The sequence below is a fragment of the Frieseomelitta varia genome, unplaced genomic scaffold (genome assembly GCF_011392965.1).
Source record: "Frieseomelitta varia isolate USP_RPSP 00005682 unplaced genomic scaffold, Fvar_1.2 scaffold_529, whole genome shotgun sequence".
In the NCBI taxonomy this organism is placed as follows: Eukaryota; Metazoa; Arthropoda; class Insecta; order Hymenoptera; family Apidae; genus Frieseomelitta; species Frieseomelitta varia.
This window is the reverse complement of record NW_025110289.1, coordinates 283,788-355,876: the sequence shown is the minus strand read 5'-3', so window position 1 is coordinate 355,876 and position 72,089 is coordinate 283,788.

Sequence of the window (72,089 nt, the reverse complement as noted above, 5' to 3'; positions counted from 1 at the left end):
GGCATTTGTACGTGTACTACGGACACGTGTTCATTTGAAACGGAACGCAACGTGAGATCCAGCAGAGGGTAGTGAACGATGTGTGTCTCGAATTACTGGGCAAGCAGGATCCGATCGTCACCAGGGGTGATGACTCGAGGTGTCAATACGTTACTGCGATTTCGATGAACAATAGCATCCGGGATCCATGAAACCCTACACCTCAGTCATAGCACAAAGGAAGCTGAAGTGCTAATACGGCGAAAGCCCATTTTTTTCTTTATTAGATCGTTCGGTTAGATCGTCCACGAAATTGTCAGGGGGCGAAATAGGTTGCGCGCGAGCGATCGTAACGTTTCCCTCTTCGAAATTTTACTCGAGTTTCCTCGATTCTAATTGTTATCTTGATACCACACGAAACGTCGACGTATATTCTGCTCGAAAGACATGGAAGACATTTTAGTTTTGATAGTCAGTATTTTTACACTGTACGTGTATTTTATCGTCATTAATATTGATAATTACTAACATTAATTTACAATTATTAATAATTATTAATATATTAACACTACAGATCATTTGTTATAGAGAACTTTCTCTTTGGATACCGAAACAAATGTAGGACGTTCGATTGAGGGTAGTTAAACGAAATTAACAACTTCTAACTTGAATTTATACATTTGCGAAAATTTCTAGCAAATATTGTAAGAGTTACTGTATTTTAATTTATTTTATATAGATTCTGTGCATTTTAGATTTCTGTAGAAGCATAAAGAATCTGCAAATATTTTGAAAAAGTAACATCTGTATTACGTAGCAAAGTACTGGTAGTACAGGTAAATGGTAAATATTAAAATCAGAATTATGAATAATTAAATAAACTATACATATCTATAGACACATGTTATAGTCACTCACATATAGGTTTACGCCGTCAATTTTATTATTGCCATTGTAAAAGTAACGGACTTGGAAAACCTAAATCGCGATGAAGATGGGTCAATGGGTTGCGCTTGAATGTCTCACGATGCACCGACATATTCCAACAGAGTATCGCAATCGAGTATCTTGTTGTTCAATTCCGACATTGTCTCCGTTATTTATCGAAGATTAAGATCCTCGCTTCGAGGACGAACGGTGAAGCTTCTTAATTTCAAGTCGAGGATATTTGCCGTTGGAGAAATCTCGGAATCGAAGCGAAAGACGCCGTTGTTTAAGTAAGGCTAATCTTCCTGAAGAGGATCGATCCGCCAGGCCCTATCGTTCCCTATTGAGGAAAGAAGGCGAAAGAAAGTGGGGAGTTTCGATCCGTAGAATCGTCGAGAACCCGATACTCGACTCCTCTCCTCCGACCGGCTACCAGACTTGGAAACTGACGTCTTAAAAGTCCTTCGTTAGTTTCCCAGCCCACGAGACGAGAATAATCCGATCCGATGCTTCTTCGCCTCGTTCTTCCTCTGTCTCCCTGCGGAGCAGAATGTTATCATCTCTTGGGGAAGGGAGAAAGGAGGAGCGAATCGTTTCTCCTTCGTCGAATAATAAAAATCAATCACGCATGAGTTTCAACGTTAACGGAGGAACGGTTCGCTGCAGGGCATTCGATCCAGGGGAAAGAAGTATAACAGACGATCGCTGAAACTGAAAAACATTGGAAATTCTCTCCCTTTCTATACGTGCTATTTTCTGAAGGTTCTTTCTGTTGACTTGAATTAGCGTTCTTCTTGAGCGTTCTGCTTCGGATTTTCAAAGAGTCTCTGAAAAAAATTTATCTTTTCCCTTCGACGGGAATTTCCAAGGATCATCCCAAGCGTCGAGTTATGTACAATCTCGTGTCCCGTATCGATCGAAACCGTTCGCGAACAGTCTGCGGGCGAAACAAAAGTAAAACACGTTGTGCCCGCGCTGGAACTCGGGAACAGCTGTCCAGAGAACGCGAGCGGAACCTGTCACCAGCAGATCCTCTAATACACCGTTCTCCCAATGATCTTCAATTTTCAGTAACCAATTCCGCGAGAGCCTGTTCACGAGTCACTCGAGAACGTCACGTGGCGTAGCGCAAACAACATCGACCCATCCCTCGCTGATATCGTCATTCTCGAAACTCTTTCGAACAATCCTCGCGCGTACCGAGATCACTGGTCCTCTTCCATCCCTCCCTTCTTCTCATTATCCAGTCAAAGAGGAGCTGGAAAACGAGGAGAAAAGAAAAAAAAAAAGGAGAGCGATGCGCACGATTGCGTACACGCGTGATTGGAAACGAAGGGCCTCTGCCTCGTGACCGTTCCGCGTGTGTGCGGCCACAAGGCGAAACCCAGTGGATATTTGCGCGGCTGTTTGGCCCGACGTTACGCACACCTCCCCCTCCCCCTCCCCCCCCTCCCTTCCACCCAGCCACCGGTTGGCGGAGGAGGCAATAAAAATGCCGTGGCCAGAGAAAAGGGAGACACAATGGAAACACAATAAGCAAGAGTGGATGACGATGCGGGGAATGAGACAAGAGGCCTGGAACCAAAAGGGGGTGGGAAGGGGTGGCTCGCCTCGCTCCACCGTTGTTACAATTGGCGGGCGGCGGTGGTGGCGTACCAGCCACGGCGGTGCAATCTCATTCGCGCTCTCTCGCATCAGCGAGCACAGAGCGCACTCCAACTGCCGGAATCCCTTGTGCTCTCTGCACCTACAAACACACGTACACACACACACACACACACTCTCTGTCTCTCTTTCTTTCTCTCTCGTGTTTCATCTCTTTCTCCATTCGTACGTTGAGCATCGAACTCTTCCGCGTTCAACGTCTAATCCCGTGGCTGTCTACTTCTTCTCGACGCTCTAATCTCGCCCCTCGTTAATCATTCTGACGCGACGTTTTGTCGCGAAATCATGGTTGTTGGTTGTCCCGGATGATGTGAGAAATTGATGCTTTCTGCTGGCGGAGTTTTTGCCCGATTTCTTGGCTATCGGGAAGATTTCGAGGTAATGTTTAGGCTTCTTTTTGTTGCAATCGGAGATTTCAGTTCTGAAGGATATTCGTTCTTCGTAGGGACGCGAGGATTACACGCGATTGGAAATTATGTTCAACCTTTAGATATTAAATGGACACTAAAATTTGTAAAACTATCTGATATTCAAATGTCGAATGAATACCAGATTCGGTTGTTCTTGGTTTATATATCATACATCTTACATGTATTTGATTTATTTACATATTAATTGAAAAATATAAAATAACGTGAGAAAGGGGATAGGAATCAATGAAAACTGAGAACGATCTATAGGTTTACGATAGGTAGTTAACTTAGTTCAATGATTCTTGATTTACATATTGATGTCTACCAAATCAATTGTGGATAAGACAAGTTCAAAAATCAAAAGATATGAATTACATATTTTTTATACGAGCGAATCTTTCTTTCACACAAAATAGATTCCTGTATTTACAAATATATTCAATACACGTAATTATCCAACATTCGAATCACAAACTTCTCCTGAACATCAAAATTTGATCTTGCTCGTGGAAACGAATGTCGTGGATCTATGGAAATCCGCGTTAAAGGGGAATATCTCGTCGAAAATCCACGTAGCACGTTCAACGCAGTATCCCCTTCCATCGCGATAAACCTCAGTTTTTTTTTTTTTTTTACGTCTTGCGTACGTCATACCGAGCTAAAGCCCCAGCTCGGAGAAGCTTCGACTTCCATTCGCGTTCTCGCCGATTATCTCTAAACGAAAGTTTCCGGAGGTCAGAGGCGTTCCGCTGTTGCAGGAACACGCGCCGGTGTGCTCAGATACCGGGAGGGATCAGACGTACTCCGTTTGCCGCGCTCATAAAACCAACTTCTCGTTCCAGATACCAGAGAGCCCCGGTAATTCCGTACAATTCCCTCGTAGCCGTTATCACTCGGCGCGTGCAGTACACCGAGAAGATCCTCCCCGTCGCGTCAGCGCCGGGCTAACATCACCGTGGAACCACTTCTTTCCATTCTCCGTTGAAAGCCAGATAACGGCCGCGCCGTGTTAGCCACGCTCGTTTCCTCGTCGTTCGTCCCTCCGTGATCGTCTCTCGCCAGCGTGCTCGCTCTCTCCGACAGATCGCGAACAGGTGGGTGTCGAGCGAGAGCCAGATAAGAAACGGTCCGAGCGAAATTCGCGCACCGGGTCAAAACGCCGATAAACCATCATCGTTTCCGCGCGGGATATCGCGTTTCTATCTGCTGATCTCTTGGAGCGTTGTCGTTTTACGCGATCCACGGAGAACGTGAGTGGGTGCTGTACGAAAGTGAGAAGGAAGGAAGTGGAGAAAATGTAAGGGGTCGAGTTGGAAAAATTAGAGAAATAAAAATCTGAGGCTAGTCTTGATGAGACTAAGATGGCCACATATGTTAATTTCTGTGGAAAGATGCAAAATTTGAATTGAATTCCAAGTATATTAGTTTGACGATCGTCAGTGTACCTCTGTTTATTAAAATTCGATGAAGTTAAACGTTGATAATTCAGTAATATTCAATAATTATATTTTTAATCATTTTAATAAGTGATATAATTTCCCTCGATGTTTGCTATTTTTCGTTCATGAATATTCAATCGACAGGAATTTAAATAAATCGAACTTTTATGAAATTTTCTCGTCCAGCTACCTTGCTTAATGAAATAATCAACATTTAATAAAATTGGATAATATAACAAGTACTAAGATATTTTTCCAGCGAATATACAAAACGAAAGGGATGAACAATCGTCAGGACTGCGAGAGAACGCGACGCGTGCGAAACGATGACCAACGTGAATGGCTGGTGTACACAGAGAAATCGGAGCATAGATAAGCTGCCGTCACCTCCAACCTCCGGCTCGTTCACGGTACTCATAGCAACAGCCTGCCGGTGAATGTTACGGTATGTAGAAGGGTTCCTGTGTCGTTTACACGGCCGGCAGTAAATTTAGATCACCGACACTCTCAACTCGTTACCCTCGAGGCACCCTCGAGCCGGAGGATTCATCCATTCCAGCGAATTTTTCCAAGAATAATTTTAGAACCGGCCTTAGAAAGATCCTTTCTGCCACCGTTTCGTTAATCGTTTCGGGCAAATGGTCTTGGACCAAGTTTCGAAACAGAGGCGGTCGGGGTGGAGACGAAGGAGAGGAAAGAGAAGCGCAAAGAGGTTTGGTAATTGGCAAGTGAAACCGGGACGACGGCGTTCGCCACTTCGAAACGATATTCCCTAATCTGACAGCGGACAATTATCTGGTCCGTCAGAGCAGGACTCACGAACAGCAGACAAGCGTGTACACTTGAGAAACGACCGGCGGGACGGCTTAAATTTAGTAACTCCCTTTACCGACCGGCCACCAGGTAGCCGACTGTGTAAACGCCGCGCTGATCGTTAACGTAACTCTCGCGATCTATCCGGCCGGTTCAACGCGGCCGTTCGTTACACCCGGGATCGGCCACGCGGACAGGATCGTCACGTTTCACCGATGCTCCGCGTCGTCGATGATTTGTCACGCGTTTCCCTTCTGAGAACGACAATGACGAGAAAGAGAGGCGATCCTTTAATGCAAGGATTGGACACATCGATCAAAGTTTCTTTATTACAGTGCAATATACAATTGACATCAGTTTCTGAGATTCGAATGTCAATGATTAATTGATCGATTGGATATTTTGGTAAATGTAGAGGGTGAATACGTTTGGAACTATTAATCTCTGAATTGGTAACCATCAATTACCAAGTTACCAGAAACAAAGTCCCTAGTGCGTTCTCATTTAATTCTAAAGTGATAATTGCATTACGTATTGATTATGTTCTTCTTTATTATCTCGTGTATGTTTCCAATACTGCAACGATAAAATACAATGTAATTATTGTTTGTTAGTGTATAATGCAGACAAGTCTGCTAAAAAATGTGCAGGAGATATTAAACTGTACAGCGAGATATTAAACGTAATTGTATGTATACGTATAATGCATGACAAACACCAAGTATACCTATACATTTAACCGGCAGTGTACACACATTTGTCTCGAAATTTAATTAATTTTACACCGCGGTCGCAATTATTACTTTAATAACGCTCAATTTGTCTCCTCCCGCGAGCGACTCTCGACATTGATGATCGACGAAATTCGCCCTCGACTGCAGTTAGCAACTGCGGCACGGCGAAGGGGTGAGGGACGTCATAATCTCGAGGCAAGAGAGCAAACAGGGAGAGCAAAGTTCGGGAAAACAGTGTCACCAGCAGGCTAATGTTCGCCTTTTACGCGACGTCGTCGTGTCGCGAGCGCCCCTGCACGCGTTGACACTCGAGGAGGCGGCGTCGGCACAGCGCGCGGCGAAACTTCGTTCCAACAACGAAGCCAGAGGCCCTCGAGGAAAGTTTTATGATTAAGGAATTAATTACAGCGGGGGATCCCCGCCGGTTTCATTAATGACCGATTAGAGAGATATCTCGAGTGTTTGGGATAAAGGAGCGTCTCTTGGTAACCTGCCGGTGAATTCCTTGATTTTCGACCGAGGCAAGAGTCCCGTAATTTCGACCTCTCGCGTCGCTGAAACTTTCGCAGCTGCTGAAACTTTTCTTCTCGCGCATCTCCTTTTTTCCTCCTATCCTCTCTCTCTCTCTCTCTCTCTCTTTGCTTTCTCTTTCTCGTTCCCTTCTGGAAAGTTTACAATCTGAAACGATGCTGGTAGGAAAACGAGAAATTCCGCGAAAGCAGGGAGTGGAGGGGAGTGGAGATGGTACGTCAATTGAATGTCTTCATGGTAACTAGTCCTTAATGAAGCAAACTTTTATTTTACTTTCCACTCTTATACCCAGACTCTTGCCCCTTCTATCTCATAGGAGGGAGGAGCTGGTCGCCCGGCTACGTGCAAATGCACACCCCCGTGGAGAAAGTTTGCTTTTCAGACTTCTCGCCGATATAGCATATCCTTTTTGAATTTCTTATCGTAATATTAAAAAGATTCTATTCGGCTGCTGACGTTTTAAAAATCCTTTGGATAAGGAGTAATTTAATTAACAAGTGATTTTACCTGTTTGCGTCCTTCCTTAAAAGCCTTGGGGTAATTATTCTACTATTATTTCTGCCTCGCAACAAGAGATGTTGAAGCGATCGACGAAACGTACTTTAATTGGATGTTTTACGTGATAAAGGAAGTAGTTAGTTTGATGAGATATTACAATAGATGTTGAAGCGATCGACGAAACATACTTTAAGCGGATGTTTTACGTGATAAAGGAAGTAGTTAGTTTGATGAGATATTACAATATTGACGAAATTTATCGCTCGATATAATGCGACAAATAAATAAATCTTTTTGCAGAGAGATCAATGTTTTTTCTTGTTGACGTACAATAAATAAATTGTCACAACGTAACAACTCGTACATGTCAATTTATAAGTAAATTGCAAATTGTCATATTTAATTAACGAAATGCAAATATTCTCCCACTATTGGAACGTTGTAGCAAATATTCTGCTTTCGATATTTTGTACATTGGTTACACATGGGACCCTCTTAGGTTTCCCATTTATATATTTATAAAAATTTGCAATCTATTTTTATTTTACTTTATACTTTATTCTACTTTACTTTATATTCATATACTTATATAAATACATATCAATAAGTATCTGATACATCAAGTAATGATATCAATAATATTACTAAAAGAATTATACAAAGAGCTCAGAAAGTAATTAGCGTAAGTCATTTTCAACGAAAAAGACACGTGTTATTGTTCTATTAAATCTTCTATTAAATTGTCCTGACCGACAGTTCTAATAATAGAATGATATTTGCAAGTTTACGAGTTTATGAGTTCTGTTGAAAACAGAAAATACTCGAAAACTTTTAACTGAAAGTACATCGTTTGATTACAAAAGCAATTTAAACGTTGCAATGTTCACGGGCTTTAACGGGTCAAAAGGAATTGCCTTGTTTTACGCTGGTTTTGATTCACTTCGTAGTTCATTCCTAGTTTACATTCATTCGCGGTTCTATTCGTTGGTACTTGTGTAATTATCGCCCGGTGCTTCGTGGGTATGATAAACCTCGGAGAGGCTGTGTAATTAGAACCAAAACACGTACAACGCACATTGTCCCAAATTTTGGCAGATGTTGCTATAAACTTCTGTCCTAACACACCGAGCGAATTATTATCGCGATTGGTTCCCAAAATATTCTCATGAAACCAAATTAAACGCTATACGATCACTGAGGATATTTTCGATTCAATATTAATTCGATTCGATCCTCCAGTTTTTCCGTCGGCAGTAAATAAGTGCGAATCGCGAACTCAGAGTAAATGTCAGAGTTCGAATCGAACAATAAGGAGCTGAAATAGAAAATGACGTAAATGTCAGAAATAAAAATTCCCAATGGAAACGAGTTTCATTTCTCATTATTATCATTGCTCATGTCAGTTGTTTTTAGATTTCAGAGAAGCAAAAAGTTTCAAAATCCTCGAGGTTTTAAATTCTCGACTTATTTCTATAAATAATTACAATATAATATTTGCATAAATACAAATCGTGTCATTTATGAAATATTAAATTGAATTGAAATTCCCAAGTTGGTATCATAATAGATGATATTATATATAGGCAATGCCAATCGTTGACAGGATAATTTACAAATATTAATTTCTTTTTTTTTTTTATGAATCTGAAAATTGAAATATAACTTTCTTACACTCTTATCCGTAACTTCTTCACCGTATTACTTTCCCATTAAAAAAGAAATCATTTTCTACTTTTCCTCCATCTTTATCGTTCCTCCATCTTCATCTACCTGTCTCCTGACTCTCATTGTTCCAAGTAAACACACATTCCTCCAATCGTATCTGTCAAACAGTCTCCTTACCGAGCCGACGGGATTAATCGACGTGCACAACCGCAGGGCGTAAAAGACAAAACATCAATCGAGATCGTATCACGACCGATTGATCCCCGTTAAGTAAGTCAACTAACGATACGTCGGTTCACTGACCCCCCGTCGATCGTACGTCGGATAACGTTCGTTCGGATGATCGCTGGTTAGACACACGATTAATTAGTTTCGGAAGATGCGCGATAACCACCATCGACGAAGGAGATTCGGCCACGAGAACCCGGCCAAAAGGATTCACTGCTGGAACGTCAAGACTCAGCTGAAATCATCGATCGGTCTAGCAAAACGGATGAGATGAAGCAACAACGTCGATATGTCATAGGGTTCCCGTGTTACGAAGAGAAAAAGAAAGCTGCGCCCTTTAAGTGAGACGTCAGCTGTCGAGTCGGAGAACGATAACAGATTCCAATGTAGCAGCTCTAACTCCGACGATCCCTTGGCCACTCTCTCCGCTGTTTAACCTCTTGCGTCGAGAAGTTTTTGTCTCAACATTTTCTTAGTTTCGCGTATATTCAAATGTAATCCAGGGAAAACAAATGACAAGTATATTACTTCTTAATAATTTCTATCCAGTGATGTCATACCGACAAGATCAGAAGAAAAAGAAAACGACAAATTATTATACGGTCGTATTCGGTCACTCGTTGTGGTCCGCAAACCAGTTGCCAACGCAATTAAGTATTCGTCGTGAATTGACGAAATGGCGAAATATTTTTGTGACCTTAACAAAAGGGAGAAAACCTAAATTTTTTTAAATTGCTTTTAACACCAAATGATGAAATATTTTTATAAATTTAATAAAAGAAAACTCGTAATGGATACGCATTCCGTGAGTTTTCACACCCTTGAATTTCCTCAAAACACGGTACATTGATCACCAGTGTCTATCTTTCTCTGATTTTCGTTTCATCTTCATCGTGTTCGGAAAAGACTTCACTCTCGCCTTGTTAGTAAAGTAAATACCGACGTATCGGGAAACTGCTCGAAGCATTTCGGTGCATCTGCTTCTCACGATGCTAACAAAAGTGACGTGTCACCGGGGACTAGACAAGGGAACTAGCCTAGGGTGGGATCCTGGCGAACGAGGAACCGACCAATCGAACCGTCAGGTTGCAAGTCTGCACCGGCTGGACAATTAGGCGACGATCTAAACCCGTGACCGTTCCCGATCCTAAACAAATAGGCTTACGATGATCCGTAATGGGATGACGGCGTGTCACGTGGTGTCTTATAAATCCTTTTACGGCGCGCACTTCTATTTACAGCGGGAGGTAGAAAGGGGTAGAGGAGCCTGAGTCAGTACATGCCGCCCCTTCTATCGTGATCAGGGCATGAATACAACGAGATGGCAAATAAACCGACGGTAAACAAAAATTCCACGCGATGTATGCGCGGAGTGGATGCACGTGTGCTCTACGAGGGAGCAAATCAATTTCGTTAGTTTCTTTACAGTTAGCGTTACGAGGTACACGTACACGCGGATCAATGAAATTTTAACGTGTTGGTGTTGCGATATTATTTGGGTTTATTGGACTCGCTTAGACAGAAGAAGAAGAGTAGGGAGAATCAATAACTGCAAGTACAGTAAAACAGTTGTCGCGGTACAAACAACCAGTTTGCATAATATAACCGGAGCTCGCCGATTCTCTCCATTACCAATGGTATTTCGTTCACGTTCGAATAAGCGGATTTGACAAGCAAATGTTCGTTTAATGGTACTCTGATTAGAATAGAGCTCATATAAACGGAATTCTACTGTATTGATGAACGACGTAAAGTGAGGTAGTTATCTCGTTTCATCTCCCAAATCTCATGTTTGATTCGTAATGCGTACCGAAATGATCTGTACGGTGTACATACGGTGATGGACGGTAGAAAGTAGAAAAGGCAAAATGATGGCCTGATACGATTGATAAGTTTATAATTTTACACGTGTAATAAAGAGAATGAATGGCTACAGTATCATCGTCGAATAGATGACTATTATTAATATTGCCAAAAATGCCTGTAATATATGAGTTACTAAGTTTTAATAGAATATAAATATATATTCTAAACTTTGTGGTGATAATGGTAACTGAAATGGAATAGTGAAAATAAATAGTTTCATCTAAATAGAAACATATCAAGAACCATATCATATTATTCATTCACCATAAATTGAACAATAAATTCCTCTGAACAATCAATAAAACCCTGGATATATCTAAGACATAAGGATCGAACTATTAATCTCGCGGTCATAAAACCGAGGAATCAATCCAGCGTCTCCGTTAACGAAGCAGAAGACAGAAATCTATCCTGGCAACTGTCTATTCCGTTATAGGAAAGCTCTAGTCTCGATGTGCCTGGTCCCTCCCTCCCACGACTCTGCCCCTCTATTTAGGGTGTATATATACGTGCCTCTAGCCGTCAGTTGGCTTATGTCACTCGGGATTAGCGCTGTTTGGACAGAGGAAATTAACTACTACACCCGGGGCGCGCCATCTGCGTGGGCGTGCACGACATTGTGTCGCGGGCATCCCCCTTAAGATTTCAGGGCAATGTAATTCACCGGCGAAAACGATCCTGAGGGGGTCGTCGTCCGGCCGGAGTGACATTGCCATTTCCGTGATTAGAAATGACCCCCAGAGTCAGTTCGTTTGACTCCGATTCGTAGACGTTTTCTTTTATGTACTGGCACACGGGTAAATGGAAAATCGATACCGTTAAAAGCTCCCCGTTAATATCGCCGCTTTATGGGAATCCATGACAAACATTATTCCTTACGATCACCCTCCACCAAAACGCTATTAATCCGAATACCACGGCACTCTCAACCAACGACCTCACTATTCTGGAATTATGTTAAATTCAAGGGTGATCTTCGTGCGATCGATTCTCCTCGATTAACGTGTACAAGCTATCAGACGATTTTAGTTTCTCAAAATTTTCCTTAATTTTGTCAGAATAGCTAATATTTCAATGGAAATCAAACATTTCGACAGAGATAGATTAATTTCTGTTCGAAGAAAGAATTTTCTGAAAATTGTCCTTTTAATTGTCGCCTCGCAGTAATGAAAGATTATTTTTGATAGAATTAATTAGATTGTCTCGCGTGACTCAACATACGATACGTGTGTCTGTATCCCGCAGCAGCCCTTAAGGGAAACTTTCCGTACGCGTCAGACACATCCGCTGTCTATCAGACGTAACATTCGCACACAGAAATTTCATATCAAACGCTACGTTACATATCACATTGCATGGAAGAAACGTATCAAATAATCTTCGCATCAGATGTACATGTCTGACGCCTAATGGAAATTCTACTTCCATGTAAACATCCCTCGTCAGTAAAGGAACGCGTATTAAAGCAAAATCTCCGAGATCGTCACTTGAAATCTCATCACCTAATATCATCCCTTTCGTACATTTACATTTCAACTATATGCATTCCCTAATCTAAGTAGCTTTCGCTATCATATCTAAGTTACTAATCTGCCAAGTACTCCTGCTTCTGGTCTTACTTCCTCACTAAAGCCTGCTCTCTCTCTCCCTCTTCCTTTCTCGCCTCTTCTCACCATTATAACTTTTCCCATCGTTCTTTCATCCTTCCAGCAGAAAGTGTCAAGCAGTCGCGATACAACGAGGAGACAAGCTCCTCGATTACCCGGAGGCTGCACCTGCGGCAGCCTGAACCGATTGTAAGTAAGAATTCCGTCGGTGCTCGTTGATCGATCGCGTAAATAAAACTCGTGGTCCCACCAGAACCGATTTCTCCATGTACGTGCGAGCAAGCCACCAAGCGATCCCGCTGCTTCGATTATCATCGAGCACGCAGGTAGAGGCACCTCGGAGGAATCTCGACGCTGGCCAGAAACCGGACCAGGCTGAAAGACCGTGCAGAGGAGGAGAAGCCGCAGGTCGAGGCCGTGGTGTGCCCCAGGTAAGATTTTCGCACCCGGCGGTAAGCTCGTTAGCGAGAGATTGCGATCAATGACCGAAGATGAACGCGTTCGCACGGCGCGGACAGTGTAACGCATGTAACGCCGGACAAAGACCATCGAGAACGGCTGGATAAAAATATGCAAGAGAGATAGACAGAGGAGATCGAGGTTACTTTGCAAGCGTTCTCCAAGCGGTACACCGTTCGGTATGCTCGTTAGCGTCGGTCTCTCGCATCGATGTCTCTCTTTCTCTCCCCCTCTGCTCCTCTTTGTTCCACTTGCTCCCTTCTCTGTCCCTGACCTCCACACCCCTTCTTAATACGTGTTATCCGATACCACCGTAGGTGGTTACGCCGGTAATTGCGTTCACACTTAACCACACCGTGAGGGATAACGATTCGAGACTTTGCCCGGCGCGAACTACCAAACGTCGTAAATATACTTCGCGTGGACGAAGAGTGGTACCGGTTTCCGCCAATCTGGAATACAATCACGAACTCCCGCCGCAACTTCATCGCGCCCGTCGATGAATCTTACACAGCCGGCGCAGCTCGGGAGGGGGAGATTGAGTCGCAAAAATGCCCTAAAAGCGACCGCCAACGGAGCTAATGGAGAAATTCTGACACTCTTCTCCCTTGTGCTCCGCGCGAAGAGGCACATCAAAGTTGCCGGCTGTTTGTGCGTGTCGAATACGAGGAGAAAGAGGTTTGCAAGCTCTTTGGAATTACTTGCTGTTTCCACGCGAGTGATTTTATTTCATCTTTAGTAGCAGTACATTTAGCTCGTTTATTGGGTTATCATTTCCAAGTGAAGTAAAAATTTAATTCCTGCTTGAACGAACTGATTACCGCACTGCTAATGGGCAACAAAATTTTATATCAGTCTCGAGTCCCGCTTGTGCTTTTTACGGATTGAAATTATTATTATACGGATGTTTGTGCATTTATGACAAAATTGGAGATGCAGGAATTATGTGAAAAATATATTTCAAGCATCCTTCATTTGTTTGATACATTTTCAATTTTCTTTATTTTCGTAAGAAAGCTGATCAAAAGACTGGAATCTAGAAAAATTAATAAATCGCGTTTCACCTTTTAAATTGTCTTCATAAAAAGTACACAAACATCCCCGTTGTAAACTTATACAAAACAAAACAAGATATTAAAAAATGTGCAGAGTCGAGTTTTCCATAAGATCAGAGCATCGAAAAATCTAAGGGCAAATAACGTTGCAAATTCAATTCGCGACGGACAATGGATCCCCTAGGGGAACCCTGAAGATCCATGCAAATAGAGCATCGACCGGCCGTGAAAAATAAGTAAGAGTTTACAAATCCGTCGCTACCGGTCGAACGCAAATATTTTTTGACGTGGCCTTGGCTGCGGGGCACGAAGTTTCCGGGGGCGTGTGAGCGCGCGCGTAAACGCCAGGAGAGAGAGAGCCGAAACGAGTCGAAATTAAAGACCGGCGATATTGATGCTTGAACGGGGCCAATTTGCGTTCCCGGCAATTTTCGAGCCGTCTGAATCCGAACAGGCCATGGTGTTGTTTCGTTTGAACGCGGTTCGCTTATTTGTTCCTGTCTCCCTCCCCTATTCGGGGCAATACTTTGACGGATTCGCGTCACGAGGCAATAAGAAACTGCCTGGCAAATTTCGTCTTTACACGCTGCATATCCCTCCAGTGAAGAGTTATCTTTTCGACAAGCTTCTCGATGTTGGAAGAAGGGATTCTTCTACTTAAAAATTGCACTGATAAGGAAGGGTTTCGGTTATTTTATAGATCTTAGTTTGCTACTTGAAATTAGACTATTGTTAAAATAAATTTAAATTTGTAACAATTCATATTAAATTAATTACTATGTTATACACGATAAAATATAATTACCATACTATAGTCCATTTCGATTATAGTTTATTTTATTTGCTGCTACTGCTGGTAGCGTTGGTAAATATTTAGTACATTATTTAATAAGTATATTCGTGAATGATCATTTTTGTAACTGCATCTGGATTTTATTATATGTTACGGTGATTCGTGAACGAAAGTGTATTTAATAAGTATTTTATATACGATGGTAATATTTTTTGTAATTGGACTTTATGATGCTCATGAGATCTTCGCAAAGTTTTTAGATATTGAAATTCATAGATACACACATACGCAGTTTCGTAGCTGACTTATCTTTAATTCGTACATAGTTGATAAAACTTTACCTCCTTTGTAATTGAACTTTAATAGAATTCAATCATTCCGAAGGAATTTAGAGCTTTCGTTTTACGTGTGCTATAAAAGTTTTGAATTTTACTTCTATCTAAGAAGTGATGTAAAGTTTTATAGCAGTGTGCATATCGAATATTTCCTGCAATTTCTAGCATCAACCCGCCACGTTGTCCTATATACAAAGACTTTTACACCGCTCCATAGTGCCTGCATATTTAACTCTTTGTTTTAGAACTTTGATTCGTACTCGTCATGGTGATCATAGTTCCGATTCCATGAAAGATAGATAGTATTCGTAAAAGACTTTACTACTATAACTTTCAACTATAACTTTAGTTGAAATTTTTCAAACTAGAGACGATCAAATGCTAATTACGTTTTCTCGTATTGTAAAGTTACCTGTGTCATCTTAAATTACTTGAAATTTATTTGTCATATGAGAAAAGATATTTCAAAGAAAAATCGTACAATGTAATAATTAATTTTTTACTATTGCACTCTTCTCTCGAACATACGAATTTCATTTCGAAAATTGAATAAAGACTATTAAGATATTTCTTCAAACCATCTTGCTGAGGTCAAATAACGCGTTAAAATAAAACGTTAATACAACTCGAGATGACAGGTAGAAAAGAATTAATTATTACATCTTCTTAATACTAAACAACTTAAAAAACGCAAAACAATCAAATAAGTTGAAGGAACAAGATCACAAATCCAAGCATCAAAGAATAAAATTTCCCGAAATTCAGTTGGGATCGGACACCCTATTCCTTCGACGATCTCAAAAATTCAACTGGCAATTCTACGAATCGAACGCGAACGAGGAACCCGAGGGCTGTCGATGAGAAGAAAAGAAGTGGAGGGCCAGCCGATGGCGAACTAGAAAAAGAACGACGAACGTAATCGACTGCACGGGACGGATCGCGGGGAAGGAACCTCTTCGTCGAATCGATAAAATTTAACTATCCCCGCTGGTTCTTTCGCCGCTCGACCGAGCATTTGGCTTCCAGCGTTTCATGCAGTCCGACTTCATTCAACTCCGGCCGATTCTTTTCGGCTTCCGTTCTGTATACAGCTTATCCTCCCTCTCTCCTGTGCGTTGCTTCTCTTACTATCCCCCTCCGACCCTTCAGTATCTACATAATCCAATATATGCTGATGCCGAGGTTCGGCCCGGGGTCGAAGGTCCATGCGAATCGTTTGCTAGCCCGTCCCGGACGGAACTTACCCTCCCTATTTTTATTATGTCTACCGGGAAATCTAGCATCTCCCTGGTTTCGTCTACGAGGAACCATCTGGCGAGCGATGTCGGCTTCGCAGGTAATCCGGTAAACATCGGCGGTCGAGCTCCAATTAGTGTCTGTTTACCCTGGCCGTACCTTCCGCCCTTTTGACCATCATCCGTTTCTTCGTACCACCGTGCGCCGCGGCCCCCCCCCCCCTTTTTTTAATTAAAATTTCGAAGGAGCCTCCGCTCTTTCTCCACCGACCAGTCCGCGTTGCCAACTTCTTCGACGACTTTGGCCGCGGCTTTAACCGAGTTACGCGGCACGAGGTTCGAAGAACGAGCACGTAGCTCCCACCTGGTCTATTTTAAATAACAGAAGCATTAGGCTTGGAAATCTTCGCTTCAACTTTTCATTAAATTTCAGACGATGGGAGTGTAAATTTTGCAAGCCTTTTTATATTCTTCCGTGCGATTTTAACCTCTTGCGCTGGAATGAGATTTGCGTCCCAAAATTGCAACATTTTCTCAGTTTTAAGTATATTTAAATGTAACTCAGGCAAAACAAATGATAAGTATATTACTTCTTAATAATTTCTATTCAGCGATATACCGACGAGTTCGAAAGAAAAAGAATACGACGAATTATTGTATACGGTTCGGTCACTCGTTATCGTCCGCGAACCAGTTGCCAGCACAAGAGATTAAATGATAGAAATATAAATTTCACGAGTCTCCTATTATCTTCCAAGTTCACATTTCTCTCGTCACATTTTTAAATGATAGATTTCGCGATCTATCTATCTCCAACTGACTCTTCGTTGAATGAATGATTGACAGAAACGACTAAATTTCACGATTCTTCTACTCCCTCTTAAACTGATATTTTCAATCGTTCTGACATTTCAAACGCAAGAGATACAACGTTTGAGCGACGAACACAGGGGCAATTTGCCTTGGAGAAAGAAGAATTTTAGTTGTGTCCGGGGATACTCTCGCCGTCCGCTTGGCCGCGTTTATCAGCAGATTCTGGCGAACGATAATATTCTTCGTGCATTCCGTCGACTGGAAACACGCGGAATAATTGTGTGCACGGCGAGAGAGGGTCGGGAATGTAGAACGAAACACGTCGGATTAGAAGGTGCACGGACGTCGAAACGCGGGCGGCCTGGCGCTCTCTCTCTCTCTCTCTCTCTCTCTTTCTCTCTCTCCAGTGTTTCGGCAATGGCACGATTATTTCGGAATTCCCGAGGCACGCTTCCTATTTACTCCGCGCCGCTTTGTTTCTTCCTTTAAAGCGTTCCTTCCTATTTCCGTAACGACGTACGAGGATCAATTGTTGGCAACGTTTGCATTCTACGTCGCATGCGTTTCAACCAAGAAAGGAATTTGAATGTAAATGCTTTGGTCGCCTCGGTTGCATGTTTTCCTAGAGTAAACTGATGGAACATGCAACGTCGAATGCAAATTACGCCGACGGTCATTGCAGATTGCCACGGAAATATATGGCGGCCCGTGCCGCGAACCAACGAGAAAGAAAGGGTGAGAGATCCGCGCGTACGGAGGGAAAAAGGAGAAAAGAAAAAGTACGAACCGAAGGGGGGGGGGGGGGAAGGAAGGAAACATAACGACTATTGCGACCAGTACACACTGTGTACACGTAACACGTTGAAGCTCATGCATGATTATAATAAATTGCTCCGATCGGCGTACGGATAACGACGACAGGGGGAACGATCGTCAGAATTGTAACCTTTAAGTCTCGTCGAGCCTTCCGAGAAACATTCGCCGGGCGAGACAATGCGCGATCGTTCGTTCGAAAAATCGCGAACAAAGGGGGAGCTCGTGTCTTGGAAGTATTTAACGTGATCCGACGTAACGTTCTCAATCTGCTCCCGCTGCCTTCCACTTCCTCTTCCCCCACGTCGCTCTAATTTGACAATTTTCGAAACACAAGGTTCGACGGTAGCTTTTAATAGAAACGCGATCGTCGTCGTAAGATTGTTCTCTTAATTCGGGACCGATCGCGTACAGCCACGGATCGCTCGTCACGCAAGATGTCTCCTCGTTCGATGCGTGTGCTCAGATGATTACCGAGAGTCTCGCGATGCGAACGAGACGGCTTTCCCCATTCGAATCACGGAACGATTCCTCTCTTCCTCCCTCCAACCCACCCTCACCCCTTTCCCCGATCGATCGAATAATTCGAAGAACGAAAGCTCGAAAGCAATTGCGCGTCATCAGAAAGTCCGGTCGATGTTTCAAGGCAATTCCGTGGCTGGTAAGGGCTTATCACCGGGTGGCACGGCATCCAACAACCTCGACACGGGAGCCGGTCTCCTCCTATAGAACTTCCACGAGGGTTTTCCTTCTCTCTCTTTCTCTCTCCCTCATACCGCCTCCAGCCAACTACTTCTTCCTACTTTCTCCTCCTCCATCTCTTTCAACCTTCTCCTCCTTCTTTGCTCCCACCTTTCCCACTTCGAGTCGAACTGCTTCTCAGCCCGTCGTCCTCCGGTTGCTCGCTGCCGCTTGAATTCCAAGGGAAAGTAGGATCGATAATGGATCCAGCCGGCTTTCCAGCCTATTCTATACGCATCATTTGACACCCGGTAGACGTAAGGAGAGAGGAAGCCGGGGAAGAACCGCGAATGCGTCGTTGCCTCTTTCTCTATCTATATATCTCTCTCATTTTCTCCTTGGAAGAGGAGAACGAGACGTGGAATTCAATAGATAGAAATCACTGCCATTGTTGGCACGCTGTATGACGCGACGAAATCGTGGAAAATGAGACGATCTCTCGAAGCCCGAGAAGGAAGAAAAATATTATATATCGACGCCAGAGAATCCCTTAAGATCCACCGTTCGAGCTGCTTCCCTTTTATTCTATCACTTTTCCTTTCTTCCTCTCTTCCTCCTCCTCCTCCTTCTTCTTCTTCTTCTTCTTCTTTCACGCGTCATTTTCTACTCGTTTCGTATCCCTCTGTCCCTCTATACATGCCTCTCGAGGGTCAAGCTTTCTCGCCCACCTCTTCTTTTCGGACGGCAAGTAACGACCGCCAAAATGCGTTCTGACAGCGGCGAAATCCTCGCGAAAATACCTCCGTTCATACTCATTTCCTTCCTTTCTTCCGTTTCGCGCCGCAGCTCGCCAACGTCCACCGGTAATCCCTATCTATACGAATCCAAGGACGAAGCATATCCTCTGCTTCCCGAGGATTCTCCCCAGAGGACTCGGCTTCTTATTGTCGAACGCTTCTGCGGGTAACTCCCGTGGGCCTTTCGTCACCTTTCACCATCCCAAAACGCTCCATTTATAACGTCGTCACCCTCCGTGGATCGACCGCGACTTTTTTTTCTCTTTCTTTTCTCCTATCCCGCGTCCGCACAAAGGATGGATCTCTTCGAGGCTTCGGTTTCCTCTTACGGTCACTTTTGCTGATTGCGTCGGAGATGGAGCGAAACTGGCCCCTACGACCGGACGATCGGCGAGCAAACAGTTTTCGGATAAGGTGGAATCCCTTTAAGGTGGAAATTGTTTCGAGAAGTCCTCGAGAGAAAATTGTACGAATGGAGGCAAATATTGGAGGATGGTGTGTCTTCTGCAGTTAGTATTCATGTTACAGTGGCTTATAACTATAATTCAATAAATTACAGATTTTCGAATTTCTTAGTTTCTTTACCCATATGACATTTTATTGGCAGAGTCAATGATGTTTCAAGACATTACAAAAGGTTTCTCTCTTGAATGGTAAATATTCAAGTACTTTTGTGAGGCTTGCTCCATAGAATTAATTCTGAAAGCTAGTACGAATAGCGGTGGTTGTATAAATTTTCTTCTGGTACGAGAATTTTTGCGTTGCGACTGTATTTATATTCGTAATAACCTAATTACTTTTCGTAAACATCAATTATCGTTCCTTTTCGTGTTTATTTTAACACTGTACGTTGCTTAATGAACAAGTTTCAATATCGACCCTAGCGCCGAGCGCTAAACGTTAAACCAAGCTCGTTTACCGCGGAAACGAAATCGTTCCGCTTGAAAAAGAGATCGTACGCAAAGATCGTGTTCCACGTTCTCGTAAAAATGACTTAACCAACCCGTCACTTGCTCCTCGCCGGCACCAAGATTGTTTTTGCCTCCATAAGACACGGTCGTGGGCCCGTCTGGTTAACGGAAGCAATTCGTTCTTTCCTCTCGTTCCACCTCCTCCAGCCTCCTCTTCTTCATCTTCTTTTTTTTTTTTCCTTCTCGTCTTCTCTTCCAACAACCACAGGTCCAGAAACGGATGTAGAGAGGGAGCCGTGGCGGTAGCCCGGGCTCGAGTTTTCGAGACGGCCGAGGCGAGATTATAATTATGCAAATGTCCTGTTGCGGTGAAGAAGAGAACGAGCAACAGATGTCTGGAACGGCGTCTCCGCTCCGAGAAGAGCGCCGCTACGAGCGTGTTCCCGCTTCCCCGACGATGGCCGACGATGGAGCACAAGGTGGGGCTCGGAAATGAAGAATGGCTGGAAGACGCGGGGCTGTATTCCCCGTTGGCCCCCACCTCGTGGCTTTCGGTTCTCGTGCACGGTCGAATCGCGTCGCTGAATTCCTTCGTTTCTTCCCCCTGTACCACGGCGAAAGACAGGTGGCACAGATTGCACCACGGCTCCAAACACCTGTGTTTCTTTTTATGAAACCTGTCGCCCGAATTGCTACTCGTAAAGCCCCTTCCACCTTGGTAAACCGATCAGCCTTGGATTTCGCTTCCACCGTATTTCCGATCGGGAAGGATACGAAAAGACAGAACAAAGTTTGTTTATCCAAGGCTTCACGCTCGAGAATATGGACGTCGTAAAAGTCGTCGATGAAATTCGCAGGAAACAAGCTGAAGACTAAACGCTCGCTTACGACGGATTGAGAAGTCAAGCTCCGTGCTTGCTGCGTTATTCCATTGTCGGCGAATTAAAACAGAGAAGTTTGAGGCTCGTTCGAAAGTTGAGAAACAGTTAGCAAAATCGGCGAGTCACGCGAACCTGTAGCAACGTTGTATTTAATCTCCGGAAGTTGACGAATAACGCTGGAAACCGCGGGAACTAATTGGAAGTTGGGAGGATCGGGACGAGCCTGCACGAAGCTATTCGCGGCATTTCCAGTTGTCCCCCGTTTGGAAATCATTTCGCCGTTCGCATGAACCCAAGGCGCGTAGTACAGAAGACAATACGTTGCCTCGCGACAACTACTCTCGTGTGCTATTTTATCTTTTTCACACGGACTCGCAGAACCGAGTAAAGCGGTTTCTCCTTCGAGGCAGCTTCGTCGGCTTTTTTATTGTACGAACGCGTGGGATTTGGACGAAGAATTCTTATTACGGAGTGTAGCTGTGCTCGCGCCCCCGTCCCCTCCAAGAAATCTCATTACCTCGTGCGGGGATAGAATTGCGTTGACGAAAAGTTCGAAAGGAGGTGTTAAGGCTTGTTCGCGCGCAAAGAGAAAATCGAAGGAGACAAAGTCCATCTGGCTGGACCACGTCTCCGCCACCGCCCTCTCGCCCTTTTTCTCTTCGGCCTTACTCGGTCGTTGCCGTGCCCACCGTTTCATCCCCCTCGCAATTCCCCTGGTTTTCGTGGCGAGCGCGAGAGGGAGAGCGAGTGAAAAGGGAAACTCAATTTTCCACGGATAATAAAAAACAGAGTATTACTTAGAGACGCGGAATGAACGGAAATGAAGTTTGCGCTTCCCTCCCTCCCCCGTTGGGGGGAAGGGCGGAACGCCGCCTCGTTAGCCGCATTCTTCCGGCGCAATTATTCGCCTCTGAATTCGGGCTTCAACGCGGCCAAGGATATTCGGCGAGCTGTCGAACGAAACGTTCTGTGTTGCAATCTAGTTGACGAGCACAAACCTAAAGAGGTTTTCTTCCCTTTCTTCTATACTCTGTCCCGTGTCGTACTATTTCTTGTTTCTCCCTTCGCGGTGCATTCCCTTCCATTTTCGAATCGCGTTTACGCGCCACGAGCACAGGTGTATCAAAGGGGAAATCGATACTCGCCAGGTAAACGTTGTTCGGATCCACGATACACCGGGCAAGATTAATGACAACGGGTGGGACGGTATCATTGCGCTGGAATGCGTACCGCCGTTCATTCATCATCACGCGCGAGAGTCGCCTCCATTCTATCCTTGACTTGTTATTTATTACGACGAACGTCTCGTGAGAAAAAAAAAGGATCGCGGTCTTGCAAGATGCAATGAGTTTCGATAAATTTAATGTACGTCTATCTCTGAATATATCGAGCGATAATGCATTTATAATGGACGACCGAAATTGGAGAACAACGAAGAACACATATAGTAGATGCAACTCACCACTGTCGCCTGAAGATGGATGTTTTTTGGATTTTGATATTTACCTGAAAATAGATAGGAAATTGTTAGTAAATTCAAATGAATTTTATGTATTCCATTCTTTTTATATTAAGAAACATATTGATTTATGTCCTTGGGTGGACAATGTTTCAATTTTATAAACGTTTAATTGTCTAGTAGTCTATTGAGTTAGAAATAAATTTTCCTTTTCAAAATCAGAATCATAATAAAATAATAGAAGATTACATTAATTTTCAAATAATGGCATCGGTATATGGTGCAATTATTAATTTAAAATTAGAATTAAAATAAAAAATAATTACATCTTCTTCTTTGTTTCTTAAAATGTCATATACATTATAATATTATCACTGAGGTGTATGAGAAACAAAAAATGAGATTTGGGAAAGGATTGGGAACAAGCTTAAATAATTTGTTAAAACCTACGCCTTGAAAAACTGTATCGAAAGGTCGCAGATCTAGAACCATCATTCGAGCAATTCCTTCTGTTATATCTTTTAGTTTAACAATCTTTCGCGTATCACTTTTGTAACATGCGACAAATTTTATATCGATTCAATTTCTTTTCTAGTACATATACTAATGTTTGAATGCACATGCTTCAAATGGCGTAATAAACCAGTAGTATTTGCATGCTTAGTTTTAAATTCATGATGACAATGCGTGCATTCCGCCTTTGTATCATTTTTTTCTTGAAAATGTTCCCGAACAGAGCTTTTCTTTACCTTCTTCCTTTTATCACGATATCTTCTGCACTACTTCCTGCTATCATAATTTTACTCTCACTATCACTCGACATTTTTTTTAAAGATTTTTAATTTTTATTAAATTCACAGAGATTTTGAAATATACGTCCGAGCTTCCCGAGTTTCTCAGCGATACTGCTCAAGAGCGTAAAAAATATCCAAGTACTAAGCACGCAGTCACACGTTTGTATACATCAGGTCACACGATTCTTAAAATTCGTGTTTCCAGTCACTGGCAGAAGAAATTGAACTGTGTGTATACATATTTTGTAGGCTGTTATACAGCATTGTAGAGTAGTTCGAGAAATGATAGCCGGGTTCTCGAAATTTTCGGGAATCCGACCCGACTCGACACGACTCGACACGACTCATCCCGATATTTTCTGGTTCTCGCACACCTCTAATTATTACCAAAATACTCCCATATGATTTATGAATGATTTTTATGTTCAGCAATAGCCACCAAACAATTTTCGTTTAATTTTATCGATCTACTAAACTATCAACCGGCTATTGGTTTTTTTATTGACTTGTTGATGCTTCTTCATAATATCTAAATCGAATCACAAATCAAGCAAGAAAAATCCTCGTAGAAATTTATATGACAATAATCTCTTTTTGTCTCTCGTACGTGAGTTAAATGTACCGATAGAAGTAATTAAAATGGAAATCGTGACCGATAAAGAAAGGACTGCTTTGCAGTAGCCATTACATCCGATTACACAGCTATCAATCTATCTGAATAATTTCGAACATGCTATTTGAAGAAATTCACTTAAGACTCGATAAAGAAAATAATATCTTCGATTCTAATATAAATCTACCTCGCAATCAATGAACGAATACATTAATGAAAATTAACCAATTACTTATTACATCGATCTGTTTGAATAGTCGAGATTGGCTCGAAAGATTCAATAAAAGATATATAACATCTGTGTACCTTCGAATCTAATATAAAGCTATCCCCCAATCAATGAACGAGTAGCCTGTATCATTTTCCTGAGAGTTTCTATCCTAAGAATCGTAAATTCATCGAAAAATCGCAGCCAAGAGGAATGGATCAAACCTATTACCCGTGCCCATAAAACAAATTACTCGTACCTCCATCAGGATTAATTTCCTATCGTATATTAACTATCCACCGCTTCCTTATTTTCACCGATGTTACCAGCATCTCTTTACACAAAGAAATCTCTACTATAATTGAAAAAAGAAAAGGCATTACATACAGACGTATGGATTCATTTGCCGTATCCATCAGCTAGTTATAAGCTATCTTTCATTTCGTGACAGCCGGCGAGATAATCGCGAACCTCCCGGAAGACGACGGTCTTCTTCGTAGATGAATCATCGTCGTTAAGAAAATTAAAGAAACAACAGAAAAGAAAAGAAGAGAATTACACGCGACAATTCCAATTCTCTCGTCTGTCCATCTGACGACAACATTCTCGTGAATTCCTAAAATCGCGCGAGCATTGAAAAGGAATATAAAACTAAAATTTAAAACCGGGATGCATCCCATGATCCGTCATTTCCAATTCGCTTCTAGCCGTCGTGTCTATCAATTACCTTTCGTTTGCGACAGCCCCAGCGAGACAGCCGCGAAATTTCGCGGAGGGCAACGTCTTCGGCGGATTAATTCTCCGCGTCTCGTTTCCCTCGGCATCCGTCTTGAAGCGAGCTCGTGGCAGATAATACCGCACGCGGGTATTATCTGTAGCCGCGAGAGGAGAGCTGCATCGGTTGCATCGAGCGCCAGCACGAGACCGAGGCTAACCACGAGGAACGCCAATGGATAGAAAGAGAGAGAGAGAGAGAGAGAGAGAGAGAGAGAGAGAGAGAGAGAGAGAGAGATGACGAATATATGTATATATACGGCAAGAGAGAGAAACGATTCGACGAGAAGGAGGAAGAGGGTGCGAGTTAAAGAGAGAGGCCAGCCCCCGAAACTTGGATGTAATTACTCCCGTCTAGCGTGTAAACTCTCGTCTTGTCATAGCTATCCGGGCTGCCGGGTTCAGCTGCGCCGCCAGGACTCGAAATTACTCCCGCTTCCTTCTGCGAGACTAATCAGCCGCGGCTCCTGCTGATAAAGTAAGAATCCTGTTAGCGGCGAAACCGAAACTCCCCGGGAACGTCTAACCAGCCTGTGACCAGCCCCTGGTTCGTTGCTCTATGAACTGTGCATCTTGCTGGATTATGGGCAGAGTTGTTGACTCTGAGATTTGGAAGATCAGTCCGATGGATTGAGTGATTACTGAGTGGCTTGCTACGTGTTGTAGCAAAACCACCTTCTATGCATGTATTTGAAACGATCGGGAAGAATAAGTTGAAATCTAAATCTTGTGTTTATGGAGATTTAAAGGAGTTGAGTGGATGGTTGTTTCTACGAGTAAAAATACGGTTCTCTCCGAACGAAAGATATGAACTCTTCCTTTTTAATTCGTTTTCGACGAGTATAAATGCTCTGCTCACATACTTTCCCATATATAAAATTGAAATCGTTTCCACAATTTAACAAATAACACTAACGCGCATTCTTTTTATTTCACTCTCCGCAAAAAGAAAAGAAAATATTAATTTAAACACAATCGCACTTCCACTGAAACTGTACTATACTTCGATTTTCCGCTAATAGACGAATAAATCATTCTCAATGGATCCAAAGGGAAAAGCTTGACCAACGTAATTGTCTGATCACCAAGTAAAGCGTTTCCTACAAGGAGCATTGTGTCGCGGACAGTTCCGCGAGTACGTATATGTTGTATCTACGCGTAGGTGACCGTCGATTCTAAATAAACCACGGCGTTTATATCGGTGTCGAGTTGCTGGCTCAGTGAATCGTAGATCCATTACCAGCGAGCAAAAGAATCACTTTCCTGACCGGTAATCGTCGCTGAATCGTTCGTTACAACTACGCAAGACCGTTCGACCGGACGAATAATAAATATCTCGTTTTATTGTATTTTCTAGTAAAAACGAAGCCGCCTGTCGGACCATTTGAGTGTACGGGCGATTGAAATTAGAATGGGAAACGGGTCAGTAGCGTTTTGACCAGTTACGTTCGTTCTTTACGGCATATTCGCCTCTGGCGATCATAAATTAGCACATACAGTGCACCCACTTCAACTAGCATGATTTGCATCTAAAGAAAGCGACTTGTACAAAGACACGAATAAACACAGCATTTTAAAACCGCTCCGATCATATCAGTTACGGGCCAATGTAACGTGAAAGTTCTTGTTTGAAAGTTTGACTCTTAACTTAGCGTCGTTGGACAATTGGATACTAATTGGGAATTTAGAATTGTATCACTTGGCTATTACTTATTTATAGGTGAGTTTCAAATATCTTAAATGTGTAATAAAATTAAAATATTTAAAATTTTAATGATTTAGTACAAATAACGACAGTTATCGATGATCCAACGATACCACTTGTTTATTAATTTAATTTAATTTTCTCTGGAATTTTAAATTTCTCATAGACTGTAAATAATATTAGAGAAAAGAAAAATAGACAAAATGATACAAACTATTTCAAGTGTAAAGATTCAAATTTGCATAAACATCCGTAACCTATCAATTAAATTTCGTTCCACACATCTTCTCGAATCTCTCTCCAGTTTCGAGTCGAACGTAACGTATGCACCGTGTACAGTAGACAGAGAGACGAGAGTGGAAGCGTGGAAAGAAAGCATGGTTCAATCGAATCCCGTTGACGACGCGAACAAGCCCCGAGACTGGTTCGCGCACGTCGAAGAGGAAACGACCAGCGTACGCGTCTGGCGTGCAGATTGCCTCGGCGTCGGTGTACGTTTCGAGAGGACGATCGACGAACGGATCGTTTACACCTTTGTATCATCAATCAAACGGGCCAGGTAGCGCAGGTGTATAAACGCGCGGCATCATTCCGGATTGATCGATGAGCCCCCGGCCAGCGTAAAACGAAAGAGTACACGGCGAAACGGCGGACCAGCAAGAGAAACGGAAGCCGCCGCGGCTCCAGCAATGAGAGGAAGAGACACAACGCGCAGAGAAAGAGAGAGAGAGAGAGAGAGAGAGAGAGAGAGAATGAGAGAATGGTCAGTCTCGCGAAACACAGTCGAACGCTCGTCTATATTTTAACGGGAAGCTCGACAGAGCGTTAAAACGAGCCGTCAACGTACCACGGCGCAAGGGTATTAATTACGAAGCGATGGACGTTGAACGCGGTCCCGACGATCCGTCCTGAACTCGTCCCTGACGGATATTACGCCGAAGAGATACCCGGGGGCCCGTGAATCGCCCGGAAAATGACTTTCGATTCTAATTGGTCTGCAGCCGCGGCCAAAGCCAGCCGTTGATCGATCCTCCGGAGAAGCTTGTTTCAACGCGCCTCGATAAAGCTATTTAAACTCGATCTGCTTTTACACGGGTGTTAAGCACGCTCTCGTGTATGCGATCGTGTTCGTTGCACGGACACGCTGAACGGTACACTTTGGCCGATGGATCTTGAATACGGGGCGTTCGTGACCTGATTCAGGCGATACGGATTTTCGGAGCGCGTTCGATGGGATATCCGTTGATCGTTTTAACGCTCGTCGGTCGATCCGTCAGGATGAAACTGGAATCTCCGCCGTTCCGAACGTTGTTACGCTTCTCGAATTCGAAGAAGCGTTCCCATCTACGGGAAAGTCGGGCGAAGTGATTGAGCTCGCCCGCTTCGAATCGACGATTTTCGGTGAACCGAGCCAACAGAGAGAGAGAAAGAGAGCGAGAGAGAAGCCTCAACGTCGATCATGCAAGTAATAGAATTCTGACGATCCTCCTGGATAGGTGTAATCCCACTGTCCATAAAACGTCACAATCTTTATTCATCGTTACAGTCAGTGTGTGACACTGTTGAAGAGTAATTCGTTCATTTGTAAGGGAGAAGAATTACTATTTAATTGAAGCTACTTGCTTCGACTAGTAATTACTTCATAATTAAATAAATCACTTGGTATATCGGAATGCAATAACAAAGCAAGGAGTAGAAATAAAATTCTCAAAATGTGGATTTATGAACTATATGTAACTTTTAAGGGAATGTAAACGAATCACGAATTTCAAAATCTGATGTTTTTTTCTATTTCCCCCCTTTTTTTTTTACCACCCGAAAGACAAAAATCACAATGAAAATCGATATTTAAATTTCAAAATGCTACCATTTTTTTAATTTTCGAAATTTTCCAGTTTCCGTAGTTCATGCGATAGCCATATTTATACTAATTACGATGCATTTTGGTTTTTTAGTTTCAAATAACCAGATAGACCGGAATCACGTCAGCCACTCGAACACGTTTTTTTAAAAAGATGCTCTACTTAAGGCTGTAACTTTCATTAATTTTCTTTAAAAAAATTCTAAATACTTTTTAAGTATGAATAAATCTATGTGCGAGAATTGCACACCAAAATATATCAAGGTTTCCTACGAAAAAATTGATTTTTACAAGCCGGAAATTTTACCAAAATTCCCTCCCTAAGTTGTACAATATTATTGTTGCGAAAACTTCGTGAACAGAACACCGTAACATATTACATTTAATAAGCTACGCTTATACTTTTATGAAAGATTCCACGAACAATTAACTATATACAACTCGTACGATCCAGCACGTTTCTCGATTTCACGAAAGAACTTGAAGAAATCTCGGACGCGATTGAAATCTCGTTGCACGCGACCACTCGGTCTCTCTCTCGCCATGGTAGCTCGCGCGAACTGCCGTGCATGGCGATATCGATCGTGCTCGGTAAAGTTTAATTTACTGGGACCATGGGGTAAACAATTAAAAGGAGAATATATATATATATATATATTCTCAATTAAAAGGAGAATATATATATATATATATATATATATATATATATATATATATATATATATATATATATATATATATATACAGGGAACGAAGGAACGAGCTTCGTTGAATAGCACTGCCGAGTACCACCGGCTGGAACTAATAACATCGAGAACCGATAAACGCGAGTTACGACGTCTGGTTAACATTCCGCGGGCGACTTACCTCTCTCGGAAGAACATTCTTCCCCGTCGATCTATTCTGGTAGCAGATCAAGATCCTACATTAGGTAGCACGCGATCTACCTACGTGCCTAATGTCCCTGTTCAGTTATTCGCGGCAAGAAGACTCCGCAAAGACCACGGCTAATGATACGAACGATCCAACTCCCGTATACCTGGAAACGCCTCGCTCAGCCACGAGATCGTTTCCACAGATCTTGGAATTTATATAGAATCTCGCCGATTTTCTTTTCACTGAATTCGATTAACAACGGGATTGTCACACTTCCGAGAGTGTTTGAAATGATAAAAGTTCCGGGGAAGTAAAGTAGTTCGTAAAAACGAACGTTGCACAGGTAAACAAATGGTCTTTTCTTCATTTGTACGTATACTGCCGGTCGAATTTTGGGGCAAAGAGATTTTGTTCTATAATTTTCTCGAGGAACGAGGATTTAATCTTTAAATGTAATTAATTAAAATCTCAGCAGCGCTAGGAAAGTAACATTACGAATGAGATATTTATTTCTCTTGAAATCTTGACGTCTAAATTCACGAGCCAATCGCGTAGTTTATTCAAATTCATCCTTTCCACCCATGTACCTGTCGGCAATCAGTAAATATATCAAGCGTTTGATTGATGGACCTACTACCAGCTTGTTACTTGTGTAAACTGAAACATCCTGCCGCTCCTCCGCGAGGAACGAAACGTCCAACAATTTCGCGTGTCTCGTACTCATAAATTACGATACGTAACCATTCTCATGGCTGTATCCCTCCAGAAGCGGGGAATCCAGTTGATGCATAATTTCTTACCGAACCGAACATCGACGAACGGCTAATGACTACGTGAACATCCGCATAAATCAACCACTGAAAGGCTGAACAGCCAAAGGGTCGTATATAATTCTGTGTAAAAACCAGTCTGAAGATACAGTCACCGATTCGACCTCCGAGTCGTTTCCAATCCGCGTCATTTTTCATAAAGAACAACCGTCCCGTGTCGTCGATGACTACATTATCGTGAAATCAGATTTACGAGCGTGTAACGAGGTCCGAGGACAACGTGCCCGGCCCTTTTTTAGATTCCTCGCTGGTCTATCTGGAAGTTGGATTAGGAAGGAACACGCGGCGGATCGTGGTCCAGGAGCCAACGTTCCTTGGTGACGAAATGATCGTGGACTCCGGTGTCGTTTATTTCCCCAGGGCGAGGGGCCCGACGCTACGTATTCCTCCTCTTAACGAGATTATTGTCGTGCCGGGGGCGTACGTGTCGGCCGATGCGTATCGATATAACCAATCACTGGTCCCCAGGAAGTACGAACGCGTGTACGTACGTACACGCGTGATATCTCGTTTTCTCGCGCGGCGGTCGCGTTAACGACAGGCCTTAACGAGGGAGACGCTTACTCGATCGCCGACACAATACGACGACAACTCGTCCCTCGTCGTAAACAGATACGGAAAAATCCCGTTACGCGACACCGAGCCGCCGTTTTCTTATCCGTCGTAGATCAAAGTGTTCTTTTCAACGTAAACGCGATCGCTCCGTTGAAAGTTCCGCGTTTAATTATCGCCAGAGTTATGATTCGGTGGCGACGTTGCCGGCAATAATTAACAAGCTCCTGGACTGGTTCACCCCCTTAGTCGGAGGATTTTGTGTTTCGTAATGGATCGATCGAATTGTCAGATATATAGCGTGTCGTCTTTTTTTTTTTTGTTTCTTTCTTTCCTTCTTTTATTCCTCTGGTCGTTTGCGCGTTTGTTGCGTAAGAAAGTAAGGTCGTGAATTCTTTTGTCGAGATAGTATCTCGCGACGCGACGCGGAGGATGCTGATGAAACGTGTTGGGACATGTCAGGCCACCTACGACGAGAGTGCATCATTTAGTTCCGAGAAGAGAAAATGATACGAAATAGACGCCAGAGACAGTTCTCTGAACTTTTGATCAACGAACCAAATAAATTAACATGGCAGAATTTTTTGTTCGTTTCAGACACGTGTCTGCACGCGTGTGTGCTTGTGCTTTGATTTCCTTCGAAAAATCTGCCATATTCAATTTCCAATTTCCGGCCAATCGGCCGAAACCTTATACGAAACGATATTCAAGTTTTAAATATTGGAAAACGATAAAATTAAATATTGAAAATCAATAGGTATCGAAACTTAAATAGCTACTACAGACGACGATATTTATTGCTAATATAATTAACGTGTAAAATTTATATAAATGCTTTGTTTTATTCGTTCCGATCATAATTGAACAATAACAACAATGGATGTATTGTAAAATGAAAAGCGTGTCACAGATCATTCTATAGGAAAAATTAAATATCTAAAATCCAGAAGATCTCATGTCTCACCACCGACCACGAAGAATTCAAAAAATCCTAATCCCTAACATCCTGAAATCTACGATAGATAATTGCAACTCTCCTAAAAACTTCCGCTTCCTTCCATTCGATTCAACCCAATTTTCCACTTAGGAAATGCGTTTAATCTGTCCTGCTAATATCAGCTGACACTAGCGCGGCCCTGTTTCGTTATCAGCGTCTTTAACGATATTAAACATCCCTCGAAAAATATTCAATTATCACGTGACCGTCCTCCTCGCCCCTCCACGATCGTCTTATGGATCGTGACAGGCGGGAAAGGAAGCCGCGCTATCACTGTGAGCCGCGATAATTACGCGTAACGCGAAAAGGGGGAGAACCAAGTGGCACGCAACACCAACACAACGCTCCTGCGCGTCCCGTTTTCTCACAATTCCCTTTGCCATCGGACTTCGCGACATAAGGCCAGCTTGAGTGACCGATAACAACGGAACACAACGAAGAAGAGAAGAAGATATCATCGTGAGTAGAGATGGGATCGAGTAGTTCGCAAGTAGTTTGGTCGTTGGAATTTGCAAGTGTACTCGAACCTGAGTTTCGAATATTTCGAACAGGCAGACCGCGGACTTTTTTTATGCAGAACGTGTCTGAGGAAACAGAATAGTAAGAGTTTGTCTGGTCTATTATATTTTATAACAAATACCCTAGCTTGGACGTGTTATATACTTTTATGTATTCTATACGTCTTTTTTTTTTTTAGTCATCCATTCGTGAGTATTTAAATGAAAACAATACTTCTAAGCAGACTCGAATACTAGTGGAAATTGCAACATTTGAAAATCGCGTGTAGAAAAACTTTGTCAAATTAAAAATCCGTAACGCTTCTACGAAATTCCCAAATTCTAGGAAATTCTTTTACAATTTTCTAAATATATGAAAAAATCAAGATTTCTTCGGAGAAATCTGCTTTCGTCTCTAGGAGAAAAAAAAAAAAAACAAACATTTTTCCATTACTATTAACATTCGTACAAAGTTTCAAATTTCGTTGGACTTTCCTATCGTCGAATTTGACTCGTATTCGCGAGTAGGTGTCAGGCTTGATCTCATCCGTAGCCGCGGGCACCGAGTAATCGTCCTCCTACCAGGAAGAACGGCGCCTCTGTCTTAGTGAAACGTCGCTGGCCGCCGAGCAATACCGGCGCGCCGCGTTTAGAGAGAGACGTCCCCCGTCAGGCAGACGCGACAATAAAGCTAATTGTGGCCCTAACGTGAGAAAGCCTGACCGTGCGTTCGTATATACGAGAGATTTCAATTACGTCTCGTTATGCCGGCAGATGGGCATAATAGTCCTTCTAGCGTTGCTGCGGACGCTTTAGGCGTTCGGAGGCGAGCTAGCCAGAACGCCTACACCGGGCCACCCGGCCAAGCTGCCGCCTCTCTCCTGCCCGCAATAACCGGGGAAACGGCTGACGGATAAAAATGGAATTTCGCGGGAAATCCGATTTTATCCCCCCACCTTCCGTCTTCTCGTTTCTTCCCTCTTCGTCCACATACGATTCTATTAGCCGTTTTCTGCTTGTCCGCTCCGGGCTATTCCATCGCTGGATATATACTCTCCGGAGGTATCGACGCGATGTATCCTTGTGGAGACGCGTAATGCTTCGTGATGTGGCTTCGTGATGCTTCGGTTTCTGAATTCGGTTATACGTTGTTGCATGGATTGGTATATATTATTGCGCAAAGATTTACATGGTGCACGAAGTATGTACATGGGTCGAATTTCTAATATTGGTATGTACTTGTAGTATTAATAAATCAGTTTAGTGCATTGTGTCAAAGTATATTGTGCAGGAATTATAAGTATCATAAGAGAAAAAATTCTTTCGACGGTTATTGTTGGAATAGATATCGATATAGTGTTCTTGGCATGAACTGCGAATGCTAAGGAACTGGAGTTTGAATAGAAAATTCGGATGTATCGTTAATCTATTGAGAATCAATCATCGTTTTTCTTTCATTCAAATTTCTTTATCGAAATCTGCTTTTTAATGTTATAACTCTGAAAGAGAGTATCAAGGGTCCAATATTTAATTATGCTCTCTTAACCGGTTGCACTGGCAACCGATTGCTGACCATAACGAGTCACCAAACCATTTTAACAATAATTCGTCACTTTCTTTTTAAACTCGAAATTACTAAGAAGTAATAAATTTACTATTTATTTTGCTAGGTTATATTTAAATATACTTAAAACTGAAAAAATATTGCAATTTTTGGAATAAAACATTCTTGACAGCGCAAGAGGTTAGTGGCGCAGTAACACTATTGAGATGATTCAACAGAATTAAACCGCCATTGTACCTATTTGAGAATCTCTAGATTTCGACAATTTCACATTCAAAGTCTGACGTCGAATCGATTTCAGAGAAATCACTCGGTCCACTGCGATGTATCACAGAGTTCACGACCCTGGCGATACAGCGGCAAATATAATAGCGGATAAGTGTAACGCATCTTCCTGAAGTGGAGCAAGTGACGCGTCACTAACCGCCGTACTAACTATGCCGTATAGTTTTGTCGCATGAGTGGAGTAATTCAGCAATTTAGCACGCGTACGTGCCGTACACGTACGTGGGCTGTCGTTTGCCGGGCGCGTTATTGCGCTACCTGAACCGCGTCGATTCGATACACGGGACTCGCGTTGAGGATAATGTTCGCGAAATGAACAGATCGTGCATAACGAGCCTCGCTGTCGGTAAAAGGGATTTTTCAGTCTCGTTGATTTTCACTTAACCGACGCAACGGAACCGCGACGCGTGAAAAAACGGTTAATTATGCGAGCCGAGTAGGCGTATAACTGGACGCTGGTTAAACGCGGTTGCGCTACACTAATCGCTCGTGTACCGGTAGTAGTTTCGTTAGTCGACGGTGAAAGAAAAAGTCCTACGCACTACTCCTAGGAAAAAGATCAGGCTGTATTGCCAGTTGCCGGAGAACAACGAATATTCGCGGCACGAACGAATTCCTCAGACGCGTACGTGTACCGGTAAGAGGGAAAATTGATACGTTATTCGTGGCACCGGCAATATAATCAACGAGTATTTACCCGTCTGAAAAACAAGTAGCGTGCAACGAGCGTATTTATGTGCAACAGCGAAAGGTTTAACGAGGTGGCCGGCGGCCATCGCGTATATATACAGGTCGTGGAGTGCCACGTGTAGTCGTATAATTCAAGACACACGCGCTGTGCTCTCTCTGTACGCTTCTCCTTGCTCGCATAAAATTCACGTTTCTCGTACACGGCCACCCGTCCACGTCCGCCCCGGACTATCTTATTTCGCGGCCTAGCCACCAGAAGGAAAAGTGTCACCGGCTAGAACGGTGAAAAAGTAGCTACCAAACGGAAGTTACCGAGTGGTCTCGAGTGGTAGCGTAATCACTGCACCGGGCTACGGTTGCCCGTTCCTTGGATCTGGGCTTCGAAAAACACGAAAGGTTTTCGCGTTCTATGATTATCGCTCGTGTCGATACTCGCGTTAATGACAGCTGTTGACAAGCAGGCTGATAGAGGTCTACGATCTCCGCTAGCAATTTAAATTTCCTCATCCGTCGTTATTTAGTACATATACTAGTTTCCTTTTTCGACACTGCACTCCTGAGTGCAGTTGCTCTTTTTACGTCTGTGATACAAGAAACATTTGACTTTTTTACAGTTGCAGTACATTTGTTTGAAAATCTGTTGAATAAAATTCTCTGTAAAATAATTGCACTTATTGGTGTGAATAACTTTTGGTAATTAGCTAATTAGTTTAAGCCATACGTAGAATTCGAGACTGAGATTGGATTGTCCGTCACCGTTTCGCGATCGTTTGTTTAACAAGAAGCATTAAAATTTCAAAAACTTCCACCTCAACCGCTTCGTGCTGTACGATTTACACTTGGGGATTCCCCAAACAAATATAATTTCACGAACTACGTGACACGCAGGTAACGTAACTAATTACGATTTAAAAAAGTACAGGCAAAATTTCGTGAGAATATGAAATTGCGCGAAACACCGTGCGCTAATGTTTGCTGCAAGAATGTTTGTTATTATCGTAATGTTGAAAATACTTAAATTTCGTAGACCGTGGCTAGAAAAAGAATAATTAACAGAAACTGTATTAATTTTAATTGCAATTTAAACGTATTACGTTGCTGTAGCCATTTCGTAACGTTGAAAAACGTAATGTCTAAAGCGTTACTTCGTGGATCGAGGCGTGACATAATTGATCTCCAGGAAATAAGAAAATTCCCGTGCTGCCCTCTGTAACCAGGCGTCACGGATCCAGACGGCGAAGATTTCTCCGCGCGCCGAGCTTCTCCTTCGGACGCCGTGGATCGCTCGGCTGAAAATACGAGCCGGTGTCAGCGAATAAATCGTCGAACAAAAACCGGTGGAACGCTTCCCTTCGTTCGAATGCCTCTCGCTTCGCGACAGCCTCCGAGAGATCGCTTGTTCCTGTCCCCGTTTCTCGCACGCACGCGTTAAATCCGTCGTGAAAGGGTTAAAGGAAAGATCGAGTTTGCTTCTGCAAACGGTGGATCGAGCGTTTCTCCTGTCGCGGCGACCAATGCCGCGGTTACAATGCGTCACGATCTCAGCGACGAGCACGGATCACGGCTTGATCGTTATTAATGGCAGCACGCGGTCGCGAGCGTAAACACGGCTTTGTCGTTCAACCGCGGCAAGGCGCGTAGCCGATTTCTCAGCGATTCATTTTCGGCTGGTTTGTAACCGGTCGAGACGCACCGGCTATTTATCGCGGCCGCTCGTTAACCGAGGATTCTTTCTCCGTTTGTTCCGGAAATCGTCGGGAATCGCAACTGCATGTGCGAATTACGGATGGAAAGTGGCGTGGAGATTTATACTTCCAGTCGAAAGTTTCAACAGACCTTTTATTTTTTAATGTTCGGTTATTTGTTAACAGAAAATTGTCGAACTATTGTTCAACTTTCTGTCTGAGCATGTTCTGAGCAAGTAATTTTAGTTACGAACTATGTATTATCATTACTGTTTCTTAGGAGATTTAGCTGTGCATTTTTTGATTTTTTGATTATAAGAAACAATATAATTATTATTGTTAAACTTGTTTGTTGAAAGATATTTCAGTTGATAGTATTTACTATTGTCAAACGAATAATGTAAGGAGAAAAATAGCTAGGAAACTAACAACAATAATAATAAAAATTCATGCAGCAACTCTTACATTAATGCATCGCGGCATGTAATCTACAAGACATGCCTCGTTGAATAAACAGCAAAGATTGAATCACGAAATATTTCCATAGAATATCACGTATGAATGTTATCGTCGAAATCTGAAACCTCGAATACAGCCCACTTGTCGTCAGCAAGAGCGACTCGCCTCTAAATAAATGTCACTCGATGTAAATGAAGTTTAATAACTTGTAAAAGTACGAAACATTCGCTATGGTTTGGTAAATTCGACAGCTGATCGTATAAGTGTATTCACACAGAAATTTGGAGCAAACTTTTCGAATAAAATAAATCCTTTTCGTATATCTGAATATTGCAACTATCTGTTTCATTTCCAAATACAGTGAGTTTTAATTCCAACTACAACGAATTAATTCGTTCTAAAATTTTCTTCGTTATCATAGAATACATAACACACACACACACACACACACACACACACACACATATATATGTATTTAAGCATAGTGCATATATTCTTGAATATACGAAATACATAAAATACGTAAAATAAGAACATACAAATTTAATTTATTATAATTCATTTAAATTTTATACATTGCTGATAAGTATGCATAAAGACACTGACTGTATTTCTCCACATTCGTCTTATTGCTATCTATTCGTTTGTTATCTAAGCGTTCTCTTCGCTTTTCAATATTCCATAGCTAGAATATCTATTATTCGCTTAAGAAAATTATTATTTCTTTCAAAATTCTTTCGAAATGAGCTGAGACACTGACGCGTGATTTCAAACAATTTTTGATCTTACGAGGGGAAATAAATTAGAAAATGTGGGAATTCGCCTAGGGCGAATGATGGAAAAGAAGAAAAGAATAAGAAAAACCAAGGACTACCAAGTATCTAGGATGAAGAACACGTTCTCCGTACGTTGATTCACCGCGTGTCAAATCGCGGTCTATTACGTCGTCGCTTTCGCCGATCCGCTTTCCGCTTGTCGCCGGGTAACGCAGTCTTTTCCGGCGCGATCGCGCCGCCATGAACGTTTGTCATCGGCACACGCCACGAAAATATAAATCGTAAACAGGCGAGCCGAGCCACAGGTTGAGGGAGGGAAGGGAAGCTCGGCCAGACAGCGACGAGGAATGAACTCCAGCACCGGTATTCGCGCGAAACGAGTCGCGCCACTCTTCGTTCCGTTACACACCCTTCCTCTGCCATCCTTATTCACCCTTTCTCGGTGTTCCTTACTCACCCACCCACCACCTTTATTATCGAGCAGAGAGCGCCGGGGCACGTACCGGAGAACGCTCAGCTCTGGCGGTTGTCGTTTCGTCGACTAGTTTCGCACGAACCAGCAGCCAATTTTTTCGCGTATCGAACGACTCCGCCGTCTGCGAAACGCTACGTCGCAATGGTTCGAACGTGTTGCACACGTGACAACGGCACGTGGGTGGAGATACGAATTCGTCGATTTCCTTTGATATCGCGGAATGGATGCACGCCTGGCGGAACATTTCTTCCGAATGTGACTTTTCGGTGGTCGAAGCGAACGTGCCGAGACCGAAGCGTAATTTTCGAGCGATTTTGTCGAAAGAAAACAAACTAGAGAAGCGGTTACAAAAATTCTTTCGACGTTGAATTTAGTGTTTCAAAAGTCTTTAAAATTTTCGACGAAGTAAGAACAGTATGAAAGTTTATTATTAACTTAAATTTTTCGTCGCTGAATTTGTAGTTGAATTCGCTGCGCAAAATGAAAGAAGCGAATTACAATGAAGAAAATTTCGCCAGCCTCTTCATCGCTGTTAGCTTTAAACGGATACATCCGTCGCTAAACTCGCGGATGATTATCTGCTATTAACTCGTGGTGTGAAGACCTGGTGTAGACGTCTATTGTCTCTGCTTGTTCGCAAAAAGCCGCAGCGTTCAATAGAATTAAGGGGTCACCTACTCTGAACGACCTCGTCGCTCGATAAAATACCGCGTGACTTTAAAAGTTACACGCTCGTGCAAATACCGTTGTAACCGGCTGGAAACCCGATCCTTTGACCCCCGTCTAACGCTTGTTACCGTGTTATATACGAATTTCCAGACTGTCCGCGTCTCGCCGAGGGAATCTTGCCAGTTCGCATGGAACGAGCGTTATCCGGAGGCTCTAGAAACCCTAGCATACGGGCACGAAAGTTTAAAGTATTGATTTCCCGGGGAATCGCCACTAATCTTCAACGTCAGGTGAGTTACAGGGTTTTCTCCCATTTCCTCCTCTCTTCTCTCCCTCCCTTCCCCTCTCTCTTTCTCTTTGAAGCAACTCCTCAAGAGAGAAAGGCATCCGTTCTCCGTTTTATCGCTCGAACGACTGCTCGATTTTCGAGCGTACGAATCGACAAATCGAATTCTCGCTGTTTGTTCGCCGAAGCTCTGCCTCTCTTTCCCCCTCCTCCTCCCCCTTCCCCCTCTGCCATTGCTTTCTCACCGTTCTCTTCCTGTTCTTCTTCACACAGTCCCGTTTCTCTCTCCGTCCTGCTGCAGGTATTTCCCGTGTTACGTGCCGTGTGCGCCAAGGGAGAATGGACTGACGCGATTCAATTTGAAAAAACGGGAAACAACGAAGGCGTTGTCACGCTCGCGCGGGGCCGAAACGATATTTTAACCGGGCTAGGAACGGGCTTCGAGGGTCCTTCGTCCCTTTCGTGCTCCAGTGGGAGAAACACGCTTCGAAACAATAACAACAAATATACACCTGCCAAACACTTTGCGTGCCGATAAAAGGAATCACTCGCTTTCGAGATTCGATCTACTTGAGCGCATTCTTGTACGATCTACACGGTGTTCTAGTTATAGTGGTACAATTTGCAACATTGGACGATTCTGCGTGAGAAAATTGGTTGAAAACTTACTATCCGTAAAGTTGATTGCGAATTTTTATACGTTTACGGGAAATTTGGAAAGTAAAGTATTTGTCAGCAATGTGTAATAGCGTGGAGATAAATTTCTGTTTTTTTAATTTAATTGCGCGAAAACTCGCAGTCCGCGTGCTTTGCTTCGAAGAAAATTTAATCGCTCTATACTTCATCAAACGCTGAAATTGCATGGTGATAAAATTTCAAGTCCGATTTTCTCGAAAATTCAAGTGACAAATGTTTATTTCGTGTTCGTACGGGATCAATCATCCTTTGACTGGGACACTCTCTATATAAGAAACCTCTTAACATTCTATTAAACGAGCCCTGTTCAAAAGTACCTGTTACATTCGTTTCAAAACTAACAAAAATTAAATAACATTTTACACAACAAAGAATCCAAGTGCTAATAATTGTATTATAAAATAACAATTGAAAAATTTGATCATTTATAACAAATATTGAATGTCAAGGCTAAAGAAAATGTTTCAAAATTTTAAAATGTTTCTTAATTACCACTCAAGTAAAAATCAAGTTCTTGACACGAGTAAACGATTCTTTTCGGAGTCGATGTCAATCGACGTTACCATAAAATTTGCCCGTGGATCGTGACATTGTTGCTCTCCAAACGAAAGTATCACCAGGCCGGGGTTCGTTTCCTTCCCGTATGTCACACAGTCACACGCTTCGTCCTCTTATCGTTAAGTAGAATCGATATCGTGTCGCGCCCAGAAACCCCGGTCACGCCCCTGCAGGTAGGTTACTGCACCCATCGGCCTGTCGACCAGCAGTGGCGATCGTTAAATCTTTTCGCGGGTATCACTCGATGACTCGCGATTCCCGTGAATCGATATAACCGACGCGCTCGATGAGGCGCACTCATGCACTCGTTTCTTTATCGTCTCCTGCGTTTTATCATTCGTCACGGTTTCTTCATTTTAGGAAACTTGGAAATATACGTGCAGAAGAACGGAACAACTATACATGGAATATTAGTTCTAAAATTATCGTAGATGTCCATTTTCTATTACAATTGCAATATATTTATAGTATAATTTTATCAGTAGTAACAGCAATGTAATATGATACAAAGTTCTCACTACTCTTATTGTTGGACCCATCAGAAATCTTTTGTTTTGAGACACCGACCGACATTTGCAGACGGTAGAATCGTTTGGATGATTGTCAGCGGACACGTTTTCGCAAAGAAAACATATATGTATACATATATGTATCAAGTCCCGATCGACTTTATATAGACTTGTTAAGTTCAGCTCGAGCAATTTGACCTTAAGTCGCGATTCGTCCAGCATATTGCTCATCGCGATGGTTTCCGATGTCCTTCCAGATATTTCACGACACGTTGCACACCAAGCTTATCGTCGCGATATCGAAGATGAAATCGGAAACTGCGGTGAACAGCCTCCGCAAGTACCAATCCGAGAACGGAGAACCAAGCGCGCACTTTTGTGTCTTACGAACGCATAAACCTACCTGCGTTGCGTCCATGCTCCGAGAAATCATCGTTCCTTCGCGACTGAATGAGAAGATTGCGAACGCACGCGTTGGTGACAATAGAGCCGGTTGCATCGATTTTTATTAGAATCGATCCGTATATTCCGTGGCTTGCGGCCAACCGACGCGACGTGTCCACTGACCTCGATACAACCAGCTCGATAAACCAACTACCCTCTCTTGGCACCCTTCGTTATTTATCGATCGCACGATGGATCGATATTTTCATCCACTTCCTACATGGTGCGTAGTCGTGGATGAAGAGAGGCAAAATGAGAGAGACAGAGAGCGTTACAGCGATTGTTCTAACTTTCGGCCCCGACGTTGACAGAGCCTGACCCTCGTTCCCCCCCCCCTCGAGCACCGATTAAAATTACATTTGTTCCCTTCCACGCAATCAACGTCAGACTCAACGATCCAATATTTACCCTCGCGGCAGCCGAGTAGCGGCCCTTCGCGGTTCGAAATCCTAAAAATCAATAGCGAAAAGGGTCACCGGCCTTACGGACCTCGAGATGAGCAGCTGCTCGTTGAACGAGATCGAGAGCGCTAATAATGATGCTAATGTGACGAACGATAACGAGAAGAAAGAGAGTATTTAATAAAACAATAGGAATAACCGAACAGTTTGATTTTTGGATGATGTTAAGATTGTACTGGCTGTAATAGGAAGCTTGCGTAATAAGCTGCTTCTTTGAAGTTATAAAATGCTCGATAAATTATAAAATAAGTTCTATTTATTATATTGATCTATTAATTATATTATATAATTATAAAATAGTATAAATTATAAAATAAATTCTATTTATTATATTATATTATATTATATTATATTATATTCATTATAAAATAAATTCTAAAATAATTCGATTTAAAAGTAATTCTTCAATTACATTGTAAGTTTTATAATTGAAGAGTTACAAATATATCTTTAAAGAAAAGTTAAAACAAAGAAATCGATATTCACCATTCTTATCTGTTTGAAGAATTTTATTATGAATTTTGGAGACTTCATGGATGCAAACCTTACTGATTGATTTTAAGTTTCGATTGGTTTTAATGTTTAAAGTTTAAACAGTTTTGTCTGAGTTTGTCGCTTCCTTAATTTTTCGTGCGAGCCACATTACGTGCTTTACACATTTTGTTTAGCTGCATCAACTTGTGGTCATGAAGTCGTAGAGTAAATACCTATCGCGAAAGAGCAAAGTTCAATGAACATTGTTATCGAGTTCACCCGATCACGAGTATATCCATAAGCTATCTCTCGCGACAATCTACATATGTTGTATGTACTCGAGAAATGATTAAAAATCGTGAAATTAATCAACGAATTCTTCTCTTGACTCAGTCTGCTTGTTCCGCGTCCCTTGATGAGACTCCAAATGAACCACAAAAATAACAACGAACGCTGTTCGCCATACGTGAAAAGCGAACGAAGCAATTAACAGATCGCCCCGTGGCAGCCTATCGCGTTGCTCGTCCAATTTTTTCCCGTGGCTGTCACCACGTTCTCGCTCCTATTTTAGGCGAACACCGGCTCCATTTCTCAAGCGTGCCATGCACGGGTCGTCGTTCACTAAAATTCTTTCCTTGTTCCTGCGAACGTTATCCGTCCGGGTCGTGTGTCGACGCATTCTTTAAACCACCCCTTGCACCCTACGAAGGGAGAAGAACGTACAACGGAAAAGGTACTGTCGAAAGAGCGTCGCTTTCGGCCATTACTAATACCGGTGACACGACAACGGAGTATACGAGAAGATAAAGACAAAACGAAAATGAATGCAGAAGAACGACGTAACAAACGTGTACTTGGTCGTGGTTCTTGTTGAACTTGGATACACCGTTCTTGCAAACGTGTTAATTTAATGTTAATACTTTTTACTTTCGTCAACAATTTCGTTAACAATTCAGACAGTAATGTAATATTTTTGTCATTTTTAATTATTCTCGTAGACTGAGAACACACATGTAGTATGAAATTCGCATGGCTGCGAAAACAACACATTCGTAAGCTTTTACGAGAGAATCACGTCAAATGATTCTCTCGTAAAATATTTTACATTTCAGATAATATACCTACGCTTTCCCAAGCTTGATTTGTTTCTCTCTTATAATACATGACTCTGAGTGCAAATTTCGATTTTTTGATACTGAATATTTATCGCAGATAACAGAATTTTTTCTTCGTTATATGAAGTATAATTATTTTACATTACGGTACTTGCCCTAAGCGAAGGTGTACGCGCCACGCACGCCACACGGCGATTGGTTGGAAATTAGAAAGTAAAGAGGAGGAGTCAAAATCCAAGATATACAATTGAATCATCCAGTGAAAATCGCAGTGGGAGGAAATGTCTCCGCAACCGGTTGCGCACAGAAAAAGTCCAGGAACGGAGAGGAAGAACTTGTACGTAATTTTACTTGATTCCTCCTTTAGTCCTGTAGAATAAACGAGGAAGAAGAAAGGAAATAAACGGAGGACGGTGACATCATCACGTATCACAAAAGCGAAACCAGTAAATTTAATTAATATTCGATGACGCGTCGCACTTAGGTGCGACCGAGCTAACCGGATGTACAAACTCTATGGGACAATTTTTTTTACGAGCTACTTTTACGCGAGCGATCTATGGGTATCCTTAACCTTTCCCCCATCCAAGCACGCTCTTCTTCGGTAGCTGTTTCCTCGCCGGTTTTTCGTTCGTGTCACGAAAGAGTCAAACCACCTACCACGAGGTTTCATCAACAGCCGTACGCACGTCGCCGCGCGTGACTCGCATTTATCTGTCCGCTCTTTCCTTTTTTTTTTTTTTTTTTTTTGTCCAAGCCACGGCCAATTTTCCAAAGTCCAGCAGACATTAATCATAGAAGGGACGAGGCTAATAACCCGCTGGATTCGTGTGCGAGGCGAGCCGAGGAAGGAAGAAGGAAGTTGAACGAAAAGAGGGTGACAGCATAGTTATTGTCGCCGTCTGGGTTGCTATGTACTCGGAAACGAAACGTTCGTGAGTTCTCTCGTGTTAATCAAAAAATCTCATAAAGCACCAGCAATACGTAGCGTCTCCGTGGTGGATGTAACGAGCCATCGTCCCCCACTGCAACGATGATCTATCGAACAGCGTGTACCTACTTCCTTACGGCTATACTATCTATCTTATATGATTTTATTTGTGATCGTAGTTTCTCTAATGTAGAATGTTACGCATGTTGCAAAGTTTAGGACAAGCATTATATTCTGGAAAGATTAAACTATATAAATATTAGGAATCGGAGTCAGAAGGTGATGGAGAATGCTTAGTATGCAACGAAATTTATTACATTATAATATATATTAGCATTCGTAGTGAAACTTTGGTTCTAACATCGTTTTATACTAATTAATTCTGATTCGGACGATAATTCGTAGACCCAATTTTGCACATTTATTACAATAAATTCATTTAATTTTTAATAACTAATCTATTATTTTTTCTTAAACACTTGAAAGTAAATGTCGACGAAAACTACAACTTAAAGTGATCTTCAAAATTAAATTTGTGAATTGTCAGAACGCAAAATGCCTCTCCTTGTGTTTCAAAACTGGAAAAATCAAATAATTTTCGAGAAGTCGTCTTAAAGGATCTACGACGTTGATAAAATTTCGATTTAAACTTAGACTAACATTTGATGTGTGGGAAAAGGGACGGTTTCTATCTCGAGGAGACTGGCTCTCAAGGAGATCCTGTCGACGAATACAGAAAAATTCGTCTCTCGTCCAGACGGTCCACACGTAGGTTTATTGAAACTGGCATGTTTCGCGAGTTAATAACACTGAAATCGTCGATTCGCGATAGTTTTCAACTTTCGAAGCCAATGGACCGAGGAAGGACCTCGTCACGCGCCAACAGATCCGAACAACCGCGAACACATGGTGTCGTTGGTTCCGTTCGCGGAGTACTCGCTCTGTTTCACGGTCGCATTGCGAATGTTTTTTAAGAGGGTCTCGCAGTTGATGCAAGCATGCAGTTCGGTAGTCGAACGACCGTTTTATACGATGTCCTTTGTTTCCTGCGGTATCCGATACCAGATAACGATAAAACGCTTATCCGGCCGTTAATGAAATTTACGACCGCAGGAAACGGCGATTTTGCGGGCTCGTGTGTGCATATTTTTTCAGCGGACGCGCCTGGCCGCAGAATTATGCGTTTGACTAACTAACGGAGGATAGATTTACAACCGTTGTACATCTGCACAAAAGCGTATCCTCATTTAGGCAGAATCGTGGACAAAGAGAGAAAAACAGAAAGAGAGAGAGAGAGAGAATATAGAGTCCAGAATCTAAGAATCCATGTGCCTTGACAGTTTTATGTTATATTAATATTATAACTACAATATCACTATATACTAGCATTATAAAATAGAATAATTATATCATGTATAGAATAGGATAATTGAAATATATAGTATATGTTATAGAATAATTCTGTTCCAATATTGCATAATTAGTATAAACTAAAGACTCGTGCGCCACGACAGCAATGACAACGTCTCTATGGTTTTACAAGATGCGAATCCGGCTGTAAATAATGACCACTCGTAAAATCTGTCGAACCGGCCGCGATGTAAAATCCTGGGGACATTTTAGTGCGCTTTAGGCGTCACGTGCATTCACGTAAATAAGAAGCAATTAACGATAAATTTTGCGTGTGTCGTTTTCTCTCCTCCTCGTTCAACGTCACTTGCGAGACTCTGGTTGCCCCCCGTTCGCGGGCAACCAGATCCGCAATTATGATGCGAAAACTTTTAATTAAACTGGCCGGTCTGTAGTCGATGCAATGGAAAAAGGAAGAACACGGCGGCGCCCGGGGTCGATGATAGGGTGCTGTTGTTCGAACGTGGTCGAACAATTGTACGTACACGCGCGCGTATTTGCTCTTTCTCCATTCCCGGCGCAAGCTCTTCCTTGCTTTCTGCCTTTCTCTTGGTCGCTGTGCTCCTTCGAACCCGCGGATCCCTCTCTCATATTCCTCGTCCACCCACTGCGATTGCAACCAGGCTCGTTGATGGTGTTCGGTTTCTGATTATCGGAAATCGATCCCCGACAGGCCGTTAAGGACACGGTTGACTAAGCGATAGGTGCGCCTTTCGTTCGTGCTTCTCCGCTTTCGCCAGGATAAATGGACAATCGCCGGTCTCGGCCGTGTTCTTCCGCTATTTTCGTTCTATATGGTACACATGTACCTTCCGATCCCTCCTGTGCTTTCTCCTCAGAGTGTTATCACAGGCTCTTTGTGTCTCTGGATGCGTATCTGTCGATGATTGACGTTCACGTGAGGCTGTTTGCGCGCGCGTGCCTTTAATTTCGGTAATAAATTCAACGGGAATTCTCCCGTCGGCGGGAGGTTTTTTCCGATTGAAACGTCCTATCGAGTCACTCTCGAGTATCTTCAATTTCCCTCCCTTGGACAATTCTGTCGGCCACTTTAATAACCGTTAATGCGCGCGCCGCTCGATTTGACTGACATCGAGAAAGAGAAGAGAGAGAGAGAGAGAGAGAGAAAGAAGAAAAGGAAATACAACGTTCAACCAGAGGATTCCCCGAGCTTTGCCAAATACGCCGGACCAGCTAGCCACCAGACCGTGGCTGGTTCTTTTTCCCTCGATTCACGTCCTTCCTCGTCTCGGCGAGCTTCGATTCCTGATTATCGGAAATCGATCACCGGCGGTCCGTTAAGGACACGATCTTGGAAGTCGTCGGCGGTGCGCGCCCTGTTTTCTAAGCGCGAGTTTGGCGAGACTCGTCGACGAGGCGCGATTCGAGACGGTCGTTCACATTTAAATATCGTCGCGCGTCGCATACTCTTTTCACCGTGAACTTTCGAAGGAAATTCGACGAGCTTCGGATAAATGGTCTCTGATTGACATTTAGCGTTTCAGGGGGCGTGATTTGGGATTTGCTGCGGGTGCCAGTTGCCGGCAGGAATATTAATTTTTACGCTCAAACAGCGTGATTTTGTTTATACGATTCTTTGAATGAGACAAATTTTTAATTTTGTTTTTAGTTTGTAACACGCTGTAATTTGTAGTTTAATTTTCATCTATTGTTTGATTGAATTTTTCGTAGCTTAGTTCAGTAAGTTTTGGTTGTAGTTTTGTTAATTATTTGATATTAGTTTTAATTTAATTGAATTAGTAAAAGTACCTTTAAAATTTTTAAATCGAGAAATTTAGTTTGGTACTGTCCCGATAATTTTTATCCAAATCTCATAGAAGATATCTCATCGACAGAATCTACTAATAACATGTGTTGATTATTTGAAAGTTCAACGCTATTCACAATATTCGGAACACGCATCTCTCCAAGTATACGCGGATAAACTACAATACTTTCTTACAAACTGTCGAGAATCAAATCACGTTGCAAGAATATCCCACAAAATCAACGATCTTTTAAACTTACATGTCGATTCTTCGCCATTTAAATCCCGGCGCGGCAACGCATCCGCATAAATCTCCACGGACCAGACGAACCGTGTTTCCACGGAAAAGCGTGGAACGTGGAGAAACGTACAAAACTGAGAGAAAGGTGGGGAGGGTAGCGAGAGAATGAGGAGCAGACAGTTTCATCGTCTGTAATTCAGTGATTCGTATGCTCGTCCACGGGCAGGGCGCGAGGCGCGAGCGTGGAGAAAACATGAAATTAGGTTCCTTACGAGGCGGCGTCTGTTCTTTGGACAGAGAAATATAGACAGCGCGTCATTTCCTAAAATGATGCCAGCGCTGGAAACAGCCGGGACGCCGAGTGTGGAGGAGGGGATGGGGCGAAAATTGAGAGGCAAGGGCGGTCGTTGTAAATTAAATTCGGTTGTGGAGGAAGTCATAACGACCGGCACGTGCCCCGTGGCTCGTTGCAACGATGCACGGCGTTGGATCACGGAAAAATCTTCCAACGTACACGCGCGGGGTGCCAGCACACAGCGCAATGTTTCTTTCCCTTTTGCTTTTTCTTCCCCTCCGCGCCAGGAAGCGTGGCCGCTACGTGATTCGAATGCGTCAACCTGACAGAAGGTTCGTGGCAACGGAAGGGACTCTAATTATAAGCTGATTATAAACCGCGCACGAATTTATTTCCCTCGTCTCTTTGTCCCTCTGCGACAGTTTTTCAACCCGGGTGATTCATCGTTCGTACGCCTCCCTTCAGAAACTCGCGTCTTTGTGAAAGGCTTAAAAGGAGGAAATCGATCGGGCAGAATGAAAGGTTTTCGACGAATGAACAAGTATATTTGAAACAAAGAGTTTCAGTGCAAGTGGCGAGCGAGCGAGGGTTGTCCACGCGATTTATCGTCGCCACCGTTCGATACCGGTTGGAATCGTTGGACGATATAGGGTGTTACAAAGCGAGATCGGGTCTAATGTTTCAAACACGGACACGCTCTAGCAAACTGCAAGGAATAACAGTTGCACAACGCGGTCGGGTTGCGCACGATTTTTCATTCGATTAAATTAAAAGTGATCCTTTCTCAGTGGTATCATATTTTTTTTTGGTTTCGTTTCGTTCTCTTTTGTCGAGCGAGTGCGCACGCTGGAAAAAGCCGGGCCCCGACCCAAACTTTAATTACTCATATCGTTAATTAAATCTGTCTGCGAGCAACAACCATTGACCATCGGACAGAGAGAGAGAGAGAGAGAGAGAGAGAGAGAGAGAGAGAGAGAGCAACCCCCGCCCTCGAAGCGCTCGTATTTCACGAAAGCTCATAATGCGCGGGTAAATAATAAGGGACGTTTCTTCTGTCCCTAAGTACAGTTTACACAATTTTTTTTTTTTTTCTTTCAATTGTCGAGAGGCGTGCACACACAGAGAGAAGAATGAAAAGAAAAAGAAACGAGAGAAATAACAGCAGCTTCTCTGCGAGCGTAACCGGTCCCTCCCCCATTGACTTTGGTGCATTTCAACGAGGTTTGTCCGAGATTGATGAATCGGAAAACAGTGGTTGAAACCGGGAGGAAAAACGCGGCGATTAACGCTTCGCAGCCGAGTTGACCCGTGCGCGCGACGAGGGCCGACCGGCTCCCTTCCCAGCCACCCTCTCTTTGGTAATCGATTGCAGCTGAGCAAACGAAACTTCGAAATTAACGGGCTATTACGAATTTAAACGTCGTAATAACCGCTCGACCTGCCACCGTTCAAACTATTCGCTGCCCCGTTTCGTGCCCACGTGACACGAGACACGCCGCATTCGAGTCGAAATAAACCATGTCGCTCGATCGTTCCTCCTCTCGCGACGGGAATTTATGATCGTGTTTTTCCTCTGATCGGCAATTCCGCGCAAACAACAGAAACGTACACAGCAGATGAGAGGCTTCACGCGACGCGTAGGTGGACCGGTTCCGATTCTCAGGAAACAGGTGGTCAACGTAAAATCTCCGCGACAATCGCCGGTTTTTTATCCGGTGGAATTTTAATCGGCGCGAATCGGCGCTAATCGAGATACGAGCATTATTTCCATGTTAATTAGAAACGTTGGGTTGCCAACGGTTGCGCGCGAATCTCGTATCCTTTTGAAAAAACTGGCGCAAAAGTGGGCGATTGCTCGGTGACGGGAATGTTGATCTTTTAACGAGAAATCGATGGTTAATGTAGGTAGATCATTATTGAGATTTCAATAAAGATAACGTTCGTTATTTTTCTTTCCTTTTTTTTTTTTTTTTTAGGTCAACTCGTCTAAATGAGTTGCCGAGAAAATCACGAGAACCTACGCGCTTTGGAGTTGCTCGCTTTCAAAATAACACTGTTTTTCACGTTTTCGCGTTGCAGGATGTCGAGTCTGCCTCGCAAACGTGTTTTTATTCACTTCTCAATTCCTTGCTAAAAAAAAAATCGTCTTAAATTACATGCTATTCAGGTAATCATTAGGTTCGTAATAAGAGATTTCTTCGTAAATATGGTAGTTAGTTTCTTCCTCTCTACGTTCACTCACTAGAATCACTCACTGGAAAGAAACTTTGGACGAGAGTAAAAATTTGATAACAACTTGATAATACATATGTCGTTGACTGAAATTACACATTATCCGTTCGCTGGAGGAATGACACAGCTAACAAAAGTAATGTTTTCAGAAAATTGGTTTGAAGATGACTCTCTTTCTCTCTCTCCCGTGTAGTATTCATTGTTACTCCATTTTAAAATGAAAATTTTTCTTCCGAACAAATAATTTTATTACATCCTACCTTAACTCTCAAATTAATTGCGTTATAAATAGCTGTAATAATTTCATATTTTGCGCTCAATTCCACTTTTTACGTATTTCGCTTTCAATTAAATGAAATTAATTAAATTTCAAAATTAATTAATTCAACCTCGCGTTTTTGTTGACGTCAACGTTCAACGATATTAATTGAAAGTTAATGAAAATTTCAACGAATAAAAAGAATTTATCAAACTGTTTCTCAAACTATTGAAAAATGATATTGTTCAACACGGGATGAACTTGGATACACGAAATTTATTGAAGCTTTTGTGTCTTGTTCAGTGTCCACATACTTTTGTGCAGTGTATGTCACTCTTCCATTTAAAGGACGATATGAACTTCCAAGTTTATTACTCTTTTCATTTGTCTCTCAGTTTTCTCCACTGCATCCCCGTTCTCACAAACGAAGTCAATCATTTGACCGTTAAGTTCCCGACAACCATACTATTCCACGATCTTGTTTGAGGAACCGTCTCTCCCCTTGAAGCACGCGGGGATTTTTAATCTTCTTCCACGTCCGTGGAAGAGGTCCACGAAAAAAGGGACCCTTTATTTTTCGGGCGGTGCTTATCGGCGCTATCGCGCGCACACTTGACCACGCCGAACCATCGGAAGCCAGACTCGAAAAGAAGGAAAACGGTATTGCACGCGAGTCTACATCATCGAAGTGGCGCCAGCATGCAAACGAGCCAGGACTCCGACGACCGACCAAAACTTCGAACGAGTCCTAGCGACTGCGAACTCGATCTTTTCAAGGAAACTGGCGAAATTTAAATTCTTATACCAGGACTCTTGGTGGTTTGTAAGAAAATTCAATGGTAGCCATTTGATTATACACTACCTATTGGCTAAAAATTTGAATTTCTCCCGACTGTAGGTTATCTTTCCCTGAGCTTGTTGTTAACATGAAATTGAGTCTGCCGACAGTCGATTCTTCGAAGCTTCGACTAGCGAAATTAATCTTCCAATAACAGGGAAATTGCTTTCATTTCAATAGATCTCTAGAAGCAAAAGAAAGAAAGAAAATTTCCAGCTCTCGCTTTTGGCTTCTACGAATCACGCTCTGATTCGTTTCAGATTGCAAACTTCTGCATTTCCGAGATTACAAAATTCCAAACTTGTACCTCCAAGATTTCGAATTTTCAGAATTTGCATGATATGAACTTTTAAATCTCCAACGTTACGAAATTTCCAGATTCCAAAACTTTGAAATCTCAAGCAAACTGCATGCTATCTGACGAGGGGTCAGACTGCAATCTTCACACACAATCCCAGCAGGTAAGGAAAAACAGAAGCTACACAGTACCGAGGGCAATGTCGTTATCTCTAGATAACTCGACAGACAGTGTTTCCCTTTTTCTGTTTGTTATTAATTATCGTTAGACACACAAATATCCCGCGATGGTTTCCGGTAGCCAGGGACCACGTGGCAGGAAGTATATTTAGTCAGACCGTACGCGCAAACGTCACGACAGGTGGATCGTTAACTGCGGTCGCTACTTCTTCCATCCTTAACCGCTGTTTTTTCACGGTGCTTTCCTGCTTCGTGGACGGTGATGAATATCTCCGCGCGCGGCGACAAGCTGTCACCAGCCTGGTATTTTCGAAAACGAGCTTCGATTTTACTCACATACCTACTCCCGCTGTTACAGTACGATCTACGAAGAATATCGCGAGCATTGACACAGTGTGGCTCGTAAAGAAGCAATTTATGAATCGGGGGATAAGCTATTAAGCTGCTGATCGTTCATAGAAGAGAATCGCGAAAGAGGGATGAAATCCCCGTGATCGACGAGGGGGTAAAGTCGATTGAAAGCGAGCGAGCAGCCAGAGACAGCAACGGTGTCGACGATACCCTCTCGTCTCGAGTCGGGATTGTTAATAATAGGAGAGGCATAAATCAAAGTCCCATTCGCGTCTTTATTGCTCTATTAAATGGGACAGCTGGTGCCTGGCGTCGGTTCTACGCTTCGACGCGGAAAACCAGGCAGCGAGAGAGCGAGTTAGAGAGAGAGAGAGAGAGAGAGAGAGAGAGGCAGAAATAGAGGGAGGAGAAACGAAATAGCAGAAGGGCAAGAGAAAGAGGAACAGAGGAATCAGTCGGTTGGCTTCCGTGAGGGGCGCATTGTCTGGACGCGAAAGAGAATATATACTATATACTATATATATATGGGGATGGTGTGAAAACGTGCGGTCTAGAAAGTTATGTCGATCCGTATCCGGCCGGTCGCTAGACGTATCGAGTTAACATCATTAATTTCCGTCAATGATTTCGCCATCGTTCGCCCTCGCGTTTCGATTCGATTATAACGACCGTGGCCCGGTCGCTCATCGCGGCCCGATCGAACCTTGTTTACATACAAATGCACCCAGTTATATCGCCCCCCTCCCCCTCCCCCTCCCCCACCATCGTCCGCTAACACAATTTCAAACTAATTCGCTGCCGGTAATTTTCTATTCGAGCCGAATGCGAAGTCAATTGGCCGGTTCGCCGGCTGAGATTACCTTCCACCGGTGCCCGTTCTCTTGTCGCGATTCGAATCCGATTCTCGCGAGGCGATTCGAATCGAGAACCGTCCGAGGAATAAGTTGCCCGGAGATGTTCCTGGTACACGTTAATTTGCATTTAAAACGTTCCCGACCGTCACCGAAACGACTTCGGAATAAAAATTTTTCGCAAGTGCCTTCTCGTCGCAGCTTTCGACGAGAAGAGATGTAACCCGAGATTGTACAAAGTGTAGAGTGTTTAGTTTCTTAACGTGTAATGCTTCTGAGAGATGTGATATAATATAAATGTAGATAGTACGACAAAATACGGTAGGATGTTTTACAACGAACGAACTCGTGTAATTTTTCTCACTAAATCAAAAACGAACCTAGTAGTAAAAACCTACAACAGTAGTAAAATTGACGATTCCTCTATAAATTTTTATAAATTCATAAATTCACAAATACGTATAATTTATACGTACACTTGCGTGTCTTTATTTTACGTATTTTGTATCTGCTATCATTAAATCCTACAACGAACAAGATTTTATTATAGAACGAGTTAATTCGTTATGAAATACGAATATCACTTACGTCATATTTCCAAAGTATAAAAAAAAAAAAAGATAACTTTTAAAGCTCGATTCAACAATTAGAAATTATATTATTAATTATTATAAGCACGATATTACGTCGTACGTACACATTCGTGCTGTTGAGCCAGTCAACAAGCAGAGAGAACAAGAGACCCCTAGGTTTCCAGTTTCTGCTATCAGGCAGGATCGACAGACGGCGCGACCGTGAAACTGCTCGAGTGCTCTCTCTCTCTCTCTCTCTGCGTCGTTCAAACTCCGTTCGTAGATCAGAGACTTTGTCGCTCGGAATTCATAAGCACCGGCAACGACGGTAACACGTGCCGCGCCCCGCGGATTTAGATGGCCCCGTGTTCTCGACGTTGTCGCATCAGCTTGATAACATTAATTTCCGTCAACGGGCTCTCGAACTCCAATTCACGGGCCCCAGTTGCTACTAGCGGACCGATCGAAACCTGTTTACATACAGATTCGCCGCGTAAAAGGCCAGCTGCGTGGCGCAATCCCGAACACACTGGCCGTCCGGTTAATTTTCGCGCAACAACGCGCGCCCCTGCTGGCAGCCCCGTCGATTCGCAAACCCCCATCGGCGGGAGGCTGAGTTCGTGACGTACTTGCAGAGATTGACGCTGCTTGCGCCAACAATTTTCGTTCGAGCAACGAAGTTTCGGGCTTCGAATAACGGGCGACGTTTGATGAAATAAACTCGAGGGAATTGCTACCGAATATTACGGTGCCGAGTGTTTAATTGCTATAGAGAACAAGTGCTCAACGTAAGTACTCAGAAGCATAGAAACGGAGAAAATTGAGTTTAAAATAATTGTGTATGCGTTGTAATTACTCAGTTAGTTCAATTAATTTTTTCTGTCTTGGAAAATTGTATTGTTTTCGTAGGGGGCAATCTTTCCATTTTTTTTTTCTGTTTTTCGAATCGTAATCCTGAAGACTGTCGAGCATTTTATTTCACGTATAATTTTCTTTAGTTCTCTTTATTCCATTGTTCGCTAAAGGTGTGAATTATATACGCAATGTGGACTCAGTCGCGACAAAAATTCATTCTACGATAAAGTGGATGTTATCTCATCTTTCTATTCTCTGTTCATTAAACTGAGATATGACCCCTGTTTCATATAATGAAGTTCGTTTCTTTTACGATCATAACTGATCGTGGTATAATACCGTGCATCTACTGAAATTTCTTTGTTTATTAATCAATTCTTGCTGACAAGTAGATAACTATCACAATTTTTATAAGCATAAATAAAATTAATATTAATTATTATTATTACATATTAACGATAAAAATAAATAAATATAAAAGTTAAATATCAACGATATTAGTACTAATATGTAGCTCGTTCTCTTCTAAATTCGCCTTCGAAATGCCAAATCTCCAAGTTGAATTTAACAAAAATCGAATCGAGTGCAACCTGTCGCGAACGGACGAATAGAAACTGCAGGAATACGTTTATTAGAAATATCGCGAGAGCGAAGCCATCACGGGGACGTGGCTGCTGGAATCGGCCGCGATATATCGTGGAATGCTGTGTTCCACGTTGAAATTCCGAGCATCTGGAATCGGGCCAACCATTTTTATTGCACACGAACCTCATCCCCGTTCGACGTTTCGCTCGGACCGGCCCCAAGCGCGCGTGCTTCGTCGCGAGTCACGAATAACCCCTGTCTCTCCTCCGCCAATAAAACGCCTCGAATTCTTTCCACGTGACGACGACATTGTCGTCGTCTAATCGACTTTCATGACACCGAGTTACGTTCGCCTCGTCTTCGTCGGCCGATTTCTACGCGGACGAAGATCAAGGACACACCAGATTACACACGCTCGCGACTTTCGCGCGCAAAGGACATAACTGGAACGTGGTCAACTTCCTCCTCGTTTCGCGAACGTACGAACGGATCGGTTCGGTTTACGGAAGTGAGACGGGGACAGTGTGGCGGGAGGAGAGAGGGGAGGAAATTCTATCGAGGCAGATGCAAGTCGGATTAGACTGGCGGAAGCCGCGTGTACAAAGCACCGAAATCCCCCACGGGCCCGTCGATTTTGCGGGCCAGAGTCGACGTTAGACACGCTTCAGGGAGCATTAGGAGCCTCCGAACGAGCATTTCTAAGTTGCAAGCCTCTCCCCAGGCGAGTCGCGTATCTCCTCCGTGCCCTCGTTACACTTTAACGGCAATAATCTTCCTCGTATCTCGCGTTCGCTGCGTTCCTCTGTGACACACGGCCCAGCGTAACTCGCCCGAGCCAACGATCCTGCAATTACGAAACGGCGGATCATCGATTCACCTACCGATAGTCAATTGTTACGCGTTAGTCTTTTTGTCTTTGGTCAAAGTTTAGCACGCACAGAAAAAATAAATTATGTTGTAAAATAGTATATATATACATTATTAGTGATACTAGTTATCCTTCTACTACTTTGCCTCTCAACACCTACTACCGACTCCGATCGATGAGAGAAATTTCGTTTGAGAGGTCAATGGCGAACGACGTGACCGAGGAAAGTCGATTTTCACAGATTATTTTCAGCGACTCCCAGAGCCGAGATAGCAACACCGTGATGCCCCGTGGTGCACGATGATGCACGTTTCTCGCTAAGAGAATCTGGCGGATCGAATCTACGCGAAATCCGTTCGATCACGAGCATCGTCTGCATCTCATCGTGATTCGACCGATCTGGCGTTCAACCGAGTCACGCGGATCGGTATCGTTCCGTTTGGTAGCCATCGAACATCCAGCTTCCAAGGCTCCGCCTTCGCCACGCTTTTTGGCTCTCGTCTGTCGAACCGTACCGTTCGCAGCACGCTGCGAATTAATAAGCCGGCTCTCTTAAACGCGCTCAAAGAAATCCCCCTAGTCGGTCCATGTCGAATCCCCGGCAGCCCGTTCATAACGCGGTGCAGCTGAACCTAGGATCGAAAATCGAGAGGGGTCCCCGAGCGTTTAAAAGGGCGTCTATTCCCCCATTGTCCTGGATCTAGTTTCCCTAACGTGGACTTTGGTGAGACACTGACTTCGGGGCCCCCCCTATTCGAGGCCCTTCTTTGGTGGCCAGTAAGAAAAAAAAAAAAAAAAAAGAGTACAACAGAGAAACAGAATGAAATGTTTGATTCCAGTTCGTCGATGCGAGCTCACGCTCAGTTGGCTTATTCGAAGAGACGGCGATTTGCGCTCAGAGGCCTCGAGTGTTCCTCGCCATGGGACGTCCTATTATCGTGCTCTCTTCTCTTTATCCTCCGTCTCGTCCCTTCCTTTTTCCTCCCATAGTCACCTCTTTCTTTCTTCCTTTCTTTTTTTATGCGAGCGCGACTCCCTGCCTCGACTAAGTGGATTATCAGAGATATCCGTTTGATCTCTCGACCGAGGGGATAGGAGGCGGCTCGGATAAACTTCCAAACGTCTCGCAGGCGTCGTGCAGGTGCACCGGATAAGTCCCTTTCGTTTCGCGAGCGCGTGACAGTCGGAGACGCGACGACGAGGACGGTATTGAATTTTTCAGGAACTTCCCTTCTGCGGGAGTGATGCGCGCTCGTTGTCATTTCAGGCACACCTATCGAGAGACTTTCGAATTTTCGGAATTTAGCGGGAATATATGCATTATATACACGATCATCGTTATCAAGAGAAAGAGGTCACGAGACGCAAGATTTCATTAGCGCGGCAGCCACTCCCGCTTGAAATTTATCGCGAAGAGGAGAGTCGGTGCTTATTTCTTCGTCGTTGACGCGATTGTTCTCTCTAATTACTTCGTCGTTCGTATTCCGACTTGGTATTCCAGCAACATGAGCGAGAACCGCGGTATCGATTATCCAAGTATCTCTTTCTCTCTTTCTCTCTTTCTCCTCCCATCTCTTTTTCTCTCCGTTTCATCGTGCATGAAACGTTACACGTTTTCGTCGCAACGCACGATATCAACAACGGTAAAGATAGCCGCGATTTTCAACAACCACGTAGCCGTAGCCAAGCACCGAGGAGGAAAAGAAGCTGTTGCGAGGCTCGCGTCTACCGGCGAGAACGATGACTTCCTCCCCGGGCGAAGGGTTTCGATTCAATGGGGTCGCGATGATCCGACAATGGAGACCGGAGTTTGGACGAGGGAGAAGAACTTCCATAAGGGGTTTTCTGGAGGGATCTCCAGAGCGAAATAACGAGTCACGCTCGTCCCGGTGGCGCACGATCCACCGGTACCGACGAAAAAAAAAAGGCGGGGGGCAACGGGGTGGAGAGGCGAACTCGACGGAGGACAACGCGTTCACGGAGGTGAAAAGAAAGAGAAAAGGGGAGAGGAAAAACGAGGAGACGTGTGACAATCTTATTGTCGTTTTCTGTATCCGCAGAAAAGTCGTTTCTCCGCTGGCACATCCAACAATGAGAGGAACCCGCCGAACCCTCTCTCTTTCACCATGTACACACCCTTCTTCTTCGCTGCCACTTTCGCCTCCTCTATTTTTCTATCCCTTCCTACGTGCGTGTGCGCGCGCGCGAGTGTGTGTGTGTGTGTGTGTGTGTGTGTGTGTGTGTGTGTGTTCGACTCGGCCAGCCTGTCCGTCAGTGTCCCCCGACGCGCAAAAAGCAGTTAAAGCGATTAAAGTCCCCGAAAGCTCGGCAAGAGGCGAAGCGCGATAGAAAGCCTTGCGAGTTCTTCGCCGAGGTGCTCTTCTTCAACCATTCCCCCACCTCGTCTCTCCTTTTTCCCACCTCCAGCTCTCTGCCATCGTCTTCACCGGCTGGGACCGAGAACAGGAGCCAGCAAGAGGAGCCGGCTTGGGGGCTGGGATATTGCGACTCGTGCTGGAATTGCCCCGGGCAATTGCACCGGAATCTAACTTCCATTCGGACTTATTATTTGAACAGGGGTAGCGGACCGGCATGGCACTCCCGATGGCTTAACGCTCCTTCGCTTCCGGTGTCCTCCTCCCTCCTTGCCTCTAATCCACCAGGCCATTCTTTCCGCCGTCTTTACGATCGATATCAGACACGATCGATAGACCGTGAAACGCTTCCGTATTGATGCCAGCCCGATGGAAATTGAAATGTATGTCGGGAATGAATGTTTGTTAAAGATCGATGGAACTCGGCGTTCGATTTACTCGTTGCTTCGGAGTGTGAAACGACGGAGTTTTGCGAGAGACAAGCATTTAACGAAACTGATTTCGTTTATTGTTATATATGAGTAGTTTTATCATTAATTAATTAAATCAATCCCTTAAAAATATGAATTTACCTTTACCGTTTGCGATCTAATTGTTATTTATCGAAATAAATAAAATATGTGATAAATTATCTAGTAAACGTGTAATGAACGTCAGCGACTGTTGATATATTCAAAACGCTAAGTTTCTGGTTTTCGTAAGTTATTCTGAACGTTCGAAGACGTGTATGGGGGTTGAAGTGATTTAGGAATAGCAATAGAAAGGAATCTGTTTCGAGTTTCACGATGGGGTGCTAAGGATCTAGGTCCGACATCCACGCGGTAGGTCGCAAGAGTGCTTGACAAGACACAGAGGTTCCTCTCGTATTTATACGGTCTTAAGGGCCGTGTAAGCCTAAGCGCTTATTCACTATGATCCGTAGTGGTACAACACTACTATCCTCTGCGGACATCGTAAATCTTGCCATCTTCAACTTTCGTAAAACCTGAGATCAATTTGCCTTGAATGTTATTTGAAAACCAAGACAACCAAATTCGTAAAAGTTTTACAAAGTACATCGCAGATCAACTCTTTGACAATACAGCACATGAATTATAAATGCAGAGTAAAAATTTTGAATTTCCACGAAAAATCAAGAGTGCATATTTCATACTTGTAACGAATCAAAAACGCAACAGACACCGACAATAAAGATAATTGAATGACAAAGATGATTGAAAATGATTATTTTGGACAACGTTTTCTTTCAAGGCTACAAAATATGATAAACATAATTCAAAAAGTTCAACGTAATAATTTATTACATATTAATATACCTAATATTCTAATAGTAGTACCAGTTAGAACGTATCCATCGTATCTAAGCTGACATAACGTTACCGATTGTTGAAAAATATTCTCTATCTTTTCCGAATCCTTCGCACTGTCATTATGTTCATTTTTATCACGTAAATTCTTTCTGTTACGCTGTCGAAAGGTCAAATCGATAAGATCACTCGCACAGGTAACTCTTCAATTGCCTTCTAACCAAGTATTACTGTCACGAACGTGACACGACGACCGATCGTGTCTCTATTCATCCAGCGAAACTACCTCCTTCCCCCACGAAATCTCAATGAACTGGCGGCAACTGAAGCATATGATCAAGGTCGTGGCGCTAATAATCCCCCGGATCGTTCGGTGAGTGAAAGGCAAGCGGAGCAAGGGTCAAGGATTAAATCTCGCGTCGCGCGCGCCTCTCACAGCGAGATCTCCGAACCGGAAGAGCAATTACTACTGATTGACCTGCTCGCGCGGTGCTCGCCAGCCGAACCGTGTAACGGGATTAATAAAGGTCTCGAACGTTTACGATCCAGCCGCATGCGGCGAGAGGAAAAGGAAGCTCCTCTCGAAAACACGTGAGGCAGTGGGAGGAGAGGGTGGAAGGGTGAGGGGGAGAGAATTTCGAGGCACGTGCTCTTTACACCGGTTATCTCACCGGTTAGCGAACGCTTTCTCGACTTTTTAACCAGCTGGTAATTGCTCGGGAAGCAAGAACCCCGCGCCACGGCAAATTAAGAAGGAGGAACGCGCGAGTAATCAAGAACACGCTTTTGTGCCGACTAATGCTCTCGACTTAGCGGCGGCTAATTGGCCGCGGAACACAATACGCCTTCTCGTCTCGGCGAGACGCGCGCAAATGGCAAACGAGCTGCGGTCTTAACGAACGCGTTCGCAAACACGAGTCCCGATCGAAGCGAGTCGATCACACCGTGAGATGATCAATCGCGATATAAATTCCATAAATGGAATTTTTCGACGGTAATGCCACGTCTGTGTGTACGCTCGAACGACGAAGAGGGGGATAACGTGTAAAAGACCGCTCTGTCGTATCTATCGACGATCGAACGATATCTGGCTGGCAAGCGAAACGTCGATCTATAATCACCGGACACGGAAATTTCTTTCTCTTCTTCTTTCGTCTTCTCTATTTTTCCCCGGCTGCTGCTGCATCCCTCCCTTTTCGCGTTCCCCGATTTCAGCGTGCTTTCGTTAGGTCCCTTTTTAATCGCTGTCGCAGCTCTGCTCGTAGAACGACGGCGGTAATTGGACTGGATCGTAGTCACAAAGTCGATAACCCGGCGTAATTGAATCCGTAAGCAGACTGTCGATCAACGAAGTCGCCGAGAAAGCACCCCCTCCCTCCCGCCACCGCCTGGCTCGGCCTCGATGAATGAGAATGCCGGCTCGGTTTTGCAGCTGGCAGCAAAGGAAAAGATGAAAAGTTCGTCCACGAGTAGCTGGAGTGGCTGCTGCTTGTTCACGGGGTATCGGCCGTTCGGCCGTGATTTTTCGTTTAATCGCTCGGCTGCGTCACCCCGGAAATTTCCTACCGTACGACGTGTGTGTAACAACGTGGGGGGCGAATGCAGGCAGGACACACGCGTCCGCGCAAAAAGGGGATCTCAGGCCCACGTGATCTCGTTGCCAGATAAAATTGTGCCGCACAAAAGGGAACCGGCTTTCATGCGGCCGCGCTTGCAAACATCGAAAAAGATACGTCTTCATTTTCCGAAACAAATGGGGTCCGCGTTCCCGTTTCAACCGTGCACCCGCTGTCCGTTGTTCTGTCGAATGCGCAATATTTCCTTTTTCTCTATTTTCTTTTTTCAAAGGGGCAGAGAGAGGCATTTTCTTCTTCCTTTTTTTGTTTTTTATCCTCGACTTTCCGTCTCGCCAATGTCGCTTTTCCGCGGAATTTAACGCGAACGTTCGTCGAGGCTCGAGAATGCCTCGCGCTTCGCTGCTCGACTCCTGCGGAACGAACTCGCACAGTTCGTGAGTACACGAACGGTGCTCGTGAATAATACGACCCGTAATCCTTCGCTGAATTTTGCACCGGTGTTCCACGTAAATTGTGCCCTATTTCATGAATTTCTAAATCGACCGACGCCAACTTGCCGTGCACACGCTGCAGATTAGTCTGGACACGGTGTTTGGAAATTGATGAACCCCTTGTCCGAGTATTAGGTGCGACGAAAGACGCGAGCGGGAGATGGAATTTTGATTAGACTGCAGTTTCTGTTAAATATCTCGTTTAACTCGTTCCTCCAGCTCGGAGAAGACTAAATTATGTGAAAATAGATCGAACTCTCTACTCCGTTGTATTTTTTACCGTGCAAATTACTAACTCTACTTGTGAAGTGTAACAAAGGAGAAATTTTTAAAAAGGAAAATAATGGATAAATGAAGAGAAATTTTAAAAAAGAAAAATAACGAATAAAAAGATATAACAGAATATTTGAAATGTGAAAAAAAGTAAAGGTACTCCAGATTCTTTGAATCTGTTCACAAAAATATGACAATTGTATTAAAAATTCGCAGTCCAGTGACTACTTTGTTCTAAGTTCACTTTACTAATATTCAAAATTATCCAAGTATTTGATTTCCAACGAATAGTGGATTTCTATAAGATCCAAAATTCTTCTAAACATCGTATATAAATCCCCCTTGGAGTTTTCAACGTCCTCTCGAACCCCTTATGATTTTTTGCCGGAATTGCAGAATCGCAGATCCCTGTGACATAAATACGTTCGAAAGGCCCGGTTCATATTCCGGATCAAAAAATCATTTCGACCAAATAGAATCGGTCAAACGTACGGCGTCGTTGTTCCACCCTTCGGTTCGTATAATCCGGACCGTGTCGTGCCAGAAATTTTTCTCCATATGACGCGTGATGTGGGGCATACGGGGGCCATGGGAGAGGGATCGAACCACCGGGTTCTGTGGTCTCCGAGCCGAGATAAAACTGCCTCGCGATACAACGACTCCACCGCGACGACCTCCGACGCATCGGTGAGAGAATTTTACTGCGGTGTGCAGAAAGGGGCGACGAGGACGACGAGGTCGACGAGATTGGAAGGGAAACGGTAGCGATGGTTGCGTCTCTGTTCCTCCTTCTCTTTCACGATTCTTCTGGCCGCTTCCCTCGCCAGTAAGCACAGGAGAAACGGAATGAAAACGTTCGCCCGAACAGAATAATTCATTGTCCTGCTGAAACCGGCGGTGCTTCACGCTTGTTTGGGGAGCGGATTCATCTGGTTCGAGGCAGCAAGCAGCAAGCGGCAGCAGTAACAGCGATCCTTTACGGAGGAGGAGACGGGCCGAAGCGCGTCCACGGATAATCCAGCCGTGGCTGTGTCTGTTTTGAATTCTTAAAGCGCAGCGCCACGACAACCCTCATTGTTCCACCTTCGTCCCCGTCGCGATCGTCATCGGTGTACTACTCGCGATTGTGGCCGCGCGCATTCTCCCCGGAAACCGGAGTCGAAATTGATTCCGAGCATCCGCGAACAGTCGCGTGCTATTCAACGTGCCACGACTCTGGAGAATCAGAAGTGGAATCGCGATTGTTTCCTACGAAACGACGTAGTACAATGTTAGGAGATTTCTTCGGAAGAAAATCTACCATCGAACCGTGTAGCGACGTCCGTAAGTGTTTGGTGCAATTCGATTGCAGATTAATATTTTTGTCCAATCTTCAAATTATGTAACGACTAGTTGGTCCTGTATTTCTTGCAATAACTGGACACAAATGATCGACTAAGATCGAATATATTTAATGAAATTTATAGAAACTTTGTAGATAATCCCAATATGGAACTCTGTAAGATGAATTTTCATCCAGCTTCAATCTTTCTTTCTTTCTTTCTTCTTTTTCCTTTCATTTACACTGATTAACGTGTTATCTTAACAGACATTCTTCAGATCTTTGACTGAAATATTTGAATTAACTATCAGAAAAATTAAATGAAAGTGTGCCTGTTTGAAGTGTACACTTCACATATCTCGAAGTGTCTAGCATCAGTGTATATTGGAATCGATACGGGAAACAAGATGGTCGTATCAAACGAGGTAGGTCTATTAAACTCGCGCGATTGGCAGCGGGTGTAGGTGAAAAAAAAAGAAAGCGGTAGAGTTAAGAGGGGGAGCGGTAACGTGCGGAGGCCGCGGATATATACACACGGCCACGGGAAAAGTAGACAATGAACGAGGAGTAGGGTAAAAGGGAATATGAGAGTGAAATGGAATACGAAATGAAGGGAGGCTTCTTCTGTCCACGTCGCGCTGTCCGTCAAGGTGGTGGTTACCACCTCGTTCCCACTCTACAGAGCCACGGCCTACCTCTCTGGTCATATATACCTTCCTTTTCGTTTCATCCACACCACACACGACCCATCCTCCCTCCCACCGGTCCTCCACCCCTTCGCCGCCTGACCCTCCATGGCACGCGTTGTATGTCCGGTCCCGGGTCCCTTTACGTTTTTGTATGCAGGGTGAGCAGCCCCGTCGCCGCACGGTGGCCAGTACTCGAAAGAGGGAACACGAGAGAGGCACAGAGAGAGAGAGAGAGAGAGAGAGAGAGAGAGGAGGGAGGGAGGGAGAGAGAGAGAGAGAGAAATCCTCAAAAGGCACAAAGGACGCCCGCATGCATTAAAGGGTAACAATTCCTTCACGACAGAGGCCGATTCTACGTGGTCTGACGTTTGGAAATTCGTCTGCCTGTTGGCCACGCGACCCATCAACTTTTTTTTTCCCCACTTTTTCTCCTCCATTTTTGTTTTCCCTTCTTCTTTTTTTTTTCTGAAGCCTTTCTCGTACGGATAACGTTCGTTTCATCCAACGGTAGGACGACGCGTTTATAGGTGTGCGAAGAGAGACGGACCTGCATGCTAATTTCACGCTAGACCTGGCCCCTTTGTCCTTCCCTTGCCCAAGAATGACGAATTATGGCGCACGGGGAACGTGAAAATAGAGAAGAACGTATGCGCGCGGCGCTGTGCCTCGCTGGGTATCTCGTTAGAAGAGATTCTACTCGTTACGAATCTGAGACGAGAAGGCGCTCACGGTTTTTTAGATGTACCGATTACCAGGTTTTCCTTCCTCGTTCTACGGTGAACGAGCAAAATAACAAAAGTCCCGGCCGCGGCCGGAGCCGGAGATCGTCGTAGGAAAGGAGAAGATCTCAACGTTAAGAAGCGAAATCTCTCATAAAATTTCCAAGAGGAGAGATAATTCTCAAAGAACTCCTGAGAACGACCAGGGGCTTTTTCAAATATACTTTTTGTTGTTGGCAGAGTAGGTGCTTCTTTAATATATGTACATACCGGGATATTATACGATCTTAGTGATGATATTACGCTTTTGTTAATTTATGCGCAGGCGAGTTCGTTCAATTTCGAAAAGACAAAGCTTCGTTAGTTAACAAGGCAAGTGTGTCATTAGAATGCAAAATACGTAGCAGACCATTTTCCTTGTAATAAATGGAAAAGAAACCAGCCGCTTTCATTGTGCAAAAGCACTTGCGACAAATTTTAGGAAAAAAAAGGCTGACCTGCCTACCTAGACTTGACGTTTAATAAACTAGTTATTAACTAATCTAGCTGCCATTTTTGACTAAGCTCTATTAAGGAGGAAATAGATGGAACAAATACCTAGTAATAAACGATGGATATTTATGTAATTTTCATATTTTTCAGATACTGCAAATATTCAATGCAAAGTGACTGAAATCAGAAGAAGTGATCTTGATGTCTTTTGAGATTCATACATCTTTTCAACAACATTTATTTCTTAATATGCAAAGCAATAATAAAATCTCTTTCAATCATCTTTTAGTCATAAACTTTGTATCGAATTCTTTGGGATTTTAAGTACTTTAATAAAAATAGCCTACATTTCGCCAAACGAAAATTTCCCGTCCTCAAATGACCCATCAGCAAGAACCAGTGGCATCTCTCCGAAATAAGTATCTTTCTCGTCAGCACTCGTTTAACGAGCGATCAATGGCATCCTCGGGATACCGGGAAAGGGAGTTTCAAACGCGTTTTTATCTCCGAATCTTCGCAAGAGATCCACGCTCACGCTCAAGCTCACGCACGATCGTACCAGCTCGAATTGATCGTAGCTTGTGGATAACGCGCAAAGACTGTATCCACGCGGCGGCGACCGGCTCTATAAAGTCGCCACGCCGGAAATTATAACTCGGATGCCGCGGCGGGCCGCGTAAAACGCCCCCTTTTACGAAATAATTTACCGGCCTGACTCGTTAGCGGGGCATTCAAAGTGAGACGCAAAGGAAGAGCCTTGTTAGCCACGCGTACCCGCTCTCGTCTTCGTTTTCTCTCTTTCTCTCTTTCTGCACCCTTCGCTCGGTTCCTTCGGGCGATCGGCGATTTTTCGGCGAAACAGCGACCGATCTGCCTCGGCTTTTCACAACAACTCGTTTGAAATTGATGCGTCGCGATTTGCATAAAGCGTCCGTGCGAGCCAGCTAGCCTGTTGACAACACGTTTGAGAAATTTTAACGCGACCACCTCCCGATATACTCGTTGATAAAGTGGGCAATATCTTCACAGTTTTACTAATCTCGCTAACGGAGAGATATCGTTCGACTTTGGAACCCTCCGACGGCTCGTTACGCTCTCTCCTTACGCGCGTTTAAAACGAAGCGGAGAGTGTGAATCGTACGATATATACCGGCCGTACGGATAACTTTATTTCACGCGATTCGCATACGACACCTCTGAAAAAATTCGCGCGCGCGGTTAACGCGAATAATTATTGCTGCAAACTGTTGCTGCTCGGGGCAACGTAATTTCTGAAGCTCAGCAGGCGAGATTCTTGAAGGCGGTTGAATGAGAATGAGATTCGATGCCCATTTTTAATTCTTCGTTATATTCAGATGATATCGCTGGAAGATGATAATGATATTAACAAATAAAACTTATGATTCTCCGTAATGCAGGGCTCATCAGATTTAATGGGAACAAGAATACGATCATATGGTAATAACAAAGACTTTAGAGGTACTTAAGAACCTTTCTCAGTAAAGAATGTCGATCACTCCACTAAGGACTAAGATTTCGCTAAAGCCCCATGCCGATCTTTTGTGATGTCTTCTCCATTTACTTTATTCTTGTAAATACAAAACTGATTCAGCTCCGTTAATTTTTAATTGCATAATTTTGTCGTACGTGGACTTTTCATGTATTTAGAGGAAATTTTGAAATGCACAGAGTACACATAATACGAAGAAATATGAAATACAACGCACGTATTTAATTGAAATAATTATTTCTAGATTCAACTACCAAATTCCACGATTTACATAAAAAAAATTATCAATTTGGAAATTTAAGAATTTCTTCATCTGTAATTTTTTTTCAATCAATTTATGCATTAAAATACTATCAAGATATTTGATATCTTCAAAATCTTAAATGTATGTAAGTCTATGCATAACCTTTCGGACATAAACTAACATAAAAACAGTGACAGGGATACTCTGATCGTTCGTACCGATTCAGAATGTTTCTTTTTGGATACACACGATTTACTGCAAATTTAACGTATCTACAATCTAACGATAAGGTAAAACACATTACTTCAACAATATGATCTCCGAAAAGAAAGGACCGTAAAGATTCACGAATCGGCAAAACTACCCCGTGGATCGTGAAAAACCGAGGGTGGTTTAATCGGGACCCGAGCTAGATATATTGCCACTCCGTGATCGTTTGAAATTTTACGGGGCAGCCCCGGTAACGCGTTCGAGCACGAGCGGCCGCTCTAACTTCGAAGTGGCAGAGCTTGGCTAAAAGCTTTCCGCAATTTTCGAAACGATTATGATTTCGCGAATGGTAATGAGGTCAGGACCGAACGAACGAACGCATTACGCTGGCCGACCCCATCGGCTATTCCAGCTCCCAAGTCACGACAGTTTAATTAATTTATTGACCGGACTTTTCTCGTTATAGGGCAAGCCCGTCGCGCGCCACGACTGTTTAGCAAACACACGAAAGCGCACGTTCTCAAGTAATTACTCGTACATCGCTTGATTTACGATTATACCGCCGCACGCCGGTCCGTGTTTGCATCTCTCAAACGTCTCACGATCGTACGTCCCTCCAACGTGGGCAATGGTTCGAATCTCGTGTCGAAGGGGAGAAACGTTCAGTTTTTGATTGGTGACTCTTACTGCGATTAGACTTTACGTAGACAATTGCCGGATATCCGAATAATATCCAATTTTATATTTCATTTAGCAACTTTGATCAGTTTTTAATCAATTTATATCGTCGAGTTGTATTTTTTTAACATTGGAGAAAGAAAATTTTCTCTTTTCATTGTTATGTCTTCCAGCTGGATTTTCTTTTGAGAAGTTTAAAGAAATTGAAGTAAATAAATTATTCCTATCAAACGCAAGGTTGTACGTGAAGGGAGTAAAAGGAGAGATGATTTACTGTGATCGTAAAATTAAAAACGTAGAATCGCGCCTGTAACCTTGATTTTTACCCGATTCAAGGAGTTGCAAAGCGTCAAAAAAATGAAAAGGATCCGACGGGCAGAAAAAGCTCGGCCATTTTCTTCACCCGAAACACCTGCTCTTACTCCCGTTGTAAATACGTGGCTCGTGAAAGCCGTTCGTCCAGTTTGTTCAATGAAATCGTCGAAACGAGTCGGGGGGGGGGGGGGGGGGGGGGGGGGAATTCTCCGAGTTGGGAATGCACGATGGCGAGATTGTTTCTTGATCTTCTCGCGAGATGTGTTGAAAATATAATTTTCCCATGTGGATCATTCCATCGAACGTTTCGCCATTCCCTCGCAACTTCTGGAACGTTCCCTCTATTTATAACCGAGTCTTTCGTCCCGATTCTTACCCAAACTCGCTGGCATTAATATTCTCGAGGTATTGGTTCCAGCAGAATAAGCACCGATCAAGGTCAATTTTTCTGGTCGATTTCACCTTCGACTGCGAGATTCGGGTCACACCGTTGCCAAAATCCCGCCTCAATCCTTGGCTCGCGACTATTTCGCCAATAAAATCGAACCGCGAAATACAGACCGCCGGACTCGTACATCTTGTCGCAGAGTCGCTGCTTCGAGACGGCGCGTTCTCGTCGTTCGTTTCTCGCGGGTCATTCGAGCCGAGGAAGATTTCAATTTTCTTTCTTCTTCTCTTTCGCTGGTGCGAACGATGTGGGGCGGAAACGAATCTTTTCTTCAGAGAGAGAGAAAGAATTGAAAGACGAAGGGAATAAGGTGTGTCGCGGATAAACGATCTAGATAGCGGACTTTATGGTTCTGCGGGATTACCGGACCCGTTGCATAAATTCCATCGGCGGATATAACGTAAAGCTAATACGCTGGTTATTCCAGCTGATGGCATTCGCGGGGTGGTATTCGCAACGCCGACTGCCGAGGGACAGGAGGGAAAAAGAACGAGAGGGAATGGGAGACAGGGCGACGCGGAGACATCGCGAGGACGAGCAGCTTCGAAGAACGCGCCTGGGAATAGTAAATTTTCGTTGCAACGCGGCATCGTTATTAGCATACAAGTATTTAGAATGAATTATTGGCCGGTTCGCTTATCCCCCTGGGTGGATATATTCGGTACAGTCGCGACTCCACTCTCTATTTTCTCTCTCTCTCTCTCTCTCGGTAACGTCAGGTGTATCCCTCAGGAGGCAGCATTATGTCCTGCATATTTTATCCCCGCCCCGCTGAGGAGTTGATCTCCAGTCTTGCAACACGCTTTCCTTCAAGAGAACCAGCGGAAGACGGGCTTGCTCGAGGTCAAGAAGAAGGGATCAACCGTGCTATCGTTTAAAATTGTAGACGGCAACGAAGGTGAATCGTTTGAATGCTCTTTCATCCGTGTCGTCTTTGCTTCGCGGTTTTCTTTCAAAAATCGCGAGATCACTCGTTTTGTATCACTCACATTCACAATTCGTGCAACTTTTCCATTAATAGTATTCACATATGTATACGATCAGTTGATCAGTTTGTATAAATCACGTGATATTTTTGCAACGGTGTACTGATGAAATACATAATGAAATAAATAAAATAAAATTTTCAGTATACGATAATGAAATAAATAAAATAAAATTTTCAGTATACGAATATATGAATATATAAGTTTTAAATTACACGACTTATCGAATGAAAGATTTCTAGAATAAGAACGAAATATCCAGCGAACATATGAGTTGTCATCGTTTGTGTACCTCTTTGAGTGATCGACTTCTAAAACGATTACTTCAATTCCTCAAAATGCAATTTAGATAGTAATTAACCAACTATTAAACTTGTATGCATTTATAGAAAATTTGTATATTTCTAACTAACCTCGTGGAAATATAAAATTTCATAAACATTCGCTGTCCACTGATTATTTTTTGACCACAAAGCACCGTTCTCCTCCTCTTTCTTTCTTGTCACTTTCACCCTCGTCCATCCACCAGTTGTTACATTTAAATTATTCAGATTTATGGCCGGTTCAGCAAGTTCAAAGAATCGATTCCGTGACCCCTATAAAGAATCGTCGCTGTATGCTATAGACTTTAGGGTTATAACTTCGATTAAGCGTGTAGGTCGTTCGAAAACTGGTCCTGACAAACGACCGACCAGCAGAAATTGTCGCTAATTGTCGCGCTCGCGACTGGCCGCCCTTTCCCCTCCGCGATATTCAACGATTAAACCGCATTTGCGGTCAACCCTTCGGTCCCGGCATTCTTACTTTATTAAGTGAGAGTTATGCCCCCCGGGTCTCGTCCGCTAACTCTCGATGTCGGATCGAGGACAACAATCGAGAGCTCTAACGAGGGGAATAAAAAGTCACTCGTTTTACCGACAGATTGATTTTTTCCCTGCCTCGGTGAACCTGCCTTTTTGTAACACGTGAACTTGAATTTCATTGAAATTTTGCTACAGGATATCTTTGGAGGTAAGTAATTGTTGTTTAAAGAATGTAAATGTGATGATCTTTCAAGAACTATTTCAAAAGGGACAATTTCATTTTTATACAAATATAGTTTCTACATGCTTAATATATTAATATTAATCTGCCGAGCCTATGTGATTTCTTTCCTATGTGTTTCGTTCGTTGCAATAAAATCACTTGTCTAATTATCATATATGAGATAGTACAATCTCTCTTCTCCGTTACTACATTTGAATCCAGGACTTTCTTACACAGCTATATAATTACCTTATTAACAACGACACTTTACCAAATTATCATCATTAAATTAACATAGTCTCAAAAATCCCGAAAATTCTTCCCGAAAACAAAACTGGAATATTACAGACAAACTTCTCATGGAACTGAATTTAAAGTAACACCTGTCACCTGCCAATTTATCGACATCGTTACTAAATTATTCCAAATATAAAGTTCCAAAGACGTCAAACAGCTCTTCCTACAGAAAAAATTGAACAATCCTCATCACTTGTCAATTCGTCGACATCGCTCGTTACTAAATCATACCTACAAAAATGTCTCTAGTCTTCTGAACCTTGGATAGACGCGCAAGAGCAATTTAAGACCACGGCCAACCGATCGCTCTCATCAATTGTCAATTTCGCCCGGGCGCTGACACGCATCGCGAGCGGCTCCCGTCCTTCATCCACCGGCTTTCGTCCGCTTTTCCGTGTCTCTTCGCTTCACGGCGAATCAACCAGCGCCAACAGCACGGCGCAATTAGAAAGCCATTATAATCCGTGGAGCGTGTGTGACGCGACGCGACGCGAATTCTCCCATGGAGTTTCTACACACCTTCTGTCGCTGCTAGATGGATGTCCGGCAATCAGGTGCACGGACCCCCGACCGCCTTTGAATTCGTTCGCAGCGGCAGCTGCTTGATGTATTCTCGTTGACGTGGTGCCATCATCGCGGGGCAACGGGGCCGCCCGCTGCTCCGCTTCGCTTCCTGTTTCGACGTCACCAAATCCGAGCAACGGAAAAGAAGAAGGCCAAGTGAGGATGATCCGAGAGAGAAGGCTCTGACCACGCATCACTGGGCTGTGCATCTTTTCGGAAATTGACCGTGAACGATTTACGCCTAGCGTGGCTAGTGACGCGTGCGAGATACGGACGGGCCCTCCCCGTAGAGAGAAGCCACTCTCTATTTCTCTCGTCCCTTGAAATTTTCCCGCCCCTTGCGTTACACGTTGCACGATTTTCTGAAAGTGTATCCGCTGTTAGAGCGTCGAGTGAGGAGAGGGTTGAGCCTTGAGCGAGGGAGAGAAGAGACTCAAGTGAGGGGGACGACAAAGTTGATACGCGTGGATTACGTTTGTGTGGAACTGAAAGAATTCTGAAAGTCTAGAAGTATGTAACATGTAAAATATTTAAGATGGACTACTGGCGAAATAATTTTCATTTGCTGTTACACGTTGGAAGGT